The sequence below is a fragment of the Gopherus evgoodei genome, chromosome 6 (genome assembly GCF_007399415.2).
Source record: "Gopherus evgoodei ecotype Sinaloan lineage chromosome 6, rGopEvg1_v1.p, whole genome shotgun sequence".
NCBI lineage: Eukaryota > Metazoa > Chordata > Testudines > Testudinidae > Gopherus > Gopherus evgoodei.
In genome coordinates, this window is record NC_044327.1 from 73,698,537 (window position 1) to 73,770,625 (window position 72,089).

The following is a 72,089-nucleotide window of genomic DNA, read 5'->3' on the forward strand; positions in this document are numbered from 1 at the left end:
TGTGACCTGGCCTCTGGCACACAGGACTGTAGTGCCACTCAGGTTAGGCCTCGCCACCCTGACAGGCAGTTGGTCAGATCGAATGTGAGTGATCTTACAATCTAAATATAATACAAGAGACAACAGATGGATACAGACTGAATTAACATGCTGTTTGCTGCCATCCAGTTGCTCACTTTGTTTGTGTGTTATTCCCCTTTCCTCCACCATGTGCCTGTCTTGTCTAGTCAGATAAGATATTCAGGCCAGAGACTGTCTGCTACTCTATGTTTATACAATACCTAGAGCAATGGGTCACCATTCTATCATCATAAATATGATTAATAAAATAATAATAATAATCCATATAATTAAAATAGTTTGAGGATCTCATTGGTTGCTAAAGCTTGTTGACTGCCATGCCACTCAAATATTTATTAACTGCACAGGATTCATTTTTTATTAGTCACAGAAAAACCAACAAATAATACTTCCACTAATAATTGAAATTTACTGATTGCGAACTTATTAAAATTTGATTTAAGGATATTTACTTTGTATATTTTGACATATGACATGTTAAAAGTTTTAATGGTTAAAAATCTTAACTTTTTGAATCTCAACATCTGCTGTTATATAATTAATTATTGTCTGACCCCACTCCCATAATTTCCTGCAACTATGAAAACTTAAATTGATAAAAATTGGGGAAAATGCTTAAAATAAGCATTTATATTATCTATCAAAATTATAAAACAATTAAAATTCTGCCAAGCGTAAGTATGAGGAAAATGTCATACACCTAAATGTAAATAGAATGCTTAAGAAACAAGCAATTTGGGTGTTCTTTTGTTCAGACTGGCTGTTTACTGTCTGTTACAGCTATCCCCTATTCCATTTTGTTTCTTACAGCTGTCCCCAGACTCCATTTTGTTTTCTGTTCTCCTGTGGCCGCCCTTCCCTGGCTGTTAAGTTGTTTACCAGGGCCACTGCCCTTCTCAAAGGGAGGGCCCCTTAAGTTGTTTAACAAGAGCCATTGCCCTTCTCAAAGGGATGGCCACTAGTGCTGCGTGCTAAGTGGGACCACTGCCCTGTTCAAAGGGTTAGTCCTGTTATCACCTCGTTGAGCCTGGGCTTGGTGTAGGGTAGGCAATGTCCAGAGCTGCAAGACCTAATGTGTTTTTAAGATCCTGGACATGAGTCATAGGCCTCATGTGCTCTTGAGTCACCTATTGCACAGGACTATGTCCAGGCATGTCTCTGGGCTTACCTTCAGTTTTTTCCCTGTGCCCCTCCCCTGTGACAGAGGGAGCCTATCAGGATTACTGGCGGGAAACTGCCCAAGTTTGCCTTTAAAACCAGACATTTTTGAAACACACCTCAGAAAGGTTCCTGCATTGCTGCCTGGTCTGATCAGCCAGGGGTTCTGGGGGGGTCCTTTCTCCGCTCTCGTTTTATTTTTGAGCGTACCCCCGTTTTTTGAACGCCCCCTCCACGAAGAACGAATTGCTACCTGAGAGATCTCCTGATTATTGAGACTGTACCGAGCCCTCCTTGCCTCTTCTGATGTTGCTGCAGCTTCTGCCTTTGCTGCTGCCTTGGGGACTGGTAAGAATCCCTCTGTAAAACTTTCTATACTTTTATTTTATTATTTTAGCTGCTGGCTCTGTTTCCCCAGTACACAGACTCAAGCTAAACCTTGGTCTGTGTCTTAAAACCTCTCTTAAACTCCAGGGCTCTTTGCCGCTAAAAATAAGTTTGTGCAGCTGCTAAGCTCTGCTCCTGTGGGCTTTGCCTTGGGGCTCTCTGCTTTCAGCTGTATCCACCGCTGTAGCCACCATCCCTTGGCTTCCTTGGGAGCTGGGTCCTGGACACATACCACTCTGCCCTCTGTATCTCCCCATAGCGTAAGGTGCACCATAGGTCTTGTTTTTTTTAGTTTAATAAGTCATAGTTTGTTAAGATTGTAGAGCTTGTAAGTTTCAACTGCCTTGTTATAGTTTACTGTTTTGTTGCTCCGTATAGTTGCTTGTTATAGCTTTGCTTAGAATTGTGATATTTGTTGTTTTGCCTAGTCGTTGGTTAAGATAGATAAGGTTTTTTGCTGCTTAAATTCGCCTTCCTGCTGTCCCGATCTCTCCCTGAACTTTCCCGTGTCTGTTTTTCCCCCACTCCAATCTCCCCCTCTGTGTGCTCCTCCGTGTCTCCCTGTATAACTTCCCTAACCCTTTGCTGCTTTTTCCCCCGCATCTGCACTCTCTCCGAACTTCCCAACTCCTTGCTGCTCCCCCCCCGCGTCTGCATCACCCTCCGAACTTCCCAAACCCCTTGCTGCTTCTCCCCCTGTGAAACTTCCCAAACTCTTTGCTGCTTTTTTTTTTCCTTTGGTTTTGGTGTCCGCTTGTTGCTTAACCCTCTCTCTAGCCCTTCTTTACACTTCTCCGCTGCCCCTCCCCTACCGAAGATCACCATCACACTGCTCCGTTGTCCTTACCCTGCAGGGCTTCAGAGTCTCTCGCTGCTTCCAGCCGCTCGTCTGCATACCACTAATCACTCACTCCCCCCCTCCTGTTTCTTGACCCAGCCTTTATATTGATATTGTATTGTTGTACTGTAACTCACATTTTACTTGTAATTATAGCACTCCATTGGTTGCCTCCACTTTTCTGATATACTTTGTATTTACATTGATGCCACTGTGTTACATTGTGTATCTAGCTATTAACTCATATAGAAGGTACCATTTTATTTTACATTTCTTTTGGGTACGCTTTGCATTTCCACACTGTATCTAGAGTTGCTTATTGATTGTACTGTATCCCATTGTGCTGAACCCCACTTGCTGTAGCCCACTATTAGAACTCCCTACACTGTTCAATAAGAAGACCCCCCCCCATCGTTGTCTATTGTAAACACCCTATACACCCCATCCCATCGTATTTCATTATTAAATTCCCACCACTTCCTTTTTTTCCTTTAATAAAGAAATTAATTGGAACCCCAGCTGTGTGGTAATTGCTCCCCAAGATCCCATATACCTGCAGGCAGGGACATTTACATCAGGTGATTTCACACAGCACTTAAGGAAACAATTGTATAATCTGATACAAATCAAACTGCCTGCAAGTGTTCATTTGCAGACAAAATTATAGACTTCTCATCTATTACTGCTCAATGGTGATGAATGTGAAAGCAGACTGAATCCTGATGTGTCACAGCCAACAACACTGATTCATTTCCAGTTAAGGGAAAAGAAGAAAAGGCAACACATTTCCTTTCAGTGGACTGGGCTGGTAACCATCAGCAGGATTATCTGTTTTACATTTAGATTAAATGATGTTTGTCTTGCAGAGTAATACTCTTGTGATTAAAATGGATGGAATTTAGATTAGTTCAGTATGTACTGTGATCCCATTTCCTCTTCCTTTTTTTTCTTTCTATCCCTGCCTCCTTTTCCAGATATACAAAGAGCAACTTCCAGCTGAGACAAACTTCCTTCTAACTGGCTCAGCCAGAGGCAATCTTCTTTTTCACAGTAGAGTTGAAGCTTTTGGGCTGTGCAGGTGCTATTTTGAGTGTCAGTTGTGGTAAAATGTAGGTCCTACAACAGCAAACCCTGCCTTGTTCTGGCTATCACTATCAGCTATAGGGTGACCAGACAGCAAATATGAAAAATCAGGACAGGGGTGGGGGACAATAGGAGCCTATATAAGAAAAGGACCCAAAAATCAGGACTGTCCCTATAAAATCAGGACATCTGGTCACCCTAATCACCTAGCACATCCAACAGTGGTGCCAGAATCGGGGGGCGGGAGGGCCATAGCCCTCCCACTTTTTGAAAGTGGACAGGCCTGTCCTGTCCACTTTTCTCGGGAGTGGACCCTGCCCCCGAGACCCCACCCCCCACCAGGCCAGCATGAAGCCTGGCCAGGGAGCCTGGGCAGTTGAGGGAGCCACATGGACCCTCTACCTGCCTGCAGGGTGAGGGGGCTGAGGGCAGCCTCCAGCCCATGATCCTGCACCTCCCACCCAGCCCAGGGCAGGTGGAGGTTGAGGAACTGTGACTTCGCACCAGCTCACCACAGCTCCCCGCGTGTCTCTCCCTGACCCAGCTCTGTCCATGGGGTGAGGAGGTCAGAGCCACAGCCTAGCCATAGTAAGTGCTACATGAGCAGCTGTGGGGAACCATGAACCCTCCATCTACCCTGGGCTGCGGGTCCAGGATCCCTGAGCCAGGATCAGCTTCTAGTCCCGGCTGGGCTGGAGGCAGGAGAGGATGGGACTTCCTCATCCCATGCAATGAGTGTTTGGGGCTGTGTCAAACCCACCCTCAGAAACCTCCCCCAGCTGCAGGAAGCTCAGCATCCTCCCCTGTTTCCTGCCCCCATCACTCCCGAGCTGCAGGGGGAAGGGGTCACTGTATGGGGAGATGCTTCCCCATTCTCCCAAGCTCCACACATCCAGACCTTCCATACCCGGACACCCTTGTCAAGCCTCACCCTGTACACTCATAAGCTCCCTAGCAGTCCATACCCAACCCCCACGCCACTGAACCTCAACTCCTGCAACTGAGTCCTCCTGCACCAGACCCTCTGCCTCCAGACCCCCACCCCTGCACCCCACCTATTGTGCTGTGCCAGTTTGTATCCAAGGTTCTGACTCTATTTATAATATGGAAATGGGGAACTAAAAGGCCAAGCCTACCTATCCATGAGAAGATGACTTTTACATATAAAGGAGCAGTCAAATGCAGTTATTATCCAGCCACATAAGATCTTAAATAACAGATGTAAATGGGTAGGTCAGGCTAAACCACAGCCACCATATTTTAGCTCTGGGCTTTGTTATTGGTTGGGGATTCATGGTCTAGAGGAATAAGGTTCATTTTGTATTTTCCACATTTTCCCTTTGCATTTGTGATTCCCAAACAAAAATATTCTCATTTCCTCTTTTAGTAAATCTTATCATTCTCCTAGAATTATAAGAAAAATAAAACAAAACAGAAATGCTAACCTCAGCCTTAATATAGCAAAACTACATATAAAAAAATGCAGTAAATTTGATTCATCATAGAAAAACTTCCCATAAAACTCCACAGCAAGCCACCTTCACCCTTGCGAAACTATATATAAACCATAAAAATAATCAGCCTCACCAGTGAAAAGATAAATATAAAATTAATGATGGGGAAGCCACAAAGGATTCGTTCCCATATGCATCTTATGTCAGAAGACCAGCATCCTCCTGTGAGGCCTCTTTGTCATATGTCAGAGCTAGTGTATTTTCAGGGGTTATATCTGATCATATCCCATCCCATCTCTGCCTCTCCTCTCAGGACCCTCTCTCCCTCCCAGGCCTGAGATAAATCAAAATACTGCTGATGTAAATAGACCCATAGACTTTAAGGTCAGAAGGGACCATTATGATCATTTAGTCTGACCTCCTGCACAATGCAGGCCACAGAATCTCACCCACTCACTCCTGTAACAAACCCCACATGACTTATCGCCATCCCACAGTGACCAACTTAGCCTGAAACTTGAAGCCAACTGGGAAGTCTACCTTGATGTTTTTTGCAGATATCAAGTAGTGCAACAAAATTTTGACCCAATCCTGCAATTTGTCATTCAAGCTTTGCACAAGCAGAGGGGTCTGCTCTTAAGGAACAGCATACAGAATCAGGCCTGTGTCCCCAGCTTCAATACTCAATGCATAAAATTTTATATGAAGCAACGCCTGCTCCTTGGACGCACTATAAACTTGAAAACAGTGTTTTTCACTTGTCTTTCAAATATTTTGTACAGATCTGGGCCACTAGCTTTTCAATAATATTCTACTCTGCTCTTTCTACTTCTTCTCTGGTATCTGACTATATCTGCAAACATAAATAGCTGTTAATATTTGTACAAGTGTGCATGATTATAGTTGAGTATTGCGCTGAACAGACAAATAAAGGACATGGTCCCAGCCCAAGTCTAGGTAAGACTGAGAACTCCACTGAGGATTATCATGATCATAGTAGAAAGGGAAGGGAATACAGCTATCTGAAGAGCATCACTTCACAAGCACTTGACGTGGCTTTGGTGATTTTTTTTTTTAAAAACAGTTCTTGTTTGTTGCAATGGCTTTTGTTTACTTTTTTATAAACAGATTGTTTGGCTCACAAAATCAAGGTGGCATCTTGGGGATGAAACTAGCAGCTTCCATTATGTGCAACAGATTACATGCTTCCTGTGGTGGGTTGGATCACAGAACCCCACCTTGGGGACTGCCACTTGATGTGCCGAGACTACCCCAAGCCTGTTTTCCCTGGCAGCTTGGGATTCCAGAAACTTACCTTGTTTGAGCCAGACACGTTAGCCTGCTGCAAACCCAGGTCCAAGTCTGAACCACGTCCCCCAAAAGCTGAAGGCTTAACTGAAAACAGCTTAAGAAGTGTTCCTGTCTCTAACACTCAGATACCCAGATCCCAATGGGGTCCAAACCCAGATAAATCTGTTTACTCTGAATAAAGCTTATACAGGGTAAACTCATAAATTGTTTGCCATTTATAACACTGATAGAGAGATATGCACAGCTATTTGCCCCCCCCCATATTAATACATACTCTGGATTCATTAATAAGTAAAAAGTGATTTTATTAAATACAAAAAGTAGGATTTAAGTGATTCCAAGTAATAACAGAAAGAACAAATTGAATTACCAAGCAAAATAAAATAGAACACTCAAGTCTAAGTCTAGTACAGTAAGAAAATTGAATACAGATAAAACCTCACCCTCAGATGATTCAATAAGCATCTATCGAAGACTGGACACCTTCCAGTCTGGGCCCAATCCTTTCCCATGGTACAGCCCTTGTTCCAGCTCAGGTGGTAGCTAGGGGACTTCTCATGATTTCAGCCCCGTATATATCCTTTGCACAAGGCAGGAATCCTTTGTCCCGCTCTGTGTTCCCACCCCTCCTTCTAATGGTTAGGTTAAAGCCTAATTCCAGTTCAGATGACACATGTCACTGTAAGACTTCACTACCCACTTGCCAGCACACAGATATACAGGAAGCTTACAAGTAAACAAAGCCATCTACAGACAATTGTCCTGGTTAATGAGAGTCATCAAGATTCCAAACCACCATTAATGGTCCATACTTTGCATAATTACAATAGGCCCTTAGAGTTATATTTCTAGTTTCTGATACAAGAATGATACATTTATACAAATAGGATGACCACACTCAGAAGATTATAAACTTTGTAATTATACCTTACAAGAGACCTCTTGTAGGAAGCATATTGCAGTTATATTATATTCACACTTATTAGCATATTTTCATAAAATGATATCGAGTGCAACATCACACTTCCCATAAACTTTTTCTTCTGGAGGCCTCTGTCCAAGCAATGATCAGGCCTGTCACATTTTAGGGTATTATACCTGACAAGATCATTCCTATAGGGATATGGCTGCAGGCAAATTTTTGTTGAAGACAGAGATTGAAATACCAGGTGAAGGACTCAAAACTCATGATGGGTCCCTTCTGACTATAAAGTCTATGAGTATCCCACACATCATTTCAGAGCACTTTCACCAGGTCACCAGAGAAGAGATCAAAAATGTAAAAGCTTTTCACATAAAATGTAATCATACTCAAACTCAGATTACTTTGTAATCTAGTCAAGAACAACACTAATTCTGACCAGTAGATAATCTGCAACCTATTCAATTACCTCTTCCTATGACTCCTGTCATTTCTTCATCACAAAAAGCATTTATACATTTGCAACATTATTTGTTACTTGAGATGAAATATTAAGCACTATTAATGTGGAGAAAAGAGCATCAGCTGAGCCATGGTCCCCCAGGTCAGCCTATAATCACCATAGATATCACAGTAAGAAGTGCTGAGACACAGTAGTATCCTGGATGTGACTTCACCAAAGAAAATTTAGCTGCTGCAGAAAGGAGTAGTGAATGTGATTCAGTAGCCAGCATGCTTCCTTTGAGTCAGCACTACACGCATGAGAAATTTAAAGTTTTAAAAGAAAACTAATTAAAATTATCTGAGTGCAAAAATAGCCTCAGCAAATTTTTTTGGCCAAGTCAAACACATTTATTTCACTTTCAGATTAATCAGCAATGGCTGAATGGCTTTTTCCCCAATCAGCATATTATTGCATAATTGCTCTAATAGAGTTAGGAGGGAGGGGCACACATTTCTCTTGAGGCTCTGGCATTAGCCACAGTCCGAGACAAGAAATCAGACTAGCTGCACCATTGGTCTGACTCAGAACATCACTTGCTGTATTACAAAACTTTCCAACAAATTCACACCTGACTGAGAGCATGAATGAGAAGATTCAGCTCAAGAGTGCTGGTGTTGATGTGTGCTGTGGGTTTTTTTGTGCCCACAAAAGTTAGTTGTGGCTCAATACAAAATATACTTATGTGTACATACCTCCATATATGTCACTTCTCTGGGAGGATTTACTCTTCTCACTCTCTGTGGAATCATGTCCAAACCCTCTGTAGGTCACACCAGCTACTTAAAGTTTGGGGGAAAAAGTGGCAATTTCATAGTCCCCATCAAACTCCTCTTGAGTTTTTGCAGCATCAGTCTGCAACAAATTCTAGTCCTCTTCTTCTTTCCAATGGGGTGAGCAAGCCTGCAGCTTAACTCCAACAACTGAATTCTTCAGGCTGGCTGGCTTCCACTCATTCTATTTCTAAACTCCTCCCCATCCTCTTGAGCTCCCATTGGTTCCACTCTCATGGACTAACTCTGGGTGTGTCCTTCCAGACTCCTTGTTCACAATGGAAATCACCTAAATATTTTCAAACAGCTAATAACAGGCCTAGTGCTGCTCCACCTCCCTCCCTCACGTCACCCTCCCTTTTCCTTCACAATATCCAGGTGATTCTGACCCAGCCACTGGAATCTCCCCATCTGGCTGCAGGCGCACAAAGTACTCCAGAAAGAAAAACTGGAGCTATGTATCTTACCCACTGTTTCTTCCCTTATTAACACCACTAAATGGTGTAATGCAAGCATCTTGGTTATGCTGTGTGAAAACAGGCTTAGAACTGGGAGCAAAAAAAACCCCAAAACGAGAAACTGTCTCCTGCTGTTTTCTTCCTATTGTTGTCAGGAAAACAGGAATTCATATATAATCTTTTATTTAAAAGAGACTGCATCAAAGAAACACCCAACTCCATCAATTTCTCCTCCTAATGGAAACAACTTGCAAGACCTCAAATATTGACTAACTGGTAGGGTCAAAAGGGGTAATACTTGATTAATATTGAGTTCAGACAATGGCTAGTTAGCTGAGTCATACTCAATAGGCTTCTCTAATGCTAAAGGGAGATGGGTGGTTTCTACTGTGGACATGACTCAAATCATTTAGTGCTTCACAGGTCAAAACCAATGTCTTAAATTTCATTCCCAAATCATCAAACCCAGTATTCTTCCATCCTAAATAGACCTTACAGAGGCTTTCTTGGAAAAAACCTGATAAGTTCTTTCTCAGTAACACTCTTAAGTGTATCTACTGATCAAGTAGCAAGACTTGAAAGCACAGCACTTGTGAAACATAAGGGTTTATCTCGATTGCTCTTTCTCAAGATGGAACCAGTTAAAATGAATATGAATGTCTGTCTTAGAAAATTGCACATGCACAAAATACCCACCGACACTTTAAATTCAGGAGTTGTTGCACACAAATCTCAAGCCATGCTGAGATGAATGCTCACAGAAATTAAATGCACAAGGTCAATGAATTAGAACATTTGCTACATCTGCTGAGTCGCAGGCTGCAGGGAAATGGAGAGTCTTTTCACATTTTTCTGCACCCAGTACCGCCATAATCCTTTTAAAGCAAAAAATACAGAAAGTAAGAATTTAAGAACATAAGAATGGCCGTACCAGGTCAGACCAAAGGTCCATCTAGCCAAGTATCTGTCTACCGACAGTGGCCAATGCCAGGTGCCCCAGAGGGAGTGAACCTAACAGGCAATGATCAAGTGATCTCTCTCCTGCCATCCATCTCCATCCTCTGATGAACAGAGGCTAGGGACACCATTCTTTACCCTTCCTGGCTAATAGCCATTTATGGACTTAGCCACCATGAATTTATCTAGTTCCCTTTTAAACATTGTTATAGTCCCAGCCTTCACAACCTCCTCAGGCAAGGAGTTCTACAAGTTGACTGTGCGCTGTGTGAAGAACTTCCTTTTATTTGTTTTAAACCTGCTACCTATTAATTTCATTTGGTGACCCTTACTTCTTGTATTATGGGAATTAGTAAATAACTTTTCCTTATCCACTTTCTCCACATCACTCATGATTTTATATACCGCTATCATAACCCCCCTTAGTCTCCTCTTTTCTAAGCTGAAGAGGCCTAGCCTCTTTAATCTTTCCTCATATGGGACCCTCTCCAAACCCCTAATCATTTTAGTTGCCCTTTTCTGAACCTTTTCTAGTGCTAGAGTATCTTTTTTGAGATGAGGAGACCACACTTGTACACAGTATTCAAGATGTAGGCGTTCCATAGATTTATATAAGGGCAATAATATATTCTCAGTCTTATTCTCTATCCCCTTTTTAATGATTCCTAACATCCTGTTTGCTTTTTTGACCGCCTCTGCGCACTGCGTGGACATCTTCAGAGAACTATCCACAATGACGCCAAGATCTTTTTCCTGACTTGTTGTAGCTAAATTAGCCCCCATCATATTGTATATATAGTTGGGGTTATTTTTTCGAATGTGCATTACTTTACATTTATCCACATTAAATTTCATTTGCTATTTTGTTGTCCAATCACTTAGTTTTGTGAGATCTTTTTGAAGTTCTTCACAATCTGCTTTGGTCTTAACTATCTTGTGTAGTTTAGTATCATCTGCAAACTTTGCCACCTCACTGTTTACCCCTTTCTCCAGATCATTTATGAATAAATTGAATAGGATCGGTCCTAGGACTGACCCTTGGGGGAACACCACTAGTTACCCCTCTCCATTCTGAGAATTTACCATTTATTCCTACCCTTTGTTCCCTGTCTTTTAACCAATTCTCAATCCATGAAAGGACCTTCCCTTTTATCCCATGACAGCTTAATTTACGTAAGAGCCTTTGGTGAGGGACCTCGTCAAAGGCTTTCTGGAAATCTAAGTACACTATGTCCATTGGATCCCCCTTGTCCACATGTTTGTTGATCCCTTCAAAGAACTCTAATAGGTTAGTAAGACAAGATTTCCCTTTACAGAAACCATGTTGACTATTGCTCAACCGTTTGAGTTTTTCTATGTGTCTGAAAATTTTATTCTTAACTATTGTTTCGACTAATTTGCCCGGTACTGACGTTAGACTTACCGGTCTGTAATTGCCGGGATCACCTCTAGAGCCCTTTTTAAATATTGGCGTTACATTAGCTAACTTCCAGTCATTGGGTACTGAAGCCGATTTAAAGGACAGATTACAAACCTTAGTTAATAGTTCCGCAACTTCACATTTGAGTTCTTTCAAAACTCTTGGGTGAATGCCATCTGGTCCCGGTGACTTGTTAATGCTGAGTTTATCAATTAATTCCAAAACCTCCTCTAGTGACATTTCACTCTGTGACAGTTCCTCAGATTTGTCACCTACAAAAACTGGCTCAGGTTTGGGAATCTCCCTAACATCCTCAGCCGTGGAGACTGAAGCAAAGAATCCATTTAGTTTCTCCGCAATGACTTTATCGTCTTTATGCGCTCCTTTTGTATTTCGATCGTCAAGGGGCCCCACTGGTTGTTTAGCAGGCTTCCTGCTTCTGATGTACTTAAAAAACATTTTGTTATTACCTTTGGAGTTTTTGGCTAGCTGTTCTTCAAACTCCTCTTTGGCTTTTCTTATTACACTCTTGCACTTAAGCTGGCAGTGTTTGTGCTCTTTTCTATTTGCCTCACTAGGATTTGACTAATTTAAATTTTAAAGGAACATAACTGATCTCAGAAAGGCATGGGGATTGAGGTCTTGGCAAACACAAGCGTTATAGCGTACTTTGTTCTAATGAATACATTTTAGAGCTGATACAGCAGCTGCTTGATGTGCAGTTGAAGTCAATGGGAAGTCCATACACTGAGAAACTATTCTACTAGGCAGGTCTCAGTGTTAGCGATGTTCAATTACAAGTAACAAACTATTGTTGATTTCAAGTGATGTATAGGTCACATGAGAGTAGATGGTGTTTAACCATCTTAGTTCAGCTAACCAGCTGGCATAAAGCTATAAGGGAGGATGGTCCAGTGGTTAGGGCACTAGCCTGGAATTCAATACACTGAGATTCAATTCCCGGTTCCTTCACAGACTTCCTGTGTGACCTTGGGCAAGTCACTTAGGACCAGGTATTCAGTTGCCTAAAGATGCATAAAGGTGCTTAGTAGGATTTTAAAAAGCATTTAGGTGCCTAACGCATACTGATTTCAATGGATGTTAGGCACTTCTGATACATCTCACTAGGGTCCCTACCTGCATCTCTAGGCACCTTTACAAATCTGGCTCTTAGGAAACTGACACCCCGAGAGACTATCTGTAAAGTGGGGATGATACTACTTCCCCACCTCACAGAAGTGTTTTAAGGATAAATACATTAAAGACTGTGAGACGCTCACAAGCCATATAAGTACCACAGAGAGTAAAACGTTATGATTGAGTTTGTACTCAGTTCCCAAACAGGTCAAACTCATGGAAGTCTCTAGGACTTCGCTTTTGTAAGAACTGTATCTAAACTGAAAGCTAGTTTGTGCCTAGCATTGGGGTGATCCAAATCTAGACATTGTTCCTAATGTGGGCTCTGCTTTCAAGGCACAATTTGACTGTGAATTAGAAACTCAGGATTTGGTTCTGGGATATTGAAATATAATACATGATGTCAGACATGTTGTGCCTTCTCCTCCTATCAGCACAACTTAAAGTTGGGGCTTTCAATTCTTTGTTTATATTGCTTCATTTCTTAACCTTAAGTTTATTTAAGCAGATTTAGGCATTCAATTAAGCGATAAGGATATTTGGCAGTAAATACATTGAATTTTTATGCCTTGGAAAAGGTTTGGTAAAAGGGGCTGGATTTATGCTCCTGAATACTGAAATCCTGTTTGGGCATGATCCAGTGAATTTAATGAGATATTTCCACCTGAGTTCAATAGTTCAGGATCACAGCATATATACACAAAATAAAAGCAACATGGGTAGCTTCCATGTGCAAGCTTCCTTGTGCTGCCCCTTCCATGTGTCTCAGACCACTCTGGGCAATCATTCCTAAAAGTCAGAAGGCAGTTCTTTCCCCACTCCAGTTCAGTCTTTAGCCTACAGGTCCCACAGGGCAAAAATAACTTTAGTGGCTTTTGAGACATGGTAACATATCCATCAGAAATTAGACTGAGACCACCAACTCATTTTACAAGTTCCACCAAACAGCCAGAAGATGGTAACTACTTTTAAGCTTCTAAAGATGTAGAAAACACCATGAAATAACACAATTCATGTTAAGAACAGTCCTAGATCACAAGTATACTTCCTCTCTAGAAATAGGCTCTGGTTCAGCAAAGCAGGTAAGCACATAATTAGCTCTGAGCATCTAACTCCATCTCTATTCAGCAAAGCAGTTAAGTCAATGAGACCATCCTTGTGCTTAAAATTAAGCACAAGCTTGTTGATGATGCATGAAAATATTCTTGTTGTCTTAAAAATCCAGGATAAAGAATTGCAGGCACTACATATATGTGTTATTGTTGAACACTGAAATTAGCTCATCTTCAGCATCACTGAACAAACATGAACCAGATTGCCAGACAATGCTTTAATTTATTACCATCACTCTTCAAAGATCTCAAGCTTGATTCAGAACAAATCAAGTCCCAGGCAATGTTATGATAAGCTGTCTTTGCAATACCAGAAAAATATATAAAGCATAAGCATTTTCTGGATTAATTTCTTATATTACTTCCAGGGTTCATTTGTCTAATGGTAAATAAACAAAATCCTACTTGAAAAATTATGGCTGCCTTACTGAATGTAAAACAAATACAGTAGGATCAGTTATGTGACTATGAATACCAATTGAAATCATGAGAGAAAGTTATTCAAAGAGGCTATTTTAATATATTCATTTCTATAGTCCTGTCACAGAGGTATCTGTGATGAGTGATAGGAACTAACCCCTCTTGAGGTATTAGGCAACACACACTATGTAGCTGGGGGAAGGATCTGAAATTAGGGCTCACTCCTGGCCTTCTCCTAGTGTTAACTTAGTCAATTTATGGTGAATGGGTCAAATAAAGTAGCTCAGTGACACCTTTCTGCTTCCCTGATCCTGGATCAATGGAAACAGTTCCCAATGTCTCAGAGAAAAGTTGCAAGGCTGATCTGAGTTGTGCTGCTTACAACCAGAGGGTCTGGTGGTGGAAGATCTGGCAAAATGCAATGCACATCCTAACTCCTGGCATGCCTCCTTCCCTGCAAAACACCAAGGGTGCAGGAGCCTCTAAGGATTGCCTAGGTCAGAGGTGAAGGAATCGTCTTTCTGGCTACTTTTGTGCAGCCTTAGCTCTGCAAAGCAGCCTGAGCCAAGGTGTTGGCTCAAATCTTAGACCTTTAAGGTCAGATTTCTTACAGGGTCGTGTGGGTATTGGCAGGGGGATGGAAAAAGATAAGTTGAACTCTTATTTTTCACCTCCAACTCCAGACATTCTATTCGGCAGAGCAATCACTGAGAAGTATGTTATTTGAGGGATTTGGGAAATTTTAAAGAGTTATCAGAAAGAGGCGGAGACCAATTCTATTTAGAGGTGAAAGGTTCTAGCACATTTTAAAAGAGAATGAATCACTTGTGAGATGAGAAACAAAGGGCTTGGCTACACTGGAGAGTTGCAGTGCTGGTGGTGGCTTTACAGCGCTGCAACTCACACACCGTCCACACTTGCAAGGCACATCCAGCGCTGTATCTCCCTGTATACAGCGCTGGCTGTACTCTACCTCTGCCTGGGGAATAACGACTGCAGCGCTGGTGATGCAGCTGTGCTCTGTCAATGTGGCCACCAAAAGTGCTGTTATTAGCCTCCAGAGGTATTCAGAAGTATCCCAGAGTGCCTGTTCAGCCACTCTGCTCATCAGTTCGAACTCTACTGCCCTTTAAGTGTCCCGGGAATTTTAAAAATCCCCTTTCTGTTTGCTCAGCCAGGTGTGGAGTGCAATCAGTGAATCTTTCCAGGTGACCATGCTTCCACGCGCCAAACCAGCCCCAGCGTGGAGCAATGGTGAGTTGCTGGACCTCATCAGTGTTCGGGGGGAGGAATCTGTGCAGTCCCAGCTGCGCTCCAGCCATAGGAATTACAATACTTATGGGCAGATATCAAGGGCCATGCTGGAAAGGGGCCATGACCGGGACGCACTGCAGTGCAGGGTTAAAGTGAAGGAGCTGCGGAGTGCCTATTGCAAAGCCCATGAGGGAAACCGCCGCTCTGGTGCTGCCCCCATGACCTGCCGTTTTTACATAGAGCTGGACGTGATACTTGGGGGTGACCCTACAGCCAATCCGAGGACCACGATGGACACTTCAGAGCGGAGGAGAAGAAGGAGATGGGGGAGGAGGAAACGGAGAATGAGGGTACTGGAGTTGGGGGAGACACCCCGGAGTCCCAGGAAGCATGCAGCCAGGAGCTCTTCTCAAGCCAGGAGGAAGGTAGCCAGTCGCAGCAGCTGGTACTTGGTGAAGGACAAGCAGAGGAGCGAGTTCCCGGTAAGCGGCTTGTATTTTCAGGATGGAAATGTTTCGGGAGAGGAGGGAGGGTTAGGGCTGCATGCATGCATGCCTAGATGTGGAATAGCCCATTGATGTGGTCTATCACGTTGCGGTAATTGGCCTCGGTAATTTCTTCAAAAGTTTCAGCCGGAGCGTGGGCAATGCACTTGCGCAAGTTTATTGGGAGAGCTACTGTGGTCCTTGTCCCAGGCAGGCTAACACGTCCACGCCACTGTGCCGCGAGGGGTGGGGGGAACCATTGCAAGACTCAGGCAAGCTGCATAGGGGCCAGGGTGGAACCTGCATTGCTGTAGAAGGACCTCCCGCTCTTCCCAGGTGACCCGCAGCAGCGAGATATCTTGCAGGATCAACTCCTGTGGAAAATGTTGGGAGACTGTTCAGTGTAGGTGCCAGTGATTTCCCTAGACCCGCCCCTGGGGGGGTATACACCCCCCCTGAATTTCCCCAACACCCCGCCAGTTTTGTGAGCTAGTTGCATACCAATTTAGTGACTGTTTGGAAATCTGAATTTAAACTGAAACATTAATACACACTTAAAAGCTTATACAGTGTATGATAAAATATGTGTATCTGAAAAAGTATACTAGATTTGAAAAGTATGAACATAGATTAGCTTCCTTGCTTCCTTATACAGCTGTTGTTGTTGTTTTTTTATGTCAGTGCATTCATGATGTTGGCCAACCTAATAGTATCAAATGATGATTTGTAAGCAAAGTCTAAATGAGCTCTCCCTGACAGCTAGTGATGAGCTGGGGCTGTGGGACCAGATTATATTTACATTCACACCTAATCTACCTAGGTATCCAGCAAACACAGCTGTGTTGTCCAAGTGATAGATTTTGGCTGGGGTTGGGTTACAAACCACTTGAATGTGGGGGCGGGGGAGGATGAAATGTTGTTCTTATTGTATGAGTAAAGGGCAGTAGAACTGTACTTAGCCTGTGATGATTTGAAGGCATCAAGAGAGAGAGTGGGGATCTGCCCCTCTCCACTGTTTAAAGACAGAGCTGATTAGGCTCCATAGATAGTCTTTTGTTCTGATAAGTGACCACTGCAGCTGAAATCACTGACAATCCGGTCTAAGTGCTTTGTCCTGTTGTGGGGACAGTGTTCCTGTGGGGCAGCATTTTTGTGGAAGAGACAACCCAGACTGCACTAGCAGTGAGCGAGGTTCTCCCAGTGAGAGCTCAGCTGAAATGACTGAGAGCTGGTGGAGCCTCAAGAGACCAACTCACAGAGGTCACAGGGGCAGGTGGCAGCAGAAGGTGACTGCGCAGGGCCATTGGCAATAGAGCAGTGGAGTGAACGGTGGCACAAGGAACAGCTGTGGCCAGAGCAAACAGTGAGCAGCTGGAGGAATGAGCAAGGTGCCTTCTTGTCCCTCACCTGGAAGGTGTACTCACGTGAAAGCACCTCTGAACCCTGAGTGTACTCTCCACTGACCAAGGACAACACCAGTGAGTGGGGTGCGGGGGAAGGAAAAGTTAAATAAACATTTGTTTGTTGGACTATATTTTAGCCACTTTGCTCCAGAATGCTAGATTTGTGACTGGGAATGGAAAAACTTATATAAATATGTTTCCTAGTAGGCCAAGATTTTTAAAATGCATTATTTGCCAAGGTTGTCATCTCACATTGTTGCTATCTTGGGAGGTCATTATGTTGAGGAGTTTCTTTACTAAACATTTTTATTATTATAATTAATTTTTACATAAGAATGGTCATACTGGGTCAGACCAATGGTCCATATAGCCCAGTACCCTGTCTTACAACAGTGGTCAAGGCCAGGTGCCCAAGAGGGAATGAACAGAACAGGTAATCAAGTGACCATGTTCTGTTGCCCATTCCCAGCTTCTGGCAAACAGGGTAGGGACACTCAGAGCATGGTGTTGCATCTGTCCCCATCTTGGCTAATAGCCACAGATGGACCTATTCTCTAGGAATTTATCTAGTTCTTTTTATAATCCTGTTATAGTTTTGGTCTTCACAGCATCCTCTGGCAAAGAGTTCCCTGGGTTGACTTTATATTGTGTGAAGAAGTACTTCCTTTTGTTTTTAAAAAACCTGCTGCCTATTAATTTCATTGGGTGACTGCTAGTTCTTGTGTTATGTGAAAGATTAAATAAAATTTCCTTATTCACTTTCTTTGCACCAGTCAAGATTTTGTAGACCTCTATCATCTCCCCATTAGTCATCTCTTCTCTAAGATAAAAATTCCCAGTCATTTTAATCTCTCCTCCTGTTTCATACCCCTGATCATTTTAGTTGCCCATCTCTGTACCTTTTCCAGTTCCAATACATATTTTTTAGGATGGGTGACCAGATCTGCACACACTATTCAAGGTGTGGGCGTATCATGGATTTATATAAAGGCAATATGATAGTTTCTGTCTTATTATCTATCCCTTTCTTAATGATTCCCAACATTGTTTGCTTTTGTGACTGCTGCTGCACATTGAGTGGATGTTCTTAGAGAACTATCCACAATGACTCCAAGATCTCTTTCATGAGTGTTAACAGCTAATTCAGATGCCATCATTTTGTATGTATAGTTGAGATTGCTTTCCAATGTGCATTACTTTGCATTTATCAACACTGAATTTCATTTGCCATTTTGTTGCCCAATCACCCAGTTTTGTGAGATCCCTTTGTAGCTCTTCGCAGTCTGCCTGGGACTTAACTATTTTGAATAGTTCTGTATCATGTGCAAATTTTGCCACCTCACTGTTTACCCATTTTTCCAGATTAATATGTTGAACAGTACTGGTCTCAGTACTGACCCCTCAAGGATACCACTATTTATCTCTCTCCATTCTGAACACCTATAATTTATTCCTAACCTTTGTTTCCCATCTTTTAACCACTTACTGATCCATGAGAGGACTGCCCTCTTACCCCATGATGGCTTACTTTTCAAAAGTCAATTTAAATTAAATACTTTTTTTTTAAATGTATGTTTATATGTATATGCCTGGAACCAGAGTAATTACCTTACCAGATTTTCTGCACTGAACATCAAGAGATGAAAAGATTACAGATGCCAACTGAGCTGTAGACTCCCTGAAGAGGTTATGCAGCATCTATTAGTCTTTAAACCAGGCAATCTGGTTTAATGTCTGTATTATAAATGGAGCAGTGCTTATGCCAGCAAGCAGATCACAGAGCTGAAAGCATTGAAACAAGAAATATTATTAACTCAGCCCAGTGGTGTTAAATTATGTGGCTACAGAATTCTTCACAGGAGTTCCTACTCTGATCCCTTTCTCCCCATTCCTTTTTCCTTTTCCAGTCAGATAGTCTAGAACAGAAATGTAGATGACTTTAACCTTCACTTTTTAAACTCCACAGGTTTTATTCTTAGGGAAAGACAGAAGAAGAGACTGTATGAAGGGCCCTTTAACATGCAGCCAAGAAGACTTTGCACAAAAATACGTATTTAATTGTACAGCTCTGAAATTTACTATGCATTCATTAAACATCAGTGATCCATGTGTTTTAGGAATGTCTGGGTGGTCGTCTGTTGGACACTGGAAACTACTACTTTTTAACCATCAAAGTGCGCAGTGCACTATATCATTTGGAAGGAACCTGCCTGACCTTATTTTCAAACAGTGAACACTCTTGAGAGCTCAGGGTGAGGGTGAGCCAAAGCACACAAATATACTGAACGCTACGCTTCCTCAACAGCAACACTTGGAAAATGAAATTAGGCTAAATTAATCCAAAGTGTAAAAAAAACTGATTGTGTACAAGGAGTTAACTGCATCCCCTTCCCAGGTAAACACTAACTCCCTTTATTAGGTCTATAGAGCACAAATAAATAAAATTGAGTTATAATTATAGTTATATAAGCTGAAGAGAGCCATTGGCTAAAAACAATGCCCAGAAGTAGACTAATTTTCCAGCCAACAGCCTGCTGATGCGCTACTCAGCACCCCATGACTAAAAACCAGCCTAGATGATCAACTCAACATTCCCTGCTCAGCTGTGTCTGCAACCAGCTGTCCAGACACTAATATGGCTTTAATCAGTTTGCAGAGTTCCTGTATCCCTACAGCACTAAGCACCCTGAAGAAATAGTAAATCATCATCACCACCCAACAGCAGGACTCATAGCATGCATCCAGCCCATTACTGAAGACAAGGCTTGAATCAGGCTCTTCATACTCCACTGGGAGCATCTCCTGCAGGCAAGCCAAAAGGACATCTCCCTGCCGACTTAAATTGGTGCTAAACTGATTTCAGGGATAAATTATCCTTACAAACTTCACATGTGCTTCGTCCTTTTACCCAGTGGAAATATAGGATGTATTTTGCCCTAATTTCATTTTTATCATATATTTAGGATTAAAAAAAATAAAGCTATTCTAACAAAATCAATGTTGTATGATTGATATCTGGACTGTGCTTCTCTGTCTCTCAACAAAACAGACCTCATGGGAGCCTCTGAATGAACTGGATATGATCATATCAGCTGTATTTTCATGGGTGATGTGTATGTTCCTTTTCTTCAAGAGCTGGCATATGACAGCAGGCTTTAGCTAGTCTGTGCTTATCATAGAACCTCTTGTGGACAATCTGATGAAGACGTAAAAAAGACAACAGCAGCCAAGCATAGAGCTGTATTGGTGACACACGCTGTGAAGCTCTCACCCAGGGGAATACTGCACCTCCATGTTTATTACAGACACCTCTGTGGTGGGTCTATGCAATGCACAGCAGAAAGAAGAAATGTGGGCATGCCAGGAATGTGGTCAGCAGGCCCACACACAGTGAGGATCTGTATGGCCTCAGTTCAGCATAGGAGGGGAATAGCAGGCCATGCCATATCTAACAGCAGCCAGTGTCTTGGTATTTCCTTTCACTTTGACCCAAAGGGCTTTGGATTCTAGCTCTCAGAACTCCATCAGTACTGAATTCTGGCACAGCTCTCTGACTTGGGATGTGCTCATTTTCTCAGAACTGGGACTATTGAAAGCATTTTTCTGTGAGGGCTGAGGGAGAGGTGGAACTGTCAATCAGAATACAGCACAGCAACGACTTGAACAGCATACATATGTCAAAAGCACATAAATGAAAATACCTGAGAATACATTTGATGTGGCCATTGATATTGGTGTTTTTACGTGTGATAGTTTGTGCTTAGACAGGTCTGCACAAGATACTGTTACAATTTGCATATTGATGTTCCACAGCACAAGGTAACATTGTCTTGTGCTAGTTCCCTTCCTTCCCTTTCTTTCATGCTATGAGAACAGGAGTACTTGTGGCACCTTAGAGACTAACAAATGTATTTCAGCATAAGCTTTTGTGAGCTACAGCTCACTTCTTCGGATGCATAGAATGGAACACACAGACAGAACCTTTCATGCTATGGTGTCACTTCTCATTAAGTCTCAGAGCAGCACCTATGACTTGGGCCAAGACATGTCAAACATGCCATTGGATGGAGGTTTAAGAGGTGTAGCCTGTCTCCTTTCCCACTGCTTTCTTTCTTCCAGCCACTCCTTTTGCATCTTTTGAATTTTTCAGCCCCCTTTTGAATTTTCTGCATATTCTAAGCAGTTGTGGCACAGAGGGTGTGGCTGACAGACAGAAGCCAAAGGATCTTTTCTTCTTCCGAGGAAAACAATAGGCTTCCTGACACAAGCAGTAATTTAGCACTGATGCGTCATTTCTCACCACCACTAGCTGACTTAGCCCTCCTTTCTTGCTTGTACTTACATCTAGGTTCCCTGCTGCTTTCTTCCTGTGTGTTGAAAAGCAGCAGCAGGCAGTCAGGCCTGAGCCTTGAACAAGTAATAACTTTCTCTTCTGGTGGAGGCCCATTACTATCTGTCTAGTTTAACGCCCAGTCCTATCAGGTACTGAACACCCTCACCTCCCATTAATATCAAAGAGAGCTGAAGGTGTTCAAGAAATTGGTCATTTAGGTCCTCTAGGTTGTGAACTCCTCAGGTAAGGGATTTTCCTGTAAAATACAGTTCACATCTATACCTACGGTATAAACAACACAGATTTTTTCCCTTTACTTTTATTCTTACTTTTTACCTTATTATAAACCCATGCAAAGATCAAGAGCCAAATCCATGCCAGGTAGAACTCTACTTAAAGAAATACAAGTTTAAACTTCAGGGAAAAGTCTTCTGAATGCAAATTACACTGGTCTACAATTTTTGAGAAGTCGTCTGCTTCAGAGATAAAATGTGATATTTATTATGTATTTTGATGTGCTGAATTCAAATATGACAATTAAAACAACTGATTGGCTACTGTTTCTAAGATATTTAAGTTTTTACATTTTATGTATATGTATATTGTGTAGATAGAGTTTTAATCAAAAATTGTAAACCTAGGTCTTTTCATGTGTTTATGGTTGCTTTACATGATAATATTTCACCTGTCCTGTTTATGTAACACTTTTAAAATCAGCAAAAGGGTTATATAAATAAAATTTATTATGAAACAAAAGGCAAAAAACTATTCTGTACATAGTTTAGTCCTATTCAGTGTCTACTCAGCGCTTCTTGGCTTGTCTCTTGTATTCATTAAATGGAGCATCTCTTGTCACTGTCCACCAATAGTCTCCAAGCATTGATGGGCTCCATTTGCCCTGATAGCCTGCCAGGAGATTCCACTGCTGTAGTCTGGAGCCCAAACAGCTCTGCCTTACTCTTGGGTAGTTCCAAATCCCTGACAAGGTCATTCAGTTCACCTTGTGTTAGGAGGTGTGGTTCAGAGGAGGAGGATGGGAGAAAATGTGGGTCCTGTGACATTGATGGTTCAGGACCAGAAGTTTCATCCTCTTCCTCTTCCTCGTCTGACTCAAGTGAGAATGATTCTGGTGCATCAGGAACCGGCAGTCCTTCTCCGTGGGGTACTGGGCGTATAGCTGATGGAATGTTTGGATAATGCACAGTCCACTTTTTCTTCTTTGACACACCTTTCCCGACTGGAGGCACCATGCAGAAGTAACAATTGCTGGTATGATCTGTTGGCTCTCTCCAAATCATTGGCACTGCAAAAGGCATAGATTTCCTTTTCCTGTTCAACCACTGGCGAAGATTTCTTGCACAAGTGTTGCAGCATATGTGTGGGGCCCACCTCTTGTCCTGATCTCCAATTTTGCAGCCAAAAGAAAGGTGAAAGGCTTTCTTAACCATAGTGGTTATACTGCGCTTTTGTGATGCAAAAGTCACTTCACCACAAACATAGCAGAAGTTATCTGCACAGTTCACACAAGTAGGAGGCATCTCTTCTCACTTTGGCTAAACAGAAATGTGTCCCTTTGCAAAATCAAACACTGACAAATAAGAACACTACACAGTATGATTTCTAGAGCTGATCTAGTGCAATTTGTTCAGCAGAGTGATGTAAGCTTCCTTATGATTGCATCATCCATGACTTCTCGGAATAACATGATGCAATTCATATCATGTATGACGCAATACCAGCTTCAGATTGCATCATTCATTGTTTTGCCTAAAAAGCAAATACTGTCCAAACCCAGTCATAGATTTATTCATAGATCCAGTCAAAGATGTATTTTAGTCATTTCTGGTTTAAATTGAGATCCCTTCCCTTTATAACTCACTTATCCTCCGCCATTCCCAAGTCAAGAGTCATATATACTGACCCAATAGCATACCTTGAAAACTAGAGTCAATCAACAATTTTAAGCATCATTTTCATTCTCAGTGACCTAGAATTAGTAAAGTTGGACTACATTTATTTCAGAAGCATTTTGGCTGTAGAACAGTGTTATTTTTAACTAGTATTATCAGTTGGCAAGACCTCTGAGTGTGCATAGAGATTACAGACAAGTAAAAGACCGTAGGCAAGATCCTCAGCTAGAGTAAATGGGTGTAGCTCCATGGATACCAATGGAAGTACAGCAGTATACACCAACTGTGGAGGCTGAGGAGCTGACCTAATGGCCTGGACTACGCTTAAAAGTTTTGCTAGTATAGTGATACTGGCAAAATCCTCCTAGCACAGAAGCAGCTTCTTCTGGTGAGGAAAAAAGCTCTACCAGCAACACTTCTTTTGTCTTGATATAACTACATCTGCACCAGGACTTTTGCCAGCCTAGAGATGTGCCAAAAATAACATCCTTAACCAACATTGCTATGTCTGCAAAACTTTCTACCATTCACCTGGCCAAAGTGTCTGCCCCAAAGAGTTTACAATCAAAGTATCCTGCAAACTGTCTGGGAGAAATCTCCCTTACCCATCATGAGAGTTCCACTCAGTCCAGCAGGTCTAAGTAGTTCCCACTAACACATCATTTTGCAGGATCAGGGCCTAAGTATTAAAACAAGACAGAGGGCCAGCTCCATAGCCCATTGGAGTCAATGGAAAGATGAATTTGTAATAAAGGATGGTGAAAAACACTACGAGGTGAGAAGATGAGAGGACAAAAGCTACAAGCAATAAGATTACCTGGTGGCTGAATTTAGCCATGCACTTCTTTTTTTTAGATTTATACAATTTAATTTGGATTTTTTTCCTTTTCTTTTTGCAAACTAGTTTTGAGAACCACATGAGCCTCTCAAAATAAATAATGCAAAACATCTAACCTAAGGAGGTTCAAACTGGGAATGATGTGCTGTGTAGATAAATTTGCATTGTACCTTACCAGCATTTTGCCTGATTCTAGCCTCATGCTCCCTCATGAAGATTCCCGCATATACTTCCCAAAATGTAAATAGAAAAGTCATTAGATCCTTATCAGATATAAAAATGTTCATAGGTGCTTTTTAGGGAAACTGAATATGTTTCAGTCAGAATTTGCTGCTCCAATCCTTGCTGTGAATTGTAGGAAGATGCTTGCTCTCAGAGCCGGCTCCAGGCACCAGCTTATCAAGCAGCTGCTTGGGGCAGCCACTCCAGAGGGGGCGGCACTTTCAGGTATTCGGCAGCAATTCGGCGAAGGGTCCCTCACTCCCACTCGGTGCGAAGGACCTCCCGCTGAATTGTCACAGATTGCGATCGCGTCTTTTTTTTTTGGCTGCTTGGGGAGGCAAAACCTCTGGAGCCAGCCCCGCTTGCTCTCCACAGTAGCCAATACAAAGAAAAGGCTAATGACAATGCTCAGTTTGAAGGAGTAGGAATTTAGTACATCCCTGCAAATTCCTGTATTTTTTGTTTGCTGGTTTATTTCTTTGTTCAGTATTTTTACAGGGGAGGTAGTGTTAACATCAGTAGTTCTTTTTGGCATAAAAGTGCTTGCACTAATTCTGTTTGTTTGTTTAAGATGCAAAGTCACATTTTAGGATTCAGCAAATGCTTTCCCCCCATGTTTGCTGGTTTATGCACCTACTTGTGTGGGAGAAGTGATTTCTAAGTGGTTATTTTTTTACCATCTTGCCTAACTTTTGACTTACACATTTCACAAGCATATTGAAAGCTGAAGAACAACCTACACACATACAGAATGGGAAGAGACTGTCTAGGAAGGAGTATGGCAGAAAGAGATCTAGGGGTCATAGTAGACCACAAGCTAAATATGAGTCAACAGTATGATACTGTTGCAAAAAAAGCAAACGTGATTCTGGGATGCATTAACAGGTGTGTTGTAAACAAGACACGAGATGTCATTCTTCCGCTCTACTCTGCGCTGGTTAGGCCTCAACTGGAGTATTGTGTCCAGTTCTGGGCACCGCATTTCAAGAAAGATGTGGAGAAATTGGAGAGGGTCCAGAGAAGAGCAACAAGAAAGATTAAAAGTTTTGAGAACATGACCTATGAAAGAAGGCTGAAAGAATTGGGTTTATTTAGTTTGGAAAAGAGAAGACTGAGAAGAGACATGATAGCAGTTTTCAGGTATCTAAAAGGGTGTCATCAGGAGGAGTAAGAAAACTTGTTCACCTTAGCCTCTAATGATAGAACAAGAAGCAATGGGCTTAAACTGCAGCAAGAGAGATTTAGGTTGGACATGAGGAAAATGTTCCTAACTGTCAGGGTGGTTAAACACTGGAATAAATTGCCTAGGCAGGTTGTGGAATCTCCATCTCTGGAGGTATTTAAGAGTAGGTTAGATAAAGGTCTATCAGGGATGGACTAGACAGTATTTGGTCCTGCCATGAGGGCAGGGGACTGGACTCGATGACCTCTCAAGGTCCCTTCCAGTCCTAGAGTCTATGAATCTATCAAGGGAAGTTTTCCATTGTGTAACTTTATATACTGACAGAATTTAGAACATATTATTTCTTAGTCATTTAATATTGTTATTAAAGCACTGAACCTGCAAACACACACATGATTATTTTTACTCTACATGAGTAGAACCATTGACTACACATATGAGTAAAACTGAGCATGTGTATGTATTCAGGATTGGTGCCTTTCATTAGTATTAATTAGTAATTAGTATTAGTAATAATTATTTGCATGACAGTAGTAGCTAGAGGCCCCAGTGAATATTGCTATGCTAGGTACTGTTCAGACACACTGTAGAGAGACAAATCCATATCATTCAGAAAGGTTTGAAAGAAAGAAAACATTAGTATCCCTATTTCACAGATGGGGAAATGAGGCACAGAGAGTTTAAGACCTAGTCTTAAAGGGAAGGGAAAGAGATATTTTAACATGTTAGCTAATATGTCAAAATCCTAGTATAGACAAGGCAATTGTGTTATTTTGTCAAACTAAATTCAAAGGTTTTCTTCAGTTAGCTAGTACATTTTAACTACAGCTTACTTTGTCTACACTAGGATTTTATACCTTTTTTCCTAGTATGTATAATGGCCTATTTGACTTAGCCAAGGTCACACAGGAAATTTGTGGTAGCAGCAGGAATTGAACCAACAGCTCTCAAGTCCCACTCCATCCAGTGTATTAACCACAAGAATATCCTTCCTTTTCCTCTTATTAAAAGTAAGATGACAGTCAGCAGTACAATATTGGCTGCTGCCTTCTGTCAAAAGCAATAAAAGAGTATTCTGATTTGCATTTAAACATTTGAATGTTATGTTAATTCATTTAACATAAAAGAAAGCTCTCAATACCAAAAATGTTTACAGATCAGTTTAGGAAACAGTTCATTTAAACCTATTATTCCATGAGCATTTTATTCAACAGGCTTTAGATATTTCTCTTTCCCTGTTCATAAGTTTTTGGCTGATCCAGGGAAAAATTGTTTTATTAGCTACCCTCAACTCTTTGTGGAAAGTCTTTTAAGATGGTTAAATTAAGAGCTAATTTAACAAACAATAACTCTAGTCCTATGTCATTCTCCCCAACAATGAATAACAGCATGGTTCATTGCCCGCTAAATGTTTAATTCATCCTTGGAATAAAAGCATCTGATTAAAGAATGTGCAAGAAAAAGTAAGTGAATAGTTAACATAGAGTGTCTTCGGGTCCTCTTCTTGCTCATCAGAGGTCAAGGATTTGCAACAACTACCGTTACCTTGAATTAAGTGAGTCCTTCTACAACAAAAGCTGTCTGAAATAACTGTATTTCCTTAGGGTTTCTTTACATGTTGTAGTAGCATACTAAAATGTGCAAAATCTCAAAGTTGCAAATACAAAAGGTACTAGCTGTTGGATCTTTATAGTTTCATTATATATTTGACCGGAACTGATGAGCAGCAGATGACAAACAATTCATAAAAACATCTTCCACAATAATTTTTAATAGAAAAACAAGATGATTAATTCCCTTTTTTACCTCCTGTTTTCATTTGCATTGCAGCTTCCTCACTTATGGCTTAATCTCTTACCAAGAGTGTAGTAGTTCCATAGTTCCATTAAAGAATATCAAGATTCTTTATAGATCAGAAACAACCCCAGTTATATTGCTGCAAGGCTTGTGTGCATCACAGGATTTCACCTTTTCATTTGTCTTGACTCACCAGCTTATGAATGTTATGATTTAAAAAACTGATGTTGACCTTCAAACGTGCTCATTTGTTTTAGTATTGTTCTTATTTAGTTCAGATAGGCAACAATGACAGAAAGTGAACTTTAGCATAATTTCTTGATCAGAAAACTGGATTCTTAATAAATGGAGAACCAACATGGCTATGAAATTTTGACTAGAGTACCCAGAACTGTAACTTAGAGGAACCAGTTCTGTCAAGCTCCCATTTGCTTCAATAGAGCTATGCAAGGGTAATCAAATGGTATGCTGGTGTAATCTGATTGTTCACAGGGATATATCAGGAAGGAATTTTTCAGAACAGATTGAACACTGCACAACTGACTAGAGGCATTATGGGGTTTGTGTTATTCTCTGAAGTATCAAGTAACTGGCCACTACTAGAAATAAGACCCTTAGTGAAATGAACAAAATGATTTGGCTAGAATAGCAGGGATTTTTATTATTAATTACAGATTATAATGAGCTCGATTGTGAGCAGCCCTTGCATAGGCCCATAGGGGTTGGGCAACATGTAATAAGTCTGACCCTTTATGTGACGTTTGAACAGAGGCTGCTGCCACTGAAGAACATAATCTCCCTCCCTCCCCAGAGAAAACTGCAAGAAAGGGAACAGGAAGGAGGTTGGGTTCTGACAGAGCAAAGTCAGTATATCAGCAGGAGCAGAAACAATACCACCTAGCATTTATATTAGTGTTTTTCATCAGCAGTTCTCAATGCAGTTCACAATCTTTAATGTATTTCGCCTCACAACACGCCCCTCCCCCAGCCCCAACCCTGAGAGGTAGGGAAGTATGGTTATCCCCATTTTACAGATGGAGAACTAAGGCACAGAGTGGCTGAGTGAATTGCTCAAGGTCACACAGTAAGTCTGTGGTGAAACAACCTGCATAAATCCAAAAGATGGTGCAAAGTGCACCTCCCCTGTGCACTCTGGTGAGGTTTGAGAGAGAGATTGTGCTGCTTAAGGTACAGCTCTTTCCCAGTGTTCTCCTTGATGGTCACATGGCCCCACACTGCCCTCCTGCACCTGAATCTGTGCCAGATGCACAATCCAGTCCCAACTGCAGTATCTGTACAGTCAATTCTGTCATTTTAATGATGATGAGATAGCCTTGGGAAATTCTGGGTCAGATACCCTGGTGCGGTCAAACTGCACAGAACACAAATCAGGGAGGGGTGTGCAAATGTAAGCCACCTCACCTCTGTGCTGCCCATGAGCCTGTTCTGTGCTGGCCATTCCCTCTGCTCCAAGTTACAGCAGCCCTAAGGCTTTCACTGGGTTGCAACTCTTCTACCCTGGGATCTGGCCCCCTGCTGTCCCTTTCACATTCCTCTGGCTTAGAAATGTGATCCTTAGATCAACTTCTGATTTTGGACTTAGTATAATGTAGTATTTAAAAAAGATCACAAATTGGAAAAAAGAAACAAATGAGTATTCAAAGAATATAGATATCAAACAAAAGACAGTAAATTCCAGCAAGCATCAATATTCCCACACAGAGTTCATCTTCTGCTGCATCCCTTATCAGATTTGATGTGTGGAATTGGTATATGGGGTGTTAATAGAATTAGCTCTATGGCCAGAAGCTCCAGAAGGGAAAGGATCTCTAGTCAGTCTATTAGTGAAAAAGGAAAAGTGATGCCATAGGGAGCCTCATTTGTATAGACTACCTACCAACAATTCTCATAGTGATGCTTGAGGAGTCACCACAATTAGGCATGAATTTCGATTGGGGGGGGCGGGGCGGGGGAACGGGCTCCTCAAGAAGTTTGGAGAGTGAGAAGAGCTCTTCCCTTGTGGCAGAGGGCTCAATTCCAAGAAGCCAGGACCCTGCCCAAAGGTCTTCCCCTCTTGTTAGGATTTTGTGGCCAGACACAGCTCAAACTGAGGATTTCATGGTGAGAGCTTTTATGGAGGAGTCTGTTGTGATGCAGGGGACCAGAGCAGAGCTGAGTGGACTCTGGTGAAGCCTCACTTATGCAGCACCCTAATAAAGCAGAATCACTAAACTGGGGACACCTCCAGGCAGGATCAGGAAGCAGCTCCCTTGCTGTAATACTGGAGACAGTCCTGTGAGGAGACACATGGATTTTGAGGACCCATGTCCTACCCTTAGAATCTATCAATACCTCTCCTTGTCTGACCAGACTTTTACGGATTCTCTTTCGTAGAAAATTGAATATAGGCCCAAGAAATAAAAATCAGGTGGATTTGTACTTTCTTAAAGCATAGGGAAGTTCAGATTTTGAGTTTTTGTTTTGTAGCATACAAGGAATGGGTAGTATCATTTTAAAGAGTTTCTGAACCCTCTAGTGACCTTTTCTCTCTTCTGTGTTTCAAAAGCCATCAGAATCCTATCAAAGCAGCCCGAGAGAGACAGAGAGAGAGAGCGAGAGAGAGACACCTTTTATGTCATGTACAGCTAATGAACAGAGTTATTCAGACCTCACTGTGCCTGGGTGATCCCTTCATATTATGTTTGTTATCCAAAAAGCAAAAGACACAACAATACATTGAACTACTAATAATACGCTAGAGTACCAGTGGCATTAAAGTAATCATTTCAGCCAGGCAGATCCACTGAAATATCTTTACACGCTTAACCATTGTGGGAAGCATACCCTAACCTCTCTCCAAAAACCCTACAAAAAAGATGTTTTCCAGTGTGCCACCAAACTTGAATTATTCTGGACTCAGGTGAGGAGCAAGTTCCAGCAGCTTATTCATGCTTGACGTTGTACAGAGCAACATTTATACATTATAGCAAGGTCTGCAAGGCAGGAATTATCTCTGTTATGTTTGTACAGTGTCATCCACAATGGGGCTCTGTCCTTTAGGTGATGTCTTATTATAAATAAATAAAAATACACTGGGACACTTCACCACTGCTTTAATCTGCTGGATTATTTTAAGTGGGAACCAAAGTCATGATTAAATGCTATGGGTTGGTCCTCCGTAAACATCAAACTGGTACATAAAAAGGCAGGGAATGTGGTGGAGGAATCATTTTCCTTCTTTTTTCAAATTTTGAAAATGTTTTCCCCTTTCAAAGCTTAATATTTGAAACATTTCTGTACAGCTGATAGAAAACAGAAAAAAGGTGGGAAATTCACAAATTTTGTCAAGTTTTTCCCCATTAGTTTTTCAAATTTTGATATTTGAAATTTAATCAAAATGTCAAAATTCACAAAACTTTGACTAGCTCTGCATGCATTACCTAGTCCTACAAAAGCCCCACACGTGAAACTTCCATTTGTTTTAAAGGAGCTTAGTACTTGGAGTGTTTATAAAGTTGGGCCTTCCCAAGGGCCATTATTGTTGGATCTAGCCTATTGAATATTTGAAAAACAGAGTGTAAATTACTTCCACTCCTTGAAGGAAAAAAAAAAAAAAAAAAGAAAGAAAAGCATGGAAGCTGTATCACAAGAGGAGTTTATCCTATTGTCCACTGGGGCAGAATCCTGCAGCTCTTACTCCTGTGAGTAATCTCACTGATTTCAGTGATAGTCCCAAGACCTCACTACTTCAAAAAATTTCACACAAATATTTGGTGAAATAAAACAAACAGAGTCTGTTTATCTGCGTTCACACCCCTTATGCATTTGTTTTCCATTCCATCCTCTCAGTCTTGAAAAGTGCCAGTGGTTAGAGCTGGTTGAGTGTTGGAAAAAAAATACCCATCAATAATACATTTGATGAATATAATTATATTCAGCTGAATAACATATTCAATGAATAGCATCCAACCATCACCATTAATAACTCACTATAACTGTTTTAAAATAAAAATATTTTCCCAGAAAAATGTGTTCCTGGTTCATTGACTCTCTCTCTCTAAGGCAGTGTGTCCTGAAAAGTTACATTATATAATGCTTCCTATTCCTAGGCCCTTACACAAGAGTTCTGAATTACAGCTCACAAAGATGAATACAAAACTGGATCACAAATCCAGGAATGACCTGACAAGTCACTGAATAATACAGCTTGATAAAGCTTCTTCTATAATTCTATAAATGCAAGAACAAAGATTCAATCATACTAGGGCTTTTGTTTAAAAATATAGCTTATTTAATTAGAGTACTTGCCAGGCACATCAGATACTATACACTTTTCTGTATTTCACCTATTAATTAAAGTCTATTCTTTCTGCAAAGATCTGTGTATTCAAATTAGCCACCTAGATGACAAGGGGAGAGGAGTGAATGTATGAAGAGGAGAGACTATTGCTGTCTCTTTCTTTGGATCAAAAAGGGCAAAACTCCTCATGTTTTTAGAAGATTGATGCTCACCATAGTGCCAGCATGGAATTATTGTATGATCTAGTGGCAAACGCCGTGGTTGTCATGTTGTGTTTCAAATTATGAAGTTATACCATGCTTACCAATGCATTTTGACAACCACTGATTTTGGTGTTTGAATACAATTCTCTCTCTAGGGGCAGTTATACTCAGACCCCCCTAACCATCCCTGACACACAGGTCAGGTGACCAGTGGCTCCTGTCCCACTCCCTTTGTTCTTTCTGCATGTTTCATATTCCACTTTGCAAGGCCAGCTCCTTTTCCCAGTGTGGAAAACTACATAAAATATATTTTGAAAAACAAGTGAATGTTTACTTTAATCCTTCTCCTATCACCTATCACAAATAAATATTCTATTTATGAATAGTTCATTTCCTAGCAGTGTGGCATCAGTATTTTGATCAACAGAGAAACTATACAACACACACACGGGGCAGTGCTCTCCCTGTTCATAAATACTGTAAAACAGAAACTTTGAGACTTAACTTAATGAACTGGGAAAGATTAGGCATGTCAGAATATTTTATCAACCAGATTGCCAAACTCTAAGCACAGTTTGTTATTGTGACCTGATAGCTATTGTACACATCAAGCACATTTTCAACATATTTGTTGGGCTGTTAGAGCGAATAGATAGAATGATTTCCCCAATTTGTCAGTCAGACTCCATTTCAGAAAAGCATTTAAAAGTGCTTAAGTCCCATTGACTTTAATGGGAATTATGTACAAGTTTACTTAAGCAAATGCATAAGTGCTGTCATGAATAGGGATCAAGTATCAGAGGGGTAGCCGTGTTAGTCTGGATCTGTAAAAACAGCAAAGAAGCCGGTGACACCTTATAGACTAACAGATGTTTTGGAGCATGAGCTTTCGTGGGTGAATACCCACTTTGTCAGATGCATGTAGTGGAAATTTCCAGGGGCAGGTATATATATATGCATATATATACACATATATATACACTCTAGCTTGCTTGCATATATATACCTGCCCCTGGAAGTTTCCACTACATGCATCTGACGAAGTGGGTATTCACCCACGAAAGCTCATGCTCCAAAACGTCTGTTAGTCTATTAGCTGCCACAGGATTCTTTGCTGTTTTTACATGAATAGGGATGTTTTTCCCAAATCAGGACTAATTCTATGGCATTGTATAGAATTACAGGTAAAGTCAAATTGTAGGGACCTCAAATGTCCATATTAGCTAGACATGGAGTAACCCAAAGCAATTAGATTATAATACCTTTCTCTTTCTGGGCATTTGTTTGGCACTAGCATGGAATATAGTTGTTCTTTCTTACAGCTTGACTGAAAATTCCTCTTTAGTAAATAAGGCAATTACTGAGAAAAATAATTAAGTATAACTAAACAAATCATTTTGTGAACCATGTTATAAAAACTCATTGTCCACTTCTTTTGTGAGGTACTTCCTTGAGGGAGTAAGTGATCAAAAGGAAAATGTTCTATCAACAAAGTATTTCAGGATTCTAAATAATGAAAACCACAAAGACATAAGGAAAATAGAACCATCTTTTCTAATTTTTGTCAGCTTTATGAGATTAGATGGAAAGCTGAAAAAGCTGCAATATGGGACCAAAGCTCAGAAACTCAATGAGGTGAACCTTGCAGACTTTCCTTTAGTTTGTGGACCAACTAAGAGTTGAGGCCAGCAATCCCAATCTCATGGACATGGGAAGAAAATTCCAGCACTGCAGAGAAACTGCTTCCATTCTGGCTCCCTTATCCACTGACTAGCTTTGCTGCCATGAGCGGGTCTTATCATACATTCACTGTAATTCACTCGACAAAAATGGGGAAAAGTTTCAAAATATTTTTGTAAATATTTGCCCCCTTCTTATCTACCTGCTCTATCAAACATTCCTTTTGTGTTCTGTGCAGCCCTGCCCATGTAGAGCTGCATCTCAGCTCTCATCTCATCCTTGGGATGATAGGAACATGTTACATTTGCTCTGTCTCCCACTTCGGCTTCCTGTGAGACTTTTTGACTCTTTCTTCCTAGACTTACAATGGCAGGCAACACTGAGCACTCAGGCCAACATTTAAAAGATTGATTCCAAAAGCTGAAGTCATTAAGTGTTGTGGGTGCACTTAGGTCACTTATGTAGGTGTCAATCTATTGATATCAGTATCTTGCTCCAAGTATCCAGCTCTGAGACTTTTCAGTCTCATTGACTTCAGTGGGAGTTTTGCCTGGATAAGCAGTATGTGATTTTTTTCCTTTTACAAATAAAGGAACAATTGAATAATTTGTTTTGATTTAAAAACATACAAGGAATGACATGAATTTTGCAGTTTTGGTACCAATCTTGACATCATCTATTTGCACACATTCTCATTGCTAAGTAACAAATATTCAAATGAGCATACAGTTTTAAGATACAGTAATGTAAAACTGCATAAAGGTTTGTTCTTATACAAAAGGCAGAGATAAGTTCATCATTCTGTATATATTTATTTGCTCTATCCACTCTTGGATCTGAAGTGCCTGATATAACTCTGCAGCAGCTGTTGTGCACGTGGGATATATAGCACAATCAGCTTTCTCAGTCAGGGTTTAAAATCCCTTCTAAGGCAGAGTTATTCAGTTCCTTGCCAATGTAATTTATATTTCTCTGGTTTATTTTGATGGAAATTGCTGCTGTCTCTCCAGGACACTTTTGTTCACTAAGAAATACTTTCAGTGAAGCAGCTTTTTTGTAACATAATTATATCCCAGAAGTCCTTTGATTACTCCAAAGCCTCTTTTTTAAAAAATATCAGTGTAGATCACTCATAACAAATATTTTTCCTAATATAAGATAGGAATTCTTCAGCTGTAATTCAACAACTTTTTGCTGAAAATGTGCAGATCAAAATATTACTCATTTTTTTCCAATAGCAAAAGTCTATTTTAACTGCAAAACATTGACTTTTGAAGGTTATAACCCAGTAAGTCTTACGTTGTTGGAGTGAGATTTCCAGCATTTTGTACAAAATCCTATGTCTATTACCTCTGACTGCGTAGCGCTGATGGCTAGTTCATTTGAGCAATACTAGTGCCACATTTATTTTACATTAGCAGAGATATACCAGAATATGAGACTAAATCATGTGTCTCCTAATCCTGGGGAACATTGATATTTTTCTTGTTCAACCTGCTTCCTATTGACACAAAAGCTTGGATACTGAATACACTGTCTAATTAACAGAACTATTTCCCCCCCCCAAAATGTATACTGCTCATAGTTTACATTAAATTTTAATATATGAATTAAAATAGATACACAATGTGGACCCAATATTTAGCAGCTTCAGCCTGGTTTATAGATTTGCATCACAGTTCTTCATGCACAAAATGTCATTCAGAAGACATATTCCTTGCCCTCTCCACACCAGGCTAGCATTCCCTTCTCCAGAGAAGGGAGAACAGATCAGAAACTATGCATTAAATCTCACTGGGGTCCCCCCCCACACTTTTCTACTTATCTTTGTGCAGGAAGTGTTCATTTGGGCTGAAGTGTACTCATTAACACTGTAACTGAGCTGCAAACTGTTGAAACTATTTTTTCAATCAACTTGCTTTTTAAGAGTTCCTTTCCACTTTTGTAAACAGGATTCTAAAATTGGTCATTAGACAGCTCTACCCTTTGGTATTTGTGTGTGTGTGTGTAGACACACGTTTTTTTGAGTTGACATTGCCATAATCAGAAATAACCTGTCAACTGTAGAACAACTGCTCAGTTTATCACAGCCAGTGTGAAACAGGTGTATTTTCTTTCTAAATGTCAACTCGCTATTTGTTGACTTTGCTGCCACTGTAGTTCAAAGCATTTACACTAACAGATTTGCATCAGTGAGGCTCCACTGGGAACACTACACTCATTAGAAAAAAAGAAAGTCAGGCTCTTTCGAAGAAAATAAGCTTGGACTTTTTTCAGCTGCTGACAGATATCTGTAAGTCGCTATATTCAACACTCCCTTTACAACCACCTGCAATCCAACATTGGAATTCACCTCACAGAAGTTGTAACATTTATAAAAGAGGTAAATGATGGCAAAAACATTTTATCAAATTGATTGCCATATTTTAATGAAATAAATTATCCCTTAATTACTGAATGTCAATGTCCTGCCTCTATTTACTTTTATGAGCCAAACTCCCACAATCATTACATTCATAGAGCTAGCATCTGAAACGTTTGACTAGTGTGTGCACTGCAGCCACCAGTGTTTGCATGTGAAACATTGCACATTTTAAAGGAAAAGTTGTGGATTGGTGATAGAATACTTGTGAATATGTATGCACAAATGTGAACAACCAGCATTACTTGTTATTAGGTGCTTCCTGTCTAATTTTTCAGGGAAACTTGAAAGATTTTCAGTGAGTAGTTTTAATCAGGAATTATCTGAGCTCTTAGTCAAATGTCCTTGTAGTCATTAGTCAAAGCTACAGGCTCACTATAGATACACACGCACATACACACACACAGTGTGTAGTCAGGGTACTGAAGTACTTTATAAGCATGAATACTCTAAACTGACCCTAAATATGAAACAATAAGCATGAATACTCAACAATGTGTGAACATGTAAACTAGATGCTTATGAATTATTCTGAGTCTGTCTGGTCTATGCAAACATATGCAAGCAGTTAGTTTACCTTCAAGGGAATATTTGAATATGACTATATACAAACAAATAGTTGGGGGCCTCATTTTTAAAGAGTCTAAGAAGCATCTAATTGGCTATGTGTACGCACAAATATCAGATTTGCAAACAGAGTTCCAATAGTTATATATACAAATGAGATGCACTGTGAAACTGAAAATCTGTATTTATATTACAAATCCTGGAGGCATCATTATCCAATAGACAGAGCAGAGGTTGGACTAGGAATTAAGTGACCTGTTTTCCAGCACTACTTGCTCAGTAAAGTTGGATATGTCATGCAGAGATGGTTTTAAAAAACAGTATCTAGGTGACTTGGGAGCAAAAGCCCCACTGATTTTCACTGGGACTTGTGCACCCAAATGTTTTGGTACATTTGAAAATCCGATCCTTAACTTGTCTGGAACTCAGTTTCCCTACCTGTAAAATATAGATAATGAAGTTTATTTACTAATAGAGGCCTTCCTGCATGATCTCCTGTCCTCCCGTGCCTACATCCTGCCCCAGTAGACATTCTCCATACCCCTAAGGAACTCTTACCATAGTTTTTTCAATGGCTGGGGAGGTTGGGGGATCGGGAGAAGACATTTGGGACTGTCAGTCTTTTTCAAAACAGTTATTGCCTGCTAAATAATGCATATGCTCAGTTCCTGAAACCATAGTTATGGCCAACTATGTTAACCAATTAACTGCAAAAAATGTAACTACCGCACTCCATTGTTATCAAGCTTTAGTTCAGTTTTAATTGTCACCTTTCATCATGAAATCCAATAAGTGTCTTACTGAATCAAAGGTTTTGGTGTAGGCATTTTATAGGCAAATGCAAAGCAGGATGCATTTCCAGAAGGAAACATACAGAAATGTCACACACAGTGGAAGGAAACTGCAAATATATATAAACAAATTGGGGAAAGAAGCAAGTAAATTCTTTGTAGTCAAAATCTTTTTTTTAATATTGGCTCATCAAACTTTCATTAGGCCAAGGGACTGGGACCCTGGTCCCCGAATCTAGGCATTACTGGAATACAAATAATATATATTAAAATAATAAATAATAATAAGAAGAATGTGATGTTACAATCTCTAGGTCACCTAGTGTCTTGATTCCATGCACACCACTTCCATCAGTACCAGTTAGGCTTGTTCCATGAAGGGCTTAAAAGTGTAACTGTATACATTGCATAAGGTGAAATAACTGGAAGATGGCAGTAATATAAAACAAAAGTAAAGGCTTTGGAAGCCCAAACTATATTCATATTTCTCAGCTCTGTTTCTTTGACACATTAATAGCAATTCTCTTTCAAATAGCATTGTACCCTGGTTGCACAATAGGCTCCAGGCCTAAACAAGAGTCACTACCTCACCCTCTCATTAGTCACAATCACATGGTCTGCCCTACTCTGTAGCTGGGACTGGAAAATTGTTTTGGCTGGGAGCAGACAGTCACAAGCACTTTGCTGGCCAGTACATCTATTATTTTTGTAACACCTTCAAGTTCTCTGGATTATGTCTTTTGTAGAATAGGTTGTCCTTTGCACTGTTTGTTTAGTGGAGGTAGAAGACAGAAAGAGTTTTTTGTCTTGCAGTTGTTCAGTATCACTGGATTTCCCAGGGTGGCAAAAGACAATGACATGCTGACGCTCTACAGATTGTTATTTTGCTCAACAGCTCCACAATGACATAGCAGCAAAAATGACAGAAATAGTAGAAGCAGTAGCCAAAGGGCCTCTCTAAAGAAGCTGTACTTGATGTTACAGAATCTTCTCAATGGGAATGGAGTTCAAGCCAATAAATGAACTACTGAACTTTCTCTTTTGAGACTATTTTTTTCATTATTATAACAAGTGCTTTTCCCACACATTCACATACTTGTTTAACTGTCTCCCTTTTTTCCTCTGGAAAAAGGGGAATAATTTACAAAGAGAGAGAAAGCCGAGGGGGAGGGGAGGAAGAAAGCATCCAAAAATGGAAGACTGAATTTTTCCAGTTTCCAAAACCTGAAAAAGACAACATTTTAAGAAAAAGAAGTTAAGTTTTGACCTTTCAAAGAGAAAATGTATCCTTTTGAAATGTCATCTTGAATTGAAACCACATGAAAGCTTTTAATTTTGAAATGAAACTTCCCATGGAAAACCCCAAAACTTTTAGTCAACATTTTTTGAAAGGGAATTTTTCCCCACAAAATTGTTTACAGGAAATATGTGAGTTTTCTAACCTACTGTATTGTTCACATATTTCTGTGCACACCGAATTGTGCGTGTCTGACTGAAGAACACAAAACCCAGGCCATGACTGAGCATGCAGCGTTGAGTATTTGCATGCACACATGACCAGTCAAGGGCTAACCAGCCATACACCTGCAGGTATTTGATGTATTAATATATTAACTTTGGCAACACTGGTTTCCATTACAATGCCAGTAAAGATATCGAAACTGATATTGCTGTTGAATAAATATAGGCAATCACCCCACTCAGTTCCCACATCCAAGTCTCCAACTATCTCTTTGTTATTTTAATGCAATAGCAGTGGAAGTTCTTGAAAGTACAGAAAGCCTAGTATAGTTTAATCCATGTTCCCACAATAAATAATGAATGCTGTATCAAAACATGCTTACTGAAAGAGATAAATATAGATGTGTTTTTATAGCTTAAGACCTACATTTTTTGTCCATGCTGCATTTTTAAACTTCTATATTTAGTATTTTGATAATAACAATAATGAAATGTTTAAATCCTCTGTATAGAATGAAATAGAAAATAGGCTTGATACAGTTCTATTGGATCAAGGCAGTACAATTCAGTTTAATATTCAGGATCTGTATTTCCGACATCCCAGAACAATGCATTCTGAGGCATCTCTAGCAAATTTCTTCTTTTAAGTTGATTTTAACATATTTTCTGCTGATTGCTGTCACAAGCTAATTAGATGGTGATCTATTCGGCACAGTTATGTGATTACAGCAATTTTTAGGTTGTAGTTCCAGGTTACTTTTCAACTTCCTCAGTCCATCCTTCTCTTTTCTATTCATCTCTTTAAACTCACAGACTCATAGACTTTAAGGTCAGAAGGGACCATTATGATCATCTAGTCTGACCTCCTGCACAACGCAGGCCACAGAATCTCACTCACCCACTCCTGAAACAACCCCTTAACCTATGTCTGAGTTATTGAAGTCCTCAAATTGTGGTTTAAAGACTTCAAGGTGCAGAGAATCCTCCAGCAAGTGACCTATGCCGCATGCTGCAGAGGAAGGCGAATAACCTCCAGGGCATCTGCCAATCTGCCTTGGAGGAAAATTTCTTCCCAGCCCCAAATATGGCGATCAGCTAAACCCTGAACATGTGGGCAAGACTCACCAGCCAGCACCCTGGAAAGAATTCTCTGTAGTAACTCAGATACCACCCCATCTAACATCCCATCACAGGCCATTGAGCATATTTACCGCTAATAATCAAAGATCAATTAATTGCCAAAATTAGGCTATCCCATCATACCATCTCCTCCATAAACTTATCAAGCTTAGTCTTGAAACCAGATATGTCTTTTGACCCCACCATTCCCCTTGGAAGGCTGTTCCAGAACTTCTTTGTTTCTCCTTTCTCCACTTTCTGTAAAACTCTCCTTCATGCTCTTTATTCACTCATACCTTCTCTCCTCGTTCATTCTTACGTCATTCCCCATTCTATCTACTTTACATACTTATGCTCATCACCATGGTATCCAAGCATCTGATTTATGCCTCACCTTTGCAGAATCTCTGTCCCCGCCTGTCACTTTCTTTTTGACGCTCTGCTACCACCTCCACTTAACTTTAGGCCAGCAAGTTTTCTTCTGCCTGGATGTGCTCAAAACACAAAGTAGGAAAAGTAGCAAAGCACATGTTTCCAGCTTCTGACATTACCCTGAGCCCAACATAGCTCAGAATTGGTTACCTTCAGGGCATGCTGCAAGGCTCATCCATTTTCCCAGGCCCTAGGGAAATGCTATGAGGAAGGGCATCAGATGGTCAGATTTATGCAACTCAACAGCAGTGTATATTAAATAAATTAATGGAGATATATCTATCTCCTAGAGCTGAAAGGGACCCTAAAGGGTCATTGAGTCCAGCCCTCTGCCTTCACTAGCAGGACCAAGTACTGAATTTTGCCCCAGATCCCTAGATGGCCCCCTCAAGGATTGAACTCACAACACTAGGTTTAGCAGGCCAATACTCAAATCACTGAGCTATCCCCCACCCTTATTAGCCATGATTTTCCTTCAAGCCCATTAGCTTAGCTGGTGCATTTAAGACTGTTTCATCTGAAACTAACGAACTGTTAATACTTTGGTTGTTTTAGGTCATTTGCAGAATATTCATTTTAATTATTTAAAGATATTCAAAGGACCCTTATTATGAAATCTCCATTCTCTCACCCTTGGAACTATGTGGAAACCTTTATAGTCAGTTGCATTTCCTGTCCAAAAATTACACTAGTTTAAGATCAAGTGTCATAGGAGATCAGAGCAAAAGTCAAGTCACAACACACCTGGTTTTTGAGTTTTACTATTTGCATTAAAGATTCCCCCATGTGTTCTTACACTCTCTCTTCAGCAAGATTATACCATAAGGAAATATTCATTTGTATGCATTGTCTGTATTATTATTTGCTCCCACAGTCACTGCCTACTTAGGTGACTGCAAAGGCTGGAATGCAAGCAAAATAGACTGTGTTAAGTGCATGCCAGTGAAGGGTGGGTAAACAGAATATGCTGCATATTTTTAAATGGGAAATAGAGATATGGAGGTAAGAGACATACCTAGTATTCACAAATACATCTTGCCCTTCTATCTGCTGGAGCCACCATGCTAATACATCTATAGTCACTGAGGCATCATTTCTGAATGTCCACATCAAAGGAGGAAACATATCTTCATTGCTTGTGATCAAGGAAAACATCTCCTCTGAACAGGACCCAACTATTCTTGTGTTTAAAAATACAGAGGAAATAAGAACTGATAAAAAACATTCTCCCAGAACTTGAATTGAACCTAAAAGTTATTGAAGATCAAAAAGGGTGGCAAATTTAACTTTAATTATTTTTTGTATGTTCCTCTGTACATCTGATTTCCAACTAGGACCATTTCTGAGAAAAACTGCCCTTGTAAGACGAAAGAGGTTTGGACCTTTCAGATAAATTTAGATAAGCATCCAGATTTTGGTATCTGAGCTGAATAATTTCTGGTTCATCCATCACTGCTGATTATCATATCAAAACACCTGGCACAGCACTTTGTCTCACTCAGCCAGACACTATATTTACTCTTCAGAACTGAGTTGTTACATTTAACTGATCCTTCTTGAAGTAGTGACAGCTTCTACCAGATATTAAATGTATCCTATCACCATCTCTGGAAATCAGCAAAACAAATTCACCAGCATCTCTCTCCCCCTAAACTGCCCTCCAAATATTGATTCCTCCCCCAACTTTGATAGTAAGAGAGATGTTTTTCACTTCTATACATATCTTCCACTCTGTACATATACACGTCACTTTAAATCAGATCACATAACTGTTTGTAATTACTAAAGTAATAAACTGTTGTTCTAATACCATGAGGTCTTCTGAGCCATTAAACAGGGAAAGAGAGCTTCATATATTAATAGTATCACATCAAATGAGATGTACACTTTGGTGTAAAATATACCAGTCTTGTGGGATTCATGTGTTATGGTATTTGGATTATGTTTTATATGCTTATAATCAGACTGCGACATACATTGGGAAGAACATGTACATTTACTTCAAGCTCATGGATTCAGAGTAACAGCTAACCCAGGAATGGCTCTAATATTTTATTCAAGCTCTTGGAATGAAATATGTGTGATGTTTTACATTGTTGGGCTCTGTTGTGGCTTTATTGGCGTTGACGTCATTTACAGAATGACACAAGTCGATATATCAAGGGCTGATTTGAGTCCCCATCCTAATAAGTTTAGTGCATGGTGATAAAACTGTATTTCTCCGTCTTTACTGCATATTTGTATCATTAAATATTTATAACACATACTTAATTGCTGCTGCCATAAAAATGATAAAGCATTGGTAATGTGATACTAATTACAGTTGATGATTAGCATGTTTAGTAAAAGTGTATTAAAATCATTTTAATAGTGTTGGTAGATGGCAGAAAAGTACACAAAATTATATTCAAGCTTAACCACCATGTTGTGCCTTTGCTGGTCACATTATAAAAATCATCACCATTATTAGCAACAGTTGGCAACTTTGTTGGCAGCAGGAACTGAGTGGTCATGAAACCAATGGCTCTCAGATGCCCAAGAGGTGATCCTTGTACATTAGAGTTGAAGGCCTGATTGTTATTCATAAGGCCCCTTTGTACACCTGTGGCACAGTAAAAGGCTGTAAAATGGTAGTAAATGATACTTACACCCACCTTTACACTGCCAGGCAAGTGGAAGGAGGCATCAGTATAAATAAGAATCAGGCCTTGCAGGAGCAGTATGGGAGAGTTTGCAGTGTTGCTGCTCACATCCTACTTGCCTTCCAGGTAAACATGAGAATATAGATCCCACTGCTAATCTGGAAAGTCTGCAAAGTGCTAAATTCATTAGAATATACAAAGCTGTCTTTGCCATGTTCTACACAACACTACATTAAACTTATGTCAGTATAGCTACGCGGGTTTTCCACACCCCTGAGGAATTATGTTATACAGACCTCACTCCCAATGTGGACAGCATTATGTCGCCTGTAGGGCTTCTCTCATCAGCGTAGCTACCATGCCTCGAGGAGGCGCCATACCTATGCCGACAGGAGATGCTCTCCCATTGGCATAGATAGTGTCATCACTAAGCACTACAGCAGCGCTGCTTTAAGTGTACACAAGCCTTTTGTTATCTTTCATTGTAGCCATTTGTTCCCGTATGTTATATTTCGATATCCTCTGCCCTGCTATGGTTATTAGCCAGTGTGCAACAGTACTGACCGGGAGGGATTGTGCCTCAACAAGGCATACTCCCCGCTGGAGCTCCCCAGGGTGCAGAGGGAGTGCTACAACCCTTCAAAAATGCAAGGTGAGTCTGGGTCCCCTCCTTCCTCCACTCTTGTCAGATGCCTCCTTCCCAGAGGTCTCTCAGCAAGAGCAATCCAAGTGTCAGGAGTGCGGTTATGCCATCCACTGCTCAGAAAGACAAGAGCAGAGTCTTCTTGCACACTCACCCCTTGCAGTAAAGCACAGTCTGCAGACAGGAGGGGCCAAAGAATGCTTATATAGGGGACAAAGATTTATGCATGTCCTTAACTTGATATGCTATGAGTGAAATCCTGGCCCTACTGAGGTCAATGGAACTTTTGCCATCGACTGTAAAGGAGCTAGGATTTCACTCTGTGAGTAGTCCCACTGATACCAATGGGAGGGACTGTGTGTAAAATGTGCAAGGCTTGGCAGGACTGTGGTATTAGTCATCAATGATTTTTGTTAGGGATCTGTCACTTTCTCATGATTAATTAAGCAAAAAAAGAATGTTTTCTGTACTTCTTTGAGAAGCAGAGGATTATAGCAAGTTGATAATCTTATTACAAAAAAGGCTTTCATTGCTAGATTGTCAGCCATGTCTAAAGAAAAATCCTTTGATAATGACAGTACAGTTAATATTTTAGCCAGTTTTAATGAGCTCATATTCATACATTAATGGGCTTATAAATATGCTTGCTATTAACTGGTAACGGGATTTAGGTTAATAAATACAGCTTTTGCTGCTTTGCATCAATAGCAAAGCTCCTTCAGCACAAAATGTTTGGGAAGATGAGGAACTGGGTAATTGTCTCACTGGAGATTTCTAATTGCGTTTTAGTAGACTTGGCAGAATATTTGTGTAAATAAGCCTATTTTTTAAGAAAAAAAGTCAATTTACCTCTAGAAATTTTTAATCCACTGGAGATGTTTGAATGAGTTGATTGCATTTATTTTATCAGTGACCAAGCAACGGGTTGGAGAGTTGGTAGAATGGCACAAAAAACAAACAAAAAATGAGAATGTCTGATATTGAGAGGTCACTGCCTTAAAAGATAGTATGAATTAATAGTTTTAGGATAAAAAAAGAGAGTGTGGTATTCTTGGAAAAGGGGAACCAGAGAGGGTGGGTGCAGTCAAGGGTGGCAGGTTTGCAGAAATTTTGGTGGTGCCTAGAACCTGCCCCCCCCCAACTCCACCCCCACATCTGCCTAAGGCTCTGAGAGGAAATTTGGGTGGCAAGAGGAGGTCTGGGGTGCAGGCCCAGGCTGCGGTAGGGGATTAGGGTGCAGGCAGGGTGCAGGCTCTGGGAGGGAGCTTGGATGGCAGGAGGAGGTCTGGAGTGCAGGCCCTGGGCTGGGGATTAGGGTGCAGGAGGGGGTGCAGGATACAGGCTCTGGGAGGAAGTTTGGGGATTTGGGGTGTTGGAGAGGCTCAGGGCTAGGGCAGAGGGTTGGATGTATGGGGATGAGGGCTCTGGCTGGGGGTGTGGGCTCTGGGGTGGGGCAGGGGTGGGGATGTGTTTGGGGTGTAGGAAGGCTGCCCCAGGGCTGGGGCCAGAGAGGAAGACTTCCCCAGTCCTCTTCCCGCTGGCAGCAGTGAGCTCTGGGGGAGCCCCCACGCACACAGCAGCATACTCCCTCACACCACTGTCACTGCATGTGCTTCTAGGGTCCCCCTCAGGTCCAGGAAACCCCCTTGCCTCCCCTGTGGCGGGTGCCATCACATGTGTACCTCTTCCCCTGTTGCTGCCCCTCACTGTAGCCTCACTGAGGGTGGGAGATGGGGCTGCCCCTTGCCCAGCATGGGGCAGGAGCAGTGACTGCGGGCAGGGGACCCCTTATGCTGGTGATAGGTCCCGCCAGAAAAGGGAAGGGTCCAAGGTAGAAGAGTAGCCTGCCCTGCTACTAGTGGGTGGGGGAACTGGGACCCTGTGGTGGCAGTTGATGCTGGAAGCCAGCAGAGCAGAGTCAGTGTGGAGTTGCAGGGGAGAGGCAGGGACACTCTGGGGACAGGGGAGGTGCACGGGGGCAGCAAGTAGGGCCAGGGGACACTTGGGAGAGGAGTGTGGGGGCAGCAGGAGGGGCCAGGAGGAGAGACCCAGGCCCAAACATTGGTAGAGCTGGGCACCCTGGGCCTGAATATTGCTGGAGCCCGGGCACCAGGGGCCCAAACAACTTGCCACCCATAGGTGCAGTAAAGGCAAGGCCAGGAAGTAAAAATAAAATGAAGTCAAGAGATCTAAGCAGCAAACCATGAGGAAAGAGAACTGTTTAGCTTCTCACCAAAGCTAATGAGTATTATAGAACAATCAAATACTGGCAGATCCATGTTTCAGTTCCTTTGTTTATAAATTAGAGTAGACTTCATTCAAAATTAGGTTTTGATTATGAGTAATTTTCCTTAAAAGCAATGAGCAAGCTCCTCAGCTGGTATAAATTGGCATAGCTGTACTGAAATCAATGGAATTACTCTGATTGATTCCAGTTGGGTTTCTAGCCCAAAGACAATTCTATATGTTTCATTATTTATCTTGAATATTTTCTTAAATGTCTCAAGCTGTAATGTCCTCCTCTCTCTACTTGTGGAAAGCATAGTCCTAATATATGGTACCAGACGTCATCCCACATGTAGTAAGCATTTAGTAGTACCCAAAGGTCAAGAAATGTGGAGTATGTTTTCATATAGATGCATTATTCTTGAATACATATATTGTAGGAAAAAAGGTAACTTTGCATACAGGTATTAAACATGTAAAGATTAAGAGCATTAGCTTCATTGAGTAACTCAGCATCTGACTCATACTATGAATTCCACATGAACTGCTGGATTCCATCATGGTTTTAGCTCTGAAAAGTAGACTTCTTAACAGTGCAAATCAAACTATTGGATGCACAGTCATGATATTATCTACTGGTGATCTTGCCAAAGCTGCTAAGGTGTAAGTCCTGATACTGTGTAGCCTCATGACAGACAAAGGGTGAGGAGCACAAGTAAGTAGCTGTGACTTATAGGTTCAAAGACGTGGTTTGGATAAGCAGACAAAAGTTTAGTTGCTTATTTAAATCTTTTGTGTTTTCAGAACTAAGCTGACAATCCCAAGGTAACAGGTTCTTTTCTTACGGGCCCATATTTTCAGGATGGGAGTAGAGCTGGAGAGGAGTTTTAGGTTTGAACATTTTTTTCAATGGAAAATGTTGTTTCTTCAAATCTGAAATGTCAATTTTGCCAAAAAATGTTGTTTGATCCAAACTGAAACATTTAGTTTAACCCTTGCTTGTCTGAGCTAGTGTGCCTCATGACAGCTGTTATTCAAATGCCTCAGCCCTCAATCTCTGAAATGTGCCAGGATCCTTGGCAAGACTACATTTCCCATGATGCACCTTGATCTCTCCTTTGACCGAGTTGTTGCAGTGCATCCTGGAAATCCCATGACTGCAGTGTATCCTGGATGATATAGTCTTGCCTGGGAATTTACTTATCCAATAGGAGACAATTAGGGCACCAGGCACTCAAACTACAACTCTCAGAAGGCAATATGGCAGCGTGACACAAATTAATGTCAAACCAACCCATATCTAAATGTTTCAATTTTGTATGAAATACAAAATATTTTGTTTCCAGAATGTCAAGGTTTCATTCCAGTATGAAAATGTCCAAAGTAAACTTTTAAAGGTTCTGAAATGAATTTTTTCAGAATTTTTTTGTTCTGGGAAAAGGGGCTTCAATATTTTGACTTTTCATTCTGATTAGGGACAAAAACATATAGCAAAACATTGGGATTTCCCACAAATACAGAAATTCCATTTGCTGATCAGCTCTAGGTGACAGACACAGGAGGTTAACTGCTATACCTGTCCTCCCCATCAACCCCACCTGAGATTAAAAATAGAATAAATGGAGACAAAGCAAATGATGGAAGAAGGGAGGGAGGGAATAAAAAGAGAAAAGAAAAGAGAAATATACAAGAAAAGAATAAGGGGAATTGGAAGAGAATATTTCTCTGAACACGACTGAAAGTAGCATGGTTTCTGAGTGGTATATTTAAATATATTTCCACACAAACTATAATTATGCTGATTGCCTTTACTGTTATGATGGTTGAGTGGATGGTTAGAACTGCTGCATAATATGGCTTTACTCACATATTTCCTATATTCCACTGAATTTGTAGTAGAGTTCATAAACCCTCAATGCTATTCCAAGATCATCATCCTGCATTCACTCCCCCTTCTCTTATCAGATCATTAGGCAATAACACACAGTTCGTTCATTATGGTAACCTTAATATATATATTTAAGTCAGACATGGAGGCATCACATGTTATGCTATGGCCAGATTCTTTGAGCTGTACAGGGTGATACAATAACCAGCATACACAGGTGTTTAAAAAAGCAGTACCTGAAGACCATGCAGACAGAGCATGTACAGTCTCCTGGAAGCTTTTGCTGGCAGCTTCAAAAACCAATGCACTGAGAGTTCACTCTGCAACAGGAAGGTCATCAGCCACTTCTGAGTTCACAGAATTTTATCCATTCCTGTAACAAATTAAGATTAATATTACTTTAACACCCAGAACATTCTAGAAAGTTTGTAAGTTTGAATGGTGCTTCTTTGAAGGGGACTGCATTAGAAATTGGAAAGCAACTGTGTAAAGCATATATATTTCACCAATTAAGAATGGGTCTTCCTGTTTCTGGTCAGTCCCCAAAATATTATAAGGCAGCTTTTCTAATTTTGACCCTGATGGACTGTAGTAGAAAGAGGCATACAAATAAATGGAGAAAGACGATGGAAAATAATGTTGTTTCAGGTTTGAGTTATTTTATCCAAAGCAATTCACCTACTCCTAAAGATATCACTTATTACTTCCTAACTAAGGGACAGATACTGCCACTCTTCAAATAATCCATCTGTTAAGTAAGTATGCAACATCAGAAAATTACCTAGCCCTAAGAATCTGTTCTCTTTAGGTTTAGAAACTACCACCCCTTTGAACCAATTGATTCCCTTTAATTAAATTCTCTGGTTGCCAGCTATTCCACGTCTTGTGTGCTATTTTATATTATCCTTGGCATACATACATTAAAGATTAGAGCTGTGTGAAGTTTCACACATGCAGCAAAACCAGCATCCTTTTAGCCAGTTTTATGAAAAAGATGACACAGTAAGTCATTATTTTGCAGTGCAGTTCTGCTAATTTTCACCACACTGGAAGGCCAAGTTTCATCAGGAAAAATTGTTTTGCCCTTGGCAAAGTCAAAACTTGTGAAGCTGCAGGTCAAAGGTAACATCCACTGACTGCAAGATATTTCTGCAGGCTGAATTGCACCAACGTGATCAATCAGCTGAGACTCATAGCACACAGAGACTGGAGCAGAAGCAGCTCTCATAGACATCTTGCACTTGGAAGGAAAATACATTATAAAATCTACACCTGATATTGCAGTCCACAGCTACTTAAATTAATTTTAGAAAGGAATATAGGGCCACGTTCTGTCACCCTTGCCCATGCTGAGTAATGTTCTCACTGCTTTCAGAGGGACAGTTATTACAGCAGCCTCTAACTGCACATGTTCCTTGTATGTTACTGTAATGGGCTGGGTTAAACCATGTCATGGGTTCAGTAAAACCCCATTCAGATTGCTTGTGTGAACTCACCGTTCAATTAACATAACTGTAAGCATAGGCCCATCCTCTGATAAAAGGTGTGTGTTAGTCCATCTAGGTGTTTTTGGATGAGTATTATTTTGGGAATGGGGGACGAGAGGTCACGCAGGACTGAGGCCAAACAAGAACAGACAGAGGGAGAGAGACACTGAAGGAGAAGCTGAAAGCCTGGTGGCACTCTTTTAGCCTGCACCCCTGGAAGAGGCTTCTGGGTCAGGGGTCCAAGCTCTTGGTGCTGTGAGCAAAAGAAGCTGTTTCTTGCTAGTTGATTCCCTCTGTGTTCAGAGACACAGAAATGCATTCTTTGTAAATAAAAAAAAACTGCATCAAAGAAATAACTATCACTAATTTCTGCTCCCAACTGAAATACCCACAGGGCTCCAAATTTTGACTAGCTGCTTGGGTCAAAAAGAGGCAATATTACTGTACGTTAAGTGGATGCTTCTAGACCAGGGGTCAGCAACCTTTCAGAAGAGGTGTGCCGAGTTTTCATTTATTCACTCTAATTTAAGGTTTCACGTGCCAGTAATACATTTTAATATTTACAGCAGTTCTCTTATTATAAGTCTATAATATATAACTAAACTATTATTGTATGTAAAATAAATAAGGTTTTTAAAATGTTTAGAAAGCTTCATTTAAAATTAAATTAAAATGCAGAGCCTCCCAGACCAGTAGCCAGGACCCGGGCAGTGAGAGTGCTGCTGAAAATCAGCCTATATCCTAGTGGTTAGGGCACTCACCTAAGTGGTGAAAGATTTGTGCTCAAGTCCCTGCTCTGACTCAAAGTAAATGAGTGCTCTGAACATCTGGTGGTGGGGAACAAGGAAACCACCTCCTCCTTATTCCCATTTTTTTTTTTGTGAGAAATGTTTGGCTTAGGTAGCTCCTCACTTCTGCCTTGTGTGAATTCTGTTCTTAGATGCCTAACTTTCCCCATGTATTGTATAAAGAGCTTGGTTGCCTAACTTGGGGCTTGTGTGCCTAACTTGGTTGCCTAACTTGGTTGCCTAACCAGCAAGGTGCCTAAAGTTAGGCTTTGCAACACTGATTCTAAATCCCCTTTGTGACTCTAGCTCAATGGATATTTCTAACTTGGAACATTGCTATCCAATAGACACATGTTCTCTCTGGCTCTTTTTTACATCTGAAGTACACATCTGTCTGTACACATGATTTGAAAACAAAGTCTCCTCTTTCAAAGCAGCATAATTACACAGGATTCATTTCACTGCTCAATGGGGGTGCAATGCATAATTAGAATATCAAATTTAAAACCCTGGCTCCATCCAATGTATGGAAATACTACTCACGTAAAAAGTATTAGTTTTTCCAAATCCCATTAAATGATGTTATGTTGGTAGCTTGCTCATTTGTTGGTAGATGCTGTCCACTGAATAGCTTGTTTTAGCAACTTTATTTTCTCTTTTTCTTCCAGTTTGAGTTTGAAACAGTCTGAACTAAATGTCTTAATAAGAAATAAGTTCCTTTTACTATTGCTGGAAACAGTGTCCAATCTTATCTCAGATGTCAGATTTATAGAATCTTCTCTGAGAATTTCCAGGTCAATTACTGTAAATGAACCATAATTTGCATACCAAACAATCATGTTATTTATTACTAGATCATTTTTAAACCAAATGATTCATGATGCCAAAATCATGTTTTTTCTGTTAGAGCTGACTAGGTTAGATGGCACACAGATAATATTTGGCTTCTTCTATGATCACCATATTTTACTGATGATTGTTGTTCACCATGTCTCCAAGCATGTGCAGAAAATGGATATACTGCTCAAACTGTAATAGACTGTTCTGCATAAAACGATAATAATATTGCCTACACAAATTGATAGGTTCTATTTAAGGCAATTCTACTGAATTGAAACATAACTGGATCAACAAGGGATTGTCAGTGCCACATGATGGATTTAGCCCAGTTTTAAATAGCATCGCCAGAAGGATAGATACAAGGTTCCTAGAAAACACTTTTTAAATGTTTTCTTTTTGCTTCATGTAAACAGAGAAGTTGTCATAGCAATACAGATTCAGGAACATTGAGATATATACAAAAATATGTGAGGCATGAACAACTGTTCATATCTTAACTTCTTGGGAGGTTATAACAAGCTGTGCTGTAATTTATTAGTGAAATGAAGACCTGGGTCTTGTAACAGACTGCACTGTCTGCCTGTCTTCGTTTAACCTTAATTTTTGTCTCTCTTGCAGCTTGATTGAAACCAGGCAATAGTATACAGAATGTACAATGCACTTTAATATTTGTGGTGCTCTGCCATGCTACAATGAAGCAAACATGACAGAGGGGAGCAAATGCAGGAGAAAAAACAAACAAACAAAAATACAAATGCCAAAAACCATACAGAATGTTGTTTTTAATTCTGTGTGTGTTCTTATTAGGGAAGGGATGTCCTACCTTAAGGCAAAATGGCTGAATTCAGCTGTAGATGGTCTTTGGATACCAGACATGTAGACAGAAGAGCATAGCAATAGCGTTTTTCTTCATTCATGGTGTAAGGATTTTTCCCCCCATTTCATCTTCATCAACTGGACATATACAGTTTTGGCTGCTAATGTCAGAAAACGAGTTATACTATTGAAGTGTTAAACTAATTGACACAATTATGATCCTCTGCCATTGAAATATATTTGATCAGCACTTTCTCTGGTTCATCAAATTATCACCATGAAAACTAGGAGAAGCCCAAGATTATTGCAAAGATGAAGAGATGAGAGTAAAAGCTGCATGTAGTATATGCACTGGAAGATTATTAAGGTATACTATTCAGCTACACCTAAATCTGCTGTCTTATACAAAGTCTGTGTGTGGCATCATTTTATTAACAAATATATTGTTTAGGGAAGTGTTACCAAAGTAAACTATGCAGAGGTGCCTTTATCCATAAGAGGGGACTTACACGTGGTATGTAACTCCCATCTCTGGAGAAAAGACTATTCATCTTTGTTTATCATTATTAGAACTGGTTGAAAATAGGTCAAAATTTTCATGAAAAAACTGCCAACATTTGAAATTTTTGTACCATTACTACAGGTTATAAAAATCAGGATTTTTTTTCCTGAAAATGTGACCTCCCATGCCCCATAAAAAACCCTCAAAACATTGAAGAAATTTGTCAAAAGTTCAGTTTGGAATTTTCCCACCAGCTCTCTCATTTATAAGATTAAGTAGCCCAGTCACCTCCTAATGAGCTGTGTGAACATTTTTGCACCCAAAATGTTCATATCTCAACATAGCCTAGCAAAGTGTTGCCTTTGTTTTTGACAGTTCTGCTTAGCATGCATAATTTCTGACAATTTGTCCACAAACCACTTTACCGCTACCTCCTCATCTACCCCTATGAGCTACACAAGGAGCAGGTACTCCTAGGGTGACCAGACAACAAATGTGAAAAATCAGGACACAGGGTGGGGGTAATAGGAACCTATATAAGAAAAAGACCCAAAAATCAGGGCTGTCCCTATAAAATCAGGACATCTGGTCACCCTAGGCACTCCTGGCCTCACACCGCCAACCTAGAAGCCATTTTTCTGAGCCTTGTGCCCCGCCCATCCCTATCTTACTTTTTGATAGTTCCCTAGCACACTGATGGATTATAGTGGCCCTCTGGGTGGTTGTCTGCTTGGGATACAGCCATGTGTGGAGCCTCTATAAACTCTATTTAAACAAGTGTTTAAGAATATTTTAGTTTTCTGAAGTTTCACCACACTAACATACTGGATTTCAACCAGTTCTATCCCTATTTACCACAGATGTCAACATCTACTAATGCCGCCAGACAAGCCTGTTCTGCTCCAGGACCATCCATCTTTGAAGTGGGTTGGACAGTGCTAGGCCTTTCCTTTTCAGTTAGTATTTCAATATTTTAGACTCCTGGGAATAAGTTTAAAAGAAACAATATTTCCCAAGTCTTTATTAAAACATTTTTTTTGTAAACACTAGAACAAACGATCACAGCCTCATTAGTCTGGGACATAAGATAGTTTATAGAGAGAAACTATGTTAATCTAAAACCACAGGGATCTCAAACTTTTTGACTCTGTAGCATGGGTGACATTTTCAAACAGAGATCGTCTCATGGATCACCTGTCCTTTTACTTCTGCACATACTGGGAAGAGCAAGGAGTGGAAAAGCAGATCTCCACCCTGCCAAGACTCACCTGGCATATAGCCCTTAGGGACAGTAGGTTGCCACTGTAGGCTAATTAGAGAAGTTCCTTATTTGCTCTAACTCGTGCTGGGGCTAGAGGAACTGTCCCATAGAATCAGGATGTCATAACTGACTCAGTGACAGCCTCTTACCAAAGTCTGGGCAAAACGGATTCTGGACACGGAGAGGATCTAGCCTTAGGCCACATGTCCTGGTTTAAGTGCCCCAAAGGTGGCATAAAACCCTAAATAGAATAAACCCCCTAAGGCAGCATTTCTTAAATGCTGCCACTGTGTCTGCATGCAGCCACCAGGGAGGTTTCCTGCTGCCACAACAGCCTCCTGGGCAGAGATGGGGGAGGGGGCAAAGCAGCAGCCCCTCCTTGAAGCCCCCAGGGCCCCCCAGGGTGGGCTTAAGCCCCCCCCAATCCGTCTTCAGCCACAGGACTCCAGGAGTGGACATCAGCCCCTTTCCCCTGCTTCAGCCAGAGACTCCGGGCAGCAGGTTTCACCCTTCTTCCTCGTCTTCAGACGCGGGGCTTTGAGGGTGGACTTATCCTCCCTCTCCCCCTTTAGCGTTGGGGCTCTGGTGGTGGGCTCCATGCTTCAGCCCCCCTCCCCAGCTTCAGCTATGGGGCTCTGGGCTTCAGCTCAAGTCAGCGGAGCTTCAGCTGGGCCAGCCTTACTAGGTACCATGGTAAAGAGGCAAGGAGCAGGGTGAACCTGGGGTGCAAGGCTACAGAAGGGAGCTTGGGGTAATGGGGTGGAAGGCATCAGGGCCCAGGGGCACCATGGGGAGCCTGGAAGGGGCAGGGAGGGTGGCCAGGGGAGAGAGTGGAGACCCAGGGCACCAAAATACAACTTTGCAGACTCAAAAATAACAATGTACAAAAAACCCTAAATAAATTTGGACATATATATTTGCATATTTATTTATTTTTCTAAGGTTAATTAAGTATTTTAGGAAAATTTCTCAAGAGTGGCCACTGGCAAGAGTTGGTGGCTGCACTCTGAGGCCACCAAATTTTTGTTGTGAGAACCCCTGTGTCCCAAGGAGCACTATCAAGCCGAAGTGTTTATAATGGATAGAGACTGAACAGCCTAGTTTGATTAAATTAGATATGCATATGTCCAGAAATTACAAGGTCTGGTGTCAGCATTTTTTCCTCTGACATTCTCCATTTATATATTTGCTGTTGGTTTATGTGAACAATTTTCTTGTTGTGCCAGTGACTTTGTAAATTACTAATGAGACAATATTGAGTTGATCCTCAGATAACTTTTCAAATAATTTCTTTCATCTCTGAACATGGAATCCAAACCATGGTATTTGGGAAGATCACCTTACTTACCTGATTATTTTGTTTTTACCTTTCTTTGGATATCTAGACTAGTTTTTGCATTTGGATCTTGTCCTGCCAAGATGAACAAACAATCCCACTATCATTTCCTTGAGAAATGATGCATGGATTATCCTCCACTGTGGGGTATACAATAAAAAGAATTTCCCAGAGGGACAATTTTTCCTCATGAACACAAGTCAACATTTTTACTAGCCAATGTGAAATAATACTTGGGTTTGATTTCTTGGAAGGACCCTGTGGGAAACATTTTCAGCAGGTGAAGGAGACAACTTCAGTTCTGGGCTTTAAGTTAATCTGTTTCATCTGTTGAGAGTTAGAAAAAGTTTTGCTGCCATATATTACATCTAGTGTATAATTTAAAAGTATATTAAATGCAAAGCTTGGAAACCACAATACGAAATTCATTTCTCTCTAAAAAATAATAAAAATTGTTACTGCAGAAAAATATTCAGATATCAAAAGGCCTTTTATGTGAAGACAATTTAAAGCCCCCTTCCTTTCAGCCTCCATAAAACAACACCCTGAAAGTTAATCCTTTTTCAAAACTCTCCATTTTCTTCCATGGAAAAAAATAAAACTTTAGGGACAATAACCACAACACCTTTGCACAGAGAAACTATCACAGTAAAGTGGATTGTAGGAAAAGACCACTTGTAATTCTGTTACAACCAAGGAATGTATCTATACAAAGTGTAATCTGTTAGGGATCTGTAGTGCATATTTTTATTTGAAGAAATATATGTGACCTACATCCAAAAGAAATTAATTCCAGAAATTTGGATCATTTGGTGATTGCCTGTTCTGTTCATTCTCTCTGGAGCACCTGGCATTAGCCACTGTTGGAAGACAAAATACCGGGCTAGATGGACCTTTGGTCTGACACAGTATGACAATTTTTATGTTCTTAGAAAACCAATATCAGGCTGAATTAAAAAAAAACACAAATACAGAGACAATGAAATGAAAGAGACCTATCTTTTTAAAAAAGTTGTTATTTTCAGCAACATTCTCTGTCTGTATAAAGGGGAATTTTGCTAGAAATGATAGATTATTATAAAACTAATATTTTTTAAGGATGTTAACTTTTCATTCCTCTGTCTCACCTATACATTATATATACTCATGCATGATTGATCTTTTAAAGCATAGTCCATCTCCCTTTTCATGGCACATTGCCCGCCACCTCCTCCTCAAAAATGGAGGGTACGCTGAAATGTTGGGTTAATGTGTGTGACACACACATATATACACAACCTGCCTAAAGAGACAGAGACAGAATGAGAAAGGATGCATTCTCTCAAGAAATTCCAAACCTCTGATATTTAATTCCGCAATATTAAATCTTGTTATCCCATCCTATGGAGGATGTGTGATCTCTAAAGGCACTGTAAAATTATACAGTTTACAAGCAAGATGAGTTTCACATTTGTACCTGATATACAGAATAATGTTTATATTCTGGCAGGTTTTCGTTAATCTCATTTACTTTTGGAAAGATTTTTAAATGAAAATATAGTTCAGAACACACTCAGATGTATGCATGACAAAAGAGGTGATATCCCTCCATAGAACCATCATAAAAATGCATAGTGTAGACCTCATTATTACATGGAAACCTTGATTCAAAAACTAAGTCCAGTTGCTACTAAGACTTTGCTAACAGGGGTATGATAGGTAGGAAGATGATAAATAAAAACAATTTAAGGCTGGCAAAAGCATAGACTCCAAGTAGATTTTGGCATTTTTTTAACTCAGAAAGTTCCTTGTATACATGAATATAGGCATTCCATGAAGGAACCATGAAAAATGTTGAAGGAATGTCTACTCAGAGTCAACTTTAATAAAAACAAGCTTGACATATTCCAAACAGGAAGCAAGTTTGATCAGTAAGTAATAGATCATAAAAAGTAAAAGGAGAATGGGCCATATCTTGACTCCAGCTTGCACCCGAGTGGCTGAATTGTGTGCTGGGAATCTCCTTGGAGAATGGGAGAGGAATAAATTCGCCTTCCTCCTCTAGGCCATAAACCAAAAGTTCAGAACCACTCTCACTACCTGACATTAGTATCAGCCTCAGTTGGTGAATCCTCCCTCGTCATCCTCAGCGGAGGTAGTGGATCTAAAAGCCCCTGACTCACTTCCGTCCAATACTCCAAATCACTGCATGCTGGATGCAGGGATCCTACAAAGAGCAGAACTCAGCAGCATGCTCAGGGTATGAATTTCAAAATTCTGCCCCCAACCTCTTTTGTTTTCCCAGAAGATTAATCAATAACTTCATACTGGGCCAGCATTGCATATAGCCACAGAACAGATGGTAATATTTGAGTAGGATGTACATAACTCCAGCTAATTCAAAAGAATGATTACTAGGGCTGTCAATTAAAATATATAATCACGATTAATCGCAACATTAAAAAAATAGTTGCAATTAATACCAGTTTTAATCAGACTGTTAAACAATGATAGAATACCAATTTAAATTCAGGGTGGAAGCATGTCCTCTGGAATGGTGGTCAGAGTACAAAGGGGCAATCAAATGTTTAGCATATCTGGCACATAAATATCTTGCAATGCCAGCTGCAACAATGCCATGCAAATGCCTGTTCTCACTTTCAGGTGACATAAATAAGAAGTGAGCAGCAGTATCAACCATAAATGTAAACAAACTTGTTTGTCTTAGCAATTGGCTGAACAAGAAGTAGGACTGAGTGTACTTGCAGACTCTAAATCTTTATACTGTTTTGTTTTTGAGTGCAGCTATGTAAAAAAATAAATACATTTGTAAATTGCACTTTTACAATAAAGAGAGTGCACTACAGTACTTGTATGAGGTGAATTGAAAACTACTATCTCATTTGTTTATCTTTTCACAGTGCAAATATTTGTAATTAAAATAATAATATAAAGTGAGCACTGCACACTTTGTATTCTGTGTTGTAATTGAAATTGACATATTTGGAAATGTAGAAACATATGCAAAATTATTTATAATACATTTACATTGGTATTCTATTAATGTTTAACAGTGCAATTAAAACTGATTAATCACAACCATTTTTAATCTAGTTAATTTGTTTTGTGTTCATCAGTTGAGTTAACTGCCACTAATTGAAAGTCCTAATGATTACAATTGTAGACTCTGCCCCCTTACTCACGTTAAATAGTCCTTAATCATACAAATGATTTTGTATTCTTACCACTGCTATTCCTAATATCTGACATGTAAGAGGTAGAGAATAGTAAAAGGAGTAACTAGTCACAGAAGAGAGTACTGATGTGTACAGCTGTAGACTATACATGCATTTTCTCCTAATGAGATTTGCATGTGTTCTGATCTCCAAGATGTGATTGATTTAACACAGGGGACTTTGCCAAAGAAAGGCCAGTCACAGCTAGCAGCTGGGTTTTGCCAGGAAGATGACATCATATATTTCCAGCAAAGGCACAACCACACACAAAAGATTCCATGCTGCATCATTTAGAAACAAAAGCCAGGATTGCATGTGATGCTTTTTCAGATTTGACCCAACAATATTTACTTTACTATACTTATTAAAAATCTCAAGGCATGTTATTTTCTGTGTCATTTTTAAAACATGGCTTTAGATACTGAGTGTTTGAAGGGAATTGAAGATTTTATCCAGAGCTAGAACAGTGGGAACTAACATGATAGATTTGAAGACATTTTTACATCTAATTTAATTTATATGGGGAAAGCACAAGGTCCTTTTTTCCTGCTCTGGAAAGCAGCTTATCATTTGAGTTTGATCTGAGGACTTTTTCCTCACCTCATTATGGAAGCCTGGGTCCTTCTCCCCACTGTACATACAGTAGGTCAGTGCTTCTAAATCTTTGCAGACTCCTGTACCCCTTTAAGGTGTCAGATTTGTTTTATGTACCCCAAATTTCACCTCACTTAAAAACTACCTGCTTACAAAAGCAGACATAAAAATACAAAAGTATCACAGGACACTATTACTGCAAAAATGCCTGCTTTCCAATGTTGTGTGTATGAAATTTTAGTTTGCACTGACGTTATTAGTTCTTTTCACATAGCCTGCTGCAAAACTAGACAAATATCTTGATGATTTGATGTACCCTCTGAAAGACCTTTGTGTACTGTTAGGGGCATGCGTACCCCTGGGTGAGAATCACTGCAGTAGGTTATCTGCAGAAGGAAACTGAATAGGTATCATCCCTAATTACAGCAGCCATAGGGACTAACAGCTATCACATCTTCTCTTTTGGGCTCCATTGCTGCTGAATTAATACGGCATCTTTGGATGAATTTCTCAAAATATACTGCACCCATCATAGCATGTGCTATTTTCGTTCAGCTTGAAATCTAGTCATAGGTGCAACCACATCAGAAGAAAGTTGGAGAGACATAACATGAGGATACATGAGACAACTGTGTTGGGGGAGAAACAGCAGGATAGTAAATATTTACAATGGAACAAGTCCTTCTTCTCCCCTCTACCCCCTCAATTCTGCCTATTGATTCAGCCTTCTCTACCAGAAGTTAGGTAACTGATAAATAAGAGACATTACTGAAGGATCATGGAGGTGGTGGGGAAAATTATTAATATGCTTGTTGGACCCTCCCTAATCTCCTTCCATCTAACTGGCTAGATACTGGGGAGAAGGTAGGAGATGGTGTAGGGAAAGTGTCCTTGCTAGCAATGAATGACTGAAGAATTTTTCATTCCATTTAGAGGTCATCCAAAACACTGGATGCTGAAGCTGGTCTGGATTTCTCTGGTCTCAAAGATGGGCTACAACTCTTGGGAAACAGTTTCTTCCATTAGGTTTATTGTATTCCCTACTTCTAGCCAAATCAGAAAGATCCTTCTAACAGCCTTTATCTTCCTCACTGTAACTCAGTACTTCTGTTTCCAGGCCCAGATGAAACAAAGATGAGAGCCATATGAAAAGTTAATATAACAATAACCAAACATTTTCAGACTGCAAAAAACATTTGATTTTGGTTTGAGTTTTGACAAAAATTGGGTTAATTTCTACTTTAAATGAATAAGTACACACACCTCTAATTTAAACTCTACCAGAACTGTGAGCCAAGATGACTTGTATGTCATGAAATAATTAAGGTAGTGCAATCTTTAGACAACAGTTAATTATTTCATGACAAACAAGTCTTTCATTTACTTACTAACGTGTAGTAATTTGATGCACATAATGTTTATTTTATTATTTGCTTGATTTCTAGAGTACTTCTCAATGTATCAGGATGGTAAAATAGTGCTGTGTACACTGGCATGCAGAAAGCTTCTTTGTCAAGAGGCAGCCTGAAGTTAACCTAAACTTTTTCTGAATGGTTTAAAATGTATTATGGACCTATCACATATGAGGTACCTTCAAAACCTACAGAATGGACAATTTAATTGTTCTTTAAACATACTGCCTGTGTCTGCAAGCCAAGAAAAGAAATACCTGCATGCCCCTTGTCAATATGCTGCATATATTTTGGCTTCCTTTCCTTCACAATAGAGCCACCGTAGGAGGTGTGGCCCAAGGCATGCTGTTGGAGGTTGCACTAAAAGTTGTTGTTTTTTAAAATTTGGGCTTTACTAAAAGTATTTTATGGATTTTGCAGGATATCTTTTATACATGATTCAGAGTGCACAATGGACCTGAATCGCTACTCACTTACCTGGTGTAAATAAGGAATTATGAAGTTATTCAATCAGTTTAAGTGAGAGGAGAACCAGGCCCAACATGTCAATATATGCAGGAAAACATGTTGCAGAACTCTGAGTCACAAAGCAACAGATCAAAAAATGCTAGAGGCCATGACTTACCTCATCTTTGACTCTTGTTTATTTAGAACAGAACTCCCTAGCTGTATACCTCGAAAAAAAAAAGATGTTGTTATTACCAACAAAGTGAGGTAGTATGAAGACTTGCCATTTCGTTGGCCCTGTGCCACCAGAAGCCAATTAAGAATCTTGCACTTTTAATTTCTAAGGAATCCAAGTAAAATATTACTACCAAGGATTTCTAGATACCAATTAACATAATAGAGTGAGTAGAAATAGTGGTTAATTCAGGATGTCTCATTATTATTGAAATAACAATGAGGAAAAAAGAAATATTAAGAAGATGACTCATCTGAAAGAAAAGCACATATGCCTTGAATGGCACAGGAAGAATAATGAAAACAATTTTCAGGGAATAATTCATTTTAAAATCATTGCAAATTCATCAAATCAATTATTTGACAAATATTATTTGAAGAGCTCTAGGCCCTGGATTTAATTACAGGTATCAATTAATCGAAAATGGAGTATAAATATATTCATTGTGTAAGCACAGAAGAAGAGAGCCTTCACTTTCATTTTGACTCTTCTATTCTTTTTATACACTTTAGAAAGGAAAATGTGACATTATCATTACTAATAATATTATGTGGCTATACCCCTTTCTCACATAATAGTATGTAGCCAATGAGGGAAATAAAACGGGTTCCTGAAAAATGTCACTGCAACTTCTGCTTAGTTGCTTTTTTGTGATTATTTATGTTGTGCATTATTGTAGTGCCTGGGAGCTCTAGTTATGGATCAGGACCCCACTGTGCTAGGTGCTAGAGAAACACAGAATAAAAGATGTTCTCTGCCCCAAAGAGCTTATAATCTAAGTAATGCTGCATCTTTTCCATCATCACAGGTAGAGTTATAAAATATATCATAACAAAGGTTAAACCAGACTAATAAAATAAATAATTGAGATGACATGGCGATAAAGTCATGAAAGAAAAGCCAAGAGTGCCAGGGACTAGGGGAAAGAAAGCTGGGAGGCTGGGGATGGGAAGTTTGTATATCTTCTGTGTATCTTATGGATTATTTCAAATGAAAAGATGGAATACATTTCCATAAATGAGAGAAAAAGAATCTTGTTTGTGATTGTGAGGAGGTAATAACTGCTCACTAAAGAAGAAAGGAGGAAGATCCTTAAGAAGATCATTAGTTTTGAATAGCAAAGTAACTACTCTAATATTTTGACCTATGAGGTCAATTAAGGTTGTATTAGCCAAATCACTTCACTTGAAAAAAATGCTCCTTAATGACAACATTGTGCATTTGAAAAATCAGACAATATTTAAAGAGGTTAAAATAATATAATAAAAGGCTGGCAGGTTTCTCTTTTCTCAGTGGAGTTGGTAATGCAAGGCTTGTGCACATGCAACATGGGTGCAATGTTCCTTATGTTGAACTGACCTAAAGACAGTGTGCAAACACATGCAGTACATATGGGTCCGTGGTGGGACTTTATATCCATCACAGTTGCAGTGAGGAAGGAACACAACCTTGTGCTATGGACACACCAGCTCTTGTAAGCTAAGCAGCCACTAGTATGCTTCAGTGTCGGCTGTACAAGCCCGCCTGCCCAGTACCCAGGGGCATGTATTCCAGTTGTTAGTCTGTGTGGGGTCCATGCGGCCGCATCTTCACTGCTATTTTTACCCACGATAGCTAGGTTAGAGCTAACACCGACTTTCCTACCTGAGCTGCAATCACATCTTCAACTGCAGTGTAGACATGAGGGAAGTGTCAGGGCTGCAGGAAATGTGATGGGTGATTCAATAAATGGCATTCTACACTCTGGGTAATTACTGAGCAAATGGTCTATCATGATGCTCGGAGTTAGTATACTTCTGAAAATGCAATCTTCTACATAAATGCAAAATAATTATCCCTATAGTTATTAAAGATAACATGGCACTTTTAGCAGTGAATAATTGCAATGTACTGGGCAAACTCTGAAAGGCATAATAATTATATCTTACTTATTAAGTTATTTTTATTATGTTGGTGCATAATGCCTGCTCCAGTCCATCCCAGTGGTGGTTGCTCTCTATAATAAATGTACGACTAGGATAAGAAGATTCAATTTTATTAGTGAAATAGCTCACAAGACAGAATTTACACAGACTGCCAAGACCACACAGTTGAGGAAGTAGCATGGTTGCTCCTTTGGCATTTTGGGTAGAATAAATATACTTGTTATAGAAGCCTGTTTCTCTGCTAGTATTTCCACTTTGAACATCAGTTTTCATAGTCTAATGTTATGGCCTGTATAAATTCACATTAGGATGAAATATGATTTAATATATTCAGTCCATTTTTAGCTCTCAGCTCCAAAATCCACAATTTTCATAGAGTTCTGCACACCTTTTTGCCAGACTCCAAACCAGAAATATCTTTATTTTTAAAAAAAGTTCACATTTGAAGACAACTGCTCTTTAAAACAAATAAACAACAATACTGATATTTTATTTGGAAAACAATTCACAGAGATAATTACATTTGAAAATTAGCTACCAAGCCTGTACAGTAATTCTAATAAGATCACATTTCCTGATCTTGTTATGATGGTAAGTCCCATTCAAATAAATGACACAATCCTTTCATTTTAAAATCTTTGCACCAAATTTTAATGCTTCCTTAAGGTGCCACATTGACAGATCTGGAAACCCAGACCTTCATTAAGCCATAGAACAGGTACAGTACTAACTAAGTGTGACAAGCATCCAACACTGGTCCATAATGGTTCCTCACTCCAGCTCTGGGGAGGCTGGACCGTTCAGTTTTTATATCACTTCAGAGCATGGCATCTTCTCTAAGACTAGCAACATAAGTGCCCATTTGTATGAAAAATGTGACGAGGCATTCTCCAATGCACGTCACACAGGCCACCAAATGGCCTTCAGACTGTAATGAATAATGCAGTCTTAGATACAATGAAGGTGAGTTGAAGAAGACATTGGAAATTTAACTCAGGAAGTTATTATTATTTTTGCAGACCTGAAGAAGAGCTCTGTGTAAGCTTGAAAGCTTGTATCTGTTACAAGCAGAAGCTGGTCCAATAAACGATATTACCTCACTCACCTTGTCTCTCTAACAAAGAATGAGACACTTTATGTTGTGAAAATCAAGACATATTATTGGTTCAGAAATTATTCACAATAATATAAACATGGTATTTTTAAACAAAACTTTTTGCTTTCCACCTTATGAAAATAAAAGTTAATTAATGGCCAAGTAAAAAGGTCTTATACTCAACTCTGTGTCATTACTTTGTCTACCTGTCTGTAATGTCATAACTTTTGAATGCCACATCCACTTAACTCCAACATTGCAGGGAATCTTCTAGGCATCAATGGGCAGGTCCCTATTGACTGGGGTTGAAAATCAGAAAACTGGAAGGGGTAAAATGGGGGGCACAAGGAGTCCCTGCCATCCAGCAGCTTCTACATAGAACTATAATTGACACAGAACCAGCTGGTGACAGCCAATAATACCTTCCAGCATAACAATAACTCTATCTCAGTTCTGCCCTTCTTCCCAACAGTTAACATTTTTCAACACCCTGAACAAATATGCCCCAGACAGCTAAATAAGAATGGTGGGGAGGGATAAAGGGGGAAGGGGAATAAGGGTAACACATAGACCCTGTCACAAGGAGGAGAATGGAGGATGCTAGAGTGGGGAAGAGCATCAGGAGCTTCTGCCACATTGGGGAAAGAGGGATACATAGAGAATGGGGGTCAATGGTATGGGAGAAGGGGAATATGGGGGACACACATGATCCTGGCATGTGTCAGAGTGGGAATGGGGGCATACAAAGAGTCTTGGGCATAGGGAAAAAGAATGGAGGACCCTGGTATAGAAGGAGGGGGCAAAGAGAGCCCTGGAATGATAGTGAGGGTGGGCAAGGTTGCTGGAAGTCAGCAAAATAGAGGAGGATGGGAGATTGGCAGACATGGAGGTTGGGGGGAGAGAATGGAGATATGCAAAGGAGTCCTTGGTATGTTCAATACAGAGCTTACAGAAGCCACAAAGCGTGCGACCACCTAGTTATCCTTTAAGCATCACTATGCTTCATGTATGCAAAACAAAACAAAATGAGAAAAACCAAAATCCTCAACCAACAGTTCCCTGCTTCAAGGAGCTTGGAATTTAAATATCTCAGGCTTAGACTTATCAGAATCAGATTCTTTCTTACAATGATCCATTGCTTTGGCAGGCAGAACAAAAGCCAAAGTGAACAACATTTGCTTTGGGAGTATTTTCATAAGGAAAACAACGGTAACATGAGCATTGATCCTCTGAGAAATACTGCATTTTTGCTGGCAAACAGTGTTTTGTGACATTTCTATCCTTGCTCAAAAGCATGCTTTTGAAGCTGGTGACATTTTAAATATTTTTGCAGCCAATAAGAGTTTTGTAGCAAAACAATTTGTACCTCCTGAGACTATTTTTCATCTCAACAAACAAAAAGTAAGTCAAACATTAACAGGTTTAGCACTTTGCAATTTAGGGAAAAACACATTCTCTCAGTGTTGCTGGAAATGAGAGTATTTTCACACATCTCCAAGCAGGTACACTGTTCTATCTTTGCTTGCCCATCAATGCCCCCGAGTACCACCCAAACAGGGTTTGCTTGAGAGCAATATGATCAACAGCACTCTCGTCCTTATAGGCTAATTGGCTGGGAGATGTGAAACCTGTTTGTTTCAATTCTCACTATTTCAGTACATTTTACTGGTAGTTTTATAGTGAGCACAGTTTCAAGATCCAGGAACTTTATGACAAATGTAACCAAAAAAGCCCAGGGAATTTTGAAAAAAACCTATTAAGTGATCCTGAATTCACCATTCTTATGGAAAAGTTTTATCAAATTTAATAGAGAATGATAACCTTTCTGTAGATTTTTAAAACCATGCTATAAAATTCAATAGCAAAGCACATAGTTCTCTAGACAGGATATCACTCTCTATTACATTCTCTATATTTTTAGAGTAATTACTATAAAAGCCTATTGGTTTCATAGCTATTAAATTCTATATGACTTTAACATAAGGATCTGATCCCTCACATGCCTTCAAAAAGGCTCAAGCTTTCCACCTCTTTTTGACCCTTTCCTTTTTTTCTTCTTGCATTTTCAGGGACTTCTGACTAGCCCACTTGCACCACCTGCTCCTCAGAGTAGGAGAGAGGTGTTAGAAAACTAGTAAGGATCTGGAAGAGGAATGAGGACACAGCAGCCTGTACATCCATCCTGTCCTGCAGGAAATACGGCTTTTCTCACTGCTGCTGCAGTGCTCCACAGACCTTCTCTTTGTTCTGGGGCTGAAAAATACCCCAGAGTGCACCATGATAATTTACAACAATTATTTGAAGGGAAATGTTAAACATTATCATTGCTATCATGCTTTTGTGTTTCAGTCATCACATTTGCACCTAGCTTCAAAATGTGCTGTATAGAATCAACTCTCACTCCTCTTTCTGGGGTTTATCTTCATCAACAAAATAATTCAGAGTGAGATCACATCAACACCAGCCCCAACCTTTCCCCCAAGCATGGGTTCCTTTCTAGCCTAAGCCTTCTCCCTAGGATTGAATACCCAGAGATCCTCTCTATCTATGGTTCCAACACCAGCTAACAGAGATGATTAACCGAAGAACTCTACCACTTTGCTATGGTGGTGACAAGCATTACAATTAAATTGACTGGTAAAATGTTGTAGACTGAGGCTGAGTCTTCCTTGGAAATCTGCATATTTATATTGTTTTTCACACTGTGCAGTTGTGGACTAAATCCCTTCTCATCCTGGTTTCACATCAGTATAACTCCATTGGGTAGAACCCCAGTAAAGTCCACAGCAACACCCCCACTGACTTCAGTGGGTCAGCATTTTGCCCACTGACTCCAATTTATTTATGCCTGATTTACAATAGCATAAGTGAAAGGAGAAATAGGCCCTTTGTATTTAATTTGGATGTGGTGGAAAACCAGGCACCAGCAGACACATGGACTACGTAATCCGAATCACTCGTTTCCATCTGTTACAAAATGAAAAAAAAAATCAGTGTACTGCCTTGTGGTGGGTGCCATGTTGCCAGGTTTTCCCTCTCCGTAGTATCACTGATCAGGCATTGAACTCTGCTAGTGGTCTTGTGATTTGGCCCTCTGGCCAGCTCACTTTCTAGCTCACTTTCTAGTCTCACCCCTTTTGGATTGTCAGACTACTCCAGCCCACTAAGCCTTATGACCCTTCTCCAGAGCTTTCACCAGGCCTTTCTTTGCTGGTCTGCAGGGGAACCCAGTGCCTCCCTCTACCCCAGGTTCCAGCACAGAGCCCCTGGAGCAGGCAATTAAGGTCTGATTCTTCAGACCTCCTACTTCTTCCTATCAAGGTTTGCCTCTAGGCCTTCTTCTCCAGGCCTTTTCAGGCCTCAGAGGAAAGGTAACAAAGCAAAGGCACAACACAAAAATAGTCCCAATGTGTCCCTGGCCTCCCTCCTGTCAGGGGATATCTAATGAGCATAGTGTCTTCAGTGCTATAACACAATGTTTGCAGGAGCCCTCTGCCAGCCCCGTTTCATCCTCTGCAGCACTCCTTCATGAGACCTGTCCACCTCCCAGGGCTTGGTCCTTCTGAAGTGGGCTTCTTCCTTTTCAGGCTTTTCCTCCATGACTCACATGTCTCACAGGTGTGACAGGGTGAAACTACCTGAGCCCAAAGCTGCTCTTTAACCCCTTATTTCGTGGTGTAGGATTTGTACACCATCACACCAGCTGTCATGCCTAAGATTTCATTGTAGTTAAAGAAACATTGTCAAATATCAGAGGGGTAGCCGTGTTAGTCTGGATCTGTAAAAGCAGTAAAGAATCCTGCGGCACCTTATAGACTAACAGACGGTTTGGAGCATAAGCTTTCGTGGGTGAATACCCACTTCGTCAGACGCATGTAGTGGAAATTTCCAGGGGCAGGTATATATATGCAGGCAAGCTAGAGATAATGAGGTTAGTTCTGTCAGTGAGGATGAGGCCCTGTTCTAGCAGTTGAGGTGTGAAAACCAAGGGAGGAGAAACTGGTTTTGTAGTTGGCAAGCCATTCACAGTCTTTGTTTAATCCTGAGCTGATGGTGTCAAATTTGCAGATGAACTGAAACTCAGCAGTTTTTCTTTGGAGTCTGGTCCTGAAGTTTTTTTGCTGCAGGATGGCCACCTTAAGGTCTGCTATAGTGTGGCCAGGGAGGCAGAAGTGTTCTCCTACAGGTTTTTGTATATTGCCATTCCTAATATCTGATTTGTGTCCGTTTATCCTTTTCCGTAGCGACTGTCCAGTTTGGCCGATGTACATAGCAGAGGGGCATTGCTGGCATATGACGGCATATATTACATTGGTGGACGTGCAGGTGAATGAACTGGTGATGGTATGGCTGATCTGGTTAGGTCCTGTGATGGTGTCACTGGTGTAGATATGTGGGCAGAGTTGGCATCGAGGTTTGTTGCATGGATTGGTTCCTGAGCTAGAGTTACTATGGTGCGGTGTGCAGTTACTGGTGAGAATATGTTTCAGGTTGGCAGGTTGCCTGTGGGCGAGGACTGGCCTGCCACCGAAGGCCTGTGAAAGTGTGGGATCGTTGTCCAGGATGGGTTGTAGATCCCTGATGATGCGTTGGAGGGGTTTTAGCTGGGGACTGTATGTGATGGCCAATGGAGTCCTGTTGGTTTCTTTCTTGGGTTTGTCTTGCAGTAGGAGGCTTCTGGGTACCCGTCTGGCTCTGTTGATCTGTTTCCTTATTTCCTCGTGCGGGTATTGTAGTTTTGAGAATGCTTGGTGGAGATTTTGTAGGTGTTGGTCTCTGTCTGAGGGGTTAGAGCAGATGCGATTGTACCTCAGTGCTTGGCTGTAAACAATGGATCGTGTGATGTGCCCGGGATGGAAGCTGGAGGCATGAAGGTAGGCATAGCGGTTGGTAGGTTTTCGGTATAGGGTGGTGTTAATGTGACCATCACTTATTTGCACCGTGGTGTCTAGGAAGTGGACCTCCCGTGTAGATTGGTCCAGGCTGAAGTTGATGGTGGGGTGGAAGCTGTTGAAATCATGGTGGAATTTTTCCAGAGTCTCCTTCCCATGGGTCCACTTGATGAAGATATCATCAATGTAGCACAGGTAGAGAAGGGGTGTGAGTGGACGAGAGCAGAGGCAGCGTTGTTCCAGGTCGGCCATAAAAATATTGGCATATTGTGGGGCCATGCGGGTGCCCATAGCGGTGCCATTGATCTGGAGATACATATTGTCATCAAATTTGAAATAGCTGTGTGTGAGGATAAAGGCACAGAGCTCAGCAGCCAGTTGTGCTGTGGCATCATCAGGGATACTGTTCCTGACAGCTTGTATTCCATCTGTGTGAGGGATGTTCGTGTAGAGAGCCTCTACGTCCATGGTGGCTAGGATGGTGTTTTCTGGAAGGTCACCAATGCATTGTAGTTTCCTCAGGAAATCAGTAGTGTCCCGGAGATAGCTGGAAGTGCTGATGGCATAGGGTCTGAGTAGAGAGTCCACATATCCAGACAGTCCTTCAGTGAGAGTGCCAATGCCCGAGATGATGGGGCGTCCAGGATTTCCAGGTTTCCGGGTACCCAGAAGCCTCCTACTGCAAGACAAACCCAAGAAAGAAACCAACAGGACTCCATTGGCCATCACATGCAGTCCCCAGCTAAAACCCCTCCAACGCATCATCAGGGATCTACAACTCATCCTGGACAACAAATCTTAGATTTTTTTTTAAAATGTTTTCTTCTCCCAGTGCTTAATGTTAATAGAAGTGTTTTATCATGATGATAAAGAAATAATTGAATTACTGTTTTACCACATCTTTTCCTTGGGAGATTTCTGAACCCAAACTCTGCACTATGGTGTACCTTATGAGAACCAGAAAATGGAAACCAACATGACCCTAAATAGCCTATTTTCTCTGGCAAGCTATGAGAAATGCAGATAGCAAATAACTGAAAAGTATATTACATTTGAAAAGATTTGTTCATTTTGTAAACAAGTGTTATTAATAACACAGAATGGAGGTAATAGGTGAGTTTTCTGTTGACAGTGTACTGTACCTTCAAAAATTATGCCCATTCTGAAAATCGCCTTTGGGGTATGTCCACTCATGGAGCTAGGGGTATGATCCCCAGCTCAAATAGGTAAACTCACACTAGCTGTCATCAAGCGAGTATGCTAAAAATAGTAGTGTACACATGGATAGCAGCAGCACAGGCTAGCCACCCCAAGTATATATCCATAGGGTCCAGGTGGGTTTGTACTTGGGGCAGCTAGTCCTTCCTGCACTTTCCTCTACCTGTGCCACCATGGCTAATTATTCCCACTGCCTGTGCCACCATAGCTACAAATTTAGCCTGGTAGCTCAATGACAGCTAGTGTTAGTTTGACTACTTAAGCTGGGAATCACACCCCCAGCTCGAACGCTAGATGTAGCATTAAACAGAGCTCTGGGGGATGTGATGGAGCTACAAGGATTGTTGAATAAGGCTGACATGATGTGACAAGTTTACACAACGGACCCAAATTCTTCAATCAGCCCTGATTTCAGGCACATTTTCTACTTTAATTACCAAAAAAACAAAAAAAAACCGCAAAAAAAAAACCCTCAAAAAAATTTCTGCAAATGAGTAGGGTAGACAAATGAAAGACACCAGCAGATCAGCAGGACTTCACTTTCCAAGGACAGCTATTCCAAAACCACCTTCACAAAACAGCAGTGTCCAAAAATTCTTGTGGCAAGAAGTTCATTATGTTGTAATTGGGCTAGCATCCTAATGTTTCAAATGAAGTGATGAATTATACCACCCCAAGCTTTCAGAATGCTTTAAACAAGGTTAAACCTTGGGCAATTTGAAGTGGTTCAATTCTGTATGTATTACTTGGAGACTCCTACTGTGTTTTTAGAATGTCAAGGGGAAAAAATACTGCTATTCCAATGATAAATCATTATAATATTATTTTATCCCTGAAATCACATTTGCAAAGCCAGATGGATAATGCTCTGTTTTTAAAAAGTACATAAACTTGACTGCAAAATATGCCTTTTTTTAAACATAGTCTTGTAAAAAATATTAGAGCTGCAGCAAGCTGCTCTCTGCACAGGGTTGGTCTCTGGTGGAAAAAAACCTTTCAAAGGATCTCAGCCTTATTTCCCACAGAGAGACCAATATTACTGCCACTAAGTGCTACTCCCATGCTGAAGGAAGCCAACTCCAGTCTCAAACAGATACCAGTGAGAAGCAGAAAAGTTCAGTAGAAAAATTTGGAGATGTTTGTTGAAGGAAAATATTAAGATTTTTTTTTAACGAGTCAATATTTGTGCAAACTGTCAGGGCAAAAGGGGAACTGGTTTTAAGAGTGCAGCTGGGAGGGAGAAAACAGTATTATTATTTGAAGTACTTTTTAACCAACGCTTATTAAAACGGGATCATACAGCTGAGAGAAGGGAGAATTCACAAAGAAGAGGAATCTCATGATTTGTACTTACATTTAAATCACATCAATTGAACATTATGATGGAATCTTGAAACTTAGAACAAAAAGGCAAACATTGAATAGTCTAGTGTTCTTGAACGCCTTTGATAATCTCTGAGCCTGATTCTGATTTTATTTACACCAATGAAAATGAGGACCAGCATCAGGCCCTCTCACTGTAAAGTTAATGTTGATTAATTGGAGAGGGTTCAGAGTAGAGCCATCAGAATGATTAAAGGACTGGAAAACATGCCTTATAGCAGGGGTGGCCAACCTGAGCCTGAGAAGGAGCCAGAATTTACCAATGTACATTGCCAAAGAGCCACAGTAATATGTCAGCAGCCCCCCATCAGCTCCCGCATCCTGCTCCCAGCACCTCCCACCCACCAGCAGTCCCGCCCATCAGCGTCTTCCTCCTCCCTCCCAACACCTCTCGATCCGCTGTTTTGTGGCACGCAAGAGGCTAGGGTAGGGGGTGGAACAAGGGCATGGCAGGCTCAGGGGAGGGGGTCAGAAGGGGTGGAGTGGGGGCAGGGCCTGTGGCAGAGCCTGGGGTTGAGCAGTGAGCATCCCCCGGCACACTGGAAAGTTGGCGCCCACAGCTCCAGCCCCTAGTCGGTGCCTATGCAAGGAGCCACATATTAACTTCTGAAGAGCCGCATGTGGCTCCGGGGCCACAAGTTGGCCACCCTTGCCTTATAGTGATAGACTCATAGAGACCCATCTATATACCTTAACAAAGAGAAGTTTAAGCGGTGACTTGATTACAATCTAAAAGTACCTACCTGGGGAACAAATATTTAATAAAGAACTCTTCAGTCTAGCAGAGAAAAATAGAACATGATCCAATGGCTGGAAGTTGAAGCTAGACA